The sequence below is a fragment of the Corythoichthys intestinalis genome, chromosome 18, assembly GCF_030265065.1.
Source record: "Corythoichthys intestinalis isolate RoL2023-P3 chromosome 18, ASM3026506v1, whole genome shotgun sequence".
NCBI classification, from domain to species: Eukaryota; Metazoa; Chordata; class Actinopteri; order Syngnathiformes; family Syngnathidae; genus Corythoichthys; species Corythoichthys intestinalis.
In genome coordinates this window covers 9,029,028-9,101,116 of record NC_080412.1, presented here as the reverse complement: position 1 = coordinate 9,101,116, position 72,089 = coordinate 9,029,028, and the positions used below count along the sequence as shown (strand labels likewise).

The 72,089-nt window shown below is 40.9% G+C and overlaps 2 protein-coding genes across 2 annotated transcripts; one reads left to right on the top strand and one right to left on the bottom strand.

The window, feature by feature from the left end:
* Nucleotides 1-1,157: 1,157 nt before the first annotated feature.
* Nucleotides 1,158-20,211, bottom strand: LOC130906070 (uncharacterized). The gene is made up of 3 exons (XM_057819975.1): nucleotides 18,458-20,211; nucleotides 2,461-2,631; nucleotides 1,158-2,356 (listed from the first exon to the last, which is right to left on the bottom strand). The coding sequence occupies exons 1-3, from the start codon at nucleotides 18,547-18,549 to the stop codon at nucleotides 1,918-1,920; spliced, it is 702 nt and encodes a 233-aa protein (XP_057675958.1). The 5' UTR covers nucleotides 18,550-20,211; the 3' UTR covers nucleotides 1,158-1,917.
* Nucleotides 20,212-29,228: 9,017 nt separating this feature from the next.
* On the top strand, nucleotides 29,229-41,985 carry LOC130906689 (coxsackievirus and adenovirus receptor homolog). Its single transcript, XM_057821231.1, has 4 exons — nucleotides 29,229-29,377; nucleotides 30,677-30,735; nucleotides 40,133-41,039; nucleotides 41,834-41,985. Exons 3-4 carry the CDS (start codon nucleotides 40,134-40,136, stop codon nucleotides 41,864-41,866), a joined length of 939 nt encoding a protein of 312 aa, XP_057677214.1. The 5' UTR covers nucleotides 29,229-29,377; nucleotides 30,677-30,735; nucleotide 40,133; the 3' UTR covers nucleotides 41,867-41,985.
* Nucleotides 41,986-72,089: the final 30,104 nt, after the last annotated feature.

Below are 72,089 nucleotides of genomic sequence, written 5' to 3'. Positions count from 1 at the left end.
ACACAACGGGTATGGTGTGCACTAAACCGGCAAAAAAGTCTCGAAGAACTTCTTCGACGAAATACTGCATTCACTTTTTGCCAAACAATGAGTGCAGTTGAGTGGAAGAGATGCCAGCATGATGGGGTCTGCAGGGACTGCCAGCGCTGGAGGGTCTGGACTGCAAGTACGTGCATGAGGCCAAACATTTGGAAGAAATCTCAAGAACCCTTCGCCTCTCGGTACATTTTCAACACAGGTTAAACAAAACTCGCATTGATGTGCACTAAGAGCTTGGAGGTTAATTTTTATTGTCTTCTTTGACTCCATTATTACTTGTGCTGCTCCACTTCCCCATGCAATTGCGTTTAAAAGAAATCCCCAAACTTTCGAACATAATAACTCTTTTTGGGGAAAAATGTAACTATAATGTGATTCAATATTTTTATTGTCTAATTTTGCAATATCTTTTAATAAAATTTTCAATGCATGTTTTATGAATAAGTACATATTTACATTCATGAAATATCAAAACAAACAAAATTAGCTAGAAAATGCAATCCCAGGGAAATTGGAGAGATGCTCTGCTGGCAAATAAACTTCCGGGTCACTACAAGTTGATTTTGGGGCATTAGCAGGTCATTTTTTGTAAGTTTTTGGTCTAATACTATTAAATTTGTGGCATTTGCAGGTCACATCCTGTTTATTCACTTCCTTTTAATTTTGACACCTTTACGGTCCACTTCCTGTTGATTTTGTGTATTTCTGACACGCTTCCTGTTGAGTTTTGGGCTGACCTGCTACATTGATGGTGAAGCTAGAGTAGTACCATAAACCAGCTACAAGACGTCCCTTTAGGTCTTTGTCCTGGAATTGCCTGACCCACTCAGTGGGGAGCTAGATTTTGTGGAAAAGATTGGCATATTCGAAAAGGCATAAAGTCTGCAGAAGAAGCATAAGGGGTTAACAACAAATTTAAACAATTTTGAACTGTGAACTGTTGAAATTCGCCCCCCCCGGCCCAGACGCACCCGAGAACGGCACCAGCCAAAACAATTGCCGCTCGGCTGACACTGCTCTGTGTGCGCCCGCCGGGAAGGCCGAATCTCGCGCGTCCTCTTATTTTAACCCTTTGTACTGACTCCATGTTTCAAAAGCTTGAAGAACACTCACCGAAAACAGGTTGACAATTTATTCGTCGACAATGGTAAAAACAGGGCAAAAACAGACGACGGAGGGACCATTCTGGATCCAAAACAAGGCTATATGTTTCCGAGCAGAAAAAATCTTGTCTTATCTCAGTGTCCAGTCTTTTTAAAGTCTTTGCTGAGGCGGGCCTTGTCGAAGGCGTTTCTGGGCGTTGCTTTTGGGCCATCCCCTCTGTGGCCGGTTTTGGGCGGCTTCGGTTCGTGCACGGATTGGGACGCCCGCTATCAACTTTGCTGTCCGGGCTGGTTGTACTTGTTTTAGGACAAAGCGCTTTGTCCTTGGAGTTTGCTGGGAGAGCTGATTACCAGAGTTGGTGCGTCAATCTTGTGATAAGACGGCATTGTGTATCTCTTCTATTTCTTCTCATTAAACTATGGTGTGCTATTTATTTTATATTAGTAGTGTAGTCCTACCGTAAATATGAAAATGATACTATTTCCTGATTAATTATATTACGTGTGTTAGACTAATGCAAACAGTTAGACGGTGCCTACGAAAACCTGTACCATATGTATGTGTTAGACTATACACTGTATATGTGTTAGACTAATGCAAACAATTATATGGTGTGTGCGATGACGATATCTTTTCTCTTTCAGGATAAAACTGCCCTGCATCGATGTCGTGATTGTGATCAAAGAGGACAAGTTAAAAGTTCTGAGATCTACCGTTAAGGCAAGTCTGGGGTTGCCCGCACCAAGCTCCCCTACTCGTACCAACGAGATGGAGTCAGCCATCTTCCCACATTCCACAAGATGAGGGTGTGATTGACAGGTCAGCCATCTTCCCACATTCCACAGGACGAGGGCGTGATTGACAGGATATCTGCCAGTCATTCCCTGAATAAGCCACTGTTGTCTCGTATGACCATGAGATGGAAGACAAATAATAATGACTTTTAGAAGCCCAGCCACACGGATAATATCTACAAGCATCAAACTCGAAAGTCACTTGTTCGTTTCCCGGGATGGATACACATTCTCCGCTGGTTGTGACTGAAGTGGAGGATTCCGCCCCATATGCTCCGATGGTCACAATCTCGGTTGATACCGGAACGGGGCAGTCATCGGCAGATGTGATAAGAAGTAGGGAAAGGCCAAAAAGCCAACCGAAGGAGTGCATCATCATTCTCGGAGTGAAGTTTCGCATCTTTGCCTCTAGGATGGCTCTGATCATTTGAGTGCACAGTTAACTTCTTTGGGACCTTAGGGTAGACTACCTGATTTCAGGCCAAGTCACCGGGATTATTCTGCTCTTATACCGTGAACTCACCTCTGTTGAATGATGTCATCAAGAAGGGTCAGCCGACACTTAGTTGGACCTTGGTGGGTCGCGAGGTGGAGAAAGCGTCTGGCCTGATGGGGTCTTTGCCGGTCTGGTAGAGGAGATATGAACCAGGTTGCGAATGACGTCCTCTCAGTGACTTTGTGGGGACCTGTCCACCTGGGTTCAGACCACTTACGTTTAATCACTTTTGAACAAACATGTTAGCAGTCATTCATGTCTGGAGGGGCGTCAGGCTGTCCATTCTGCCATATGAGGAAAAAGTAAATGTTAATTGTTTGAGTTCGGACGGGCCTGGACCCTCCTGCATTCCTAGAGGAGCTGTTGGGGCCAGAAATAATCTGTTAGTGTGACATTCAAAAGGAGTCCAGCCTTTCGCTGAATTCAATGACATTCTCACATTCATTAATGCTAATGGCAGAGCCTGTAGCCAATTAAGATTTGAGGAGGGCAAGGCCTTGGCCAGTTTTTCTTTAACTCACTTGCTCCCAAAATGTATTAATCTTTTCAGTGTCCCAAAGACGTCTTTTATGTTTTTTTTGTTTTTTTTTTCATAAAAGACATCTCTGGGTCCTGATTCAACTGAGCTCCAGAGCACAAAGATGAAAATCCATTTTAAAGCAATAAAACTGGCCACTGGAGGGCAGTAGCACATTTGGTAAGACCCACAACCTGATTCAACAGCAACAAAAGGCCGGGCTGCACGGTCAGAGCGCCAGGGGAATGATGCCAGGCGGCGGACGACCGAGCAGAACAACCGTGAGAGCGCCCTGGATGCCCGGCACTGGACGACCGAGCCGAACGATCGGGACCACCAGTGCAACGGGCTCGCCGCGCAGATCTCGCAGAGACTAAAAAAATTCATCTTTATGAGACAGGCAGCGATGAGGGAAAAGTTTACAAGGCTGTCGACGCGACAACAGCGTCATCTCTCAGTTAGTTATGTGTAAATAAATTGTTACTTTGCTATCAAAAGCTCAATTTGTCTTGTTCTTTATGATATTTTGTAAAAGGAAAACATTATTCAGATGTTTGGGATGTAACTAAAGCAAAAAATAGCTGTGTTAAAGTCAAAGTTATATTTGAAATGTATGCGTTCACAAAAAGCTCAAGTTCTGTTTTTTTCATCAGAAATTGGAAAATTGCTCAAACTAAGCCATTTTCTAATGCTGATTTCTAAACAATGGAAAAACATATGAACTTACTTTTTTTTCCTAATGAAAAAAGAGAGTCTAATCTTTTTTGGTTGGGTTCCATGTTTATATAGCAATAGAACAGAATTTTCTGTGGGCCTTACAAAATCAGTCAAAATCCAGTAAAACGGCCAGGAGCGACCGTCCTTGCTCAGGTGAAAGTGACTGGGAGTGAATGAGTTAATATTTCTTTTCATTCTCTCGGATGTATGTTTCAATCCTAATGCTTTTTAAACTTCCTGTAAATGTTTGAATTTGAGTGGGTGCCATTGTCAGATCTAATCTTTATAGGAAACCCGTGTGATGGTATGTAGTGATCAGTGTTGTTAATCTTACTTTAAAGAAGTAATTCATTCCAGTTACAAATTACTTCTGTCAAAAACGTAATTGCCTTAGTAACTCAGTTACCTGACTGTAAGAGTAATTAGTTATGGGGCCGGATTAGTCTCATAAGGAACACACACACATGTGCGATGCACACACTCATTTAACATGAACAAACACGTATTGTGGGATTTAACACATAGGACACGAAACACACACGTATTGTGGGATTCGTAAACACATAGCACGCGAAACACACATTTGTCAAAAGTTTGTGTGAATTGTTTTACACGCATGCTTCCAATTTCAAATTCCCACTTACGAGTGTGTTGATCGTTTTGACACTCCGTTCCCGCAGCCGGGAAGAACACAAGCATTTTTTCTAAACGGAGCCTGTCTGCAGCCAATCAGACGTCTCCTTCTAAAATAGCCAATCACACGGGCTGGGCTGTTTCGTTACGTCACTGCTGTGTGCCTTCAGGCTCAGAATGAAACACGAGTAATGGTGTCTGGCAACTACGGTGAAGAGAGCCTCGGTCAATATTCAGTACGTGCACAGAGACTGACAACGCATGTGTATTGTGTCGAGTTTATAAAACAAAATCATGACAGGGACGTCGTGTTGATATGTAGTCCAGTGGCCTCAGAAATGAATAGAATTAACTCAAGAATGATGGATTGCAATTTTCAGACGGACGTCCTACAACGATATAATTGAAAACGGTGAGTTTATTTCAAAGTTAAGGCTATTACCCTGTTATTTAAACAAACGTTTTTGTACTTGTTAAGAAGGCAAACGTAGTAAGATAAACTAGGGATGTCCCAATCCAGGTTTTTGCACTTCCGATCCAATACCGATATTGGTTTGCACTTCCGATTCGATACCGATACTGGCCAATACCGACCTATCTGAGCATGTGTTAAAGTTTAAAGTTATTTAGCCTCCTTACTTAGTTGTCAGACTCATGTTGAAAAGGTTTTAGTTGATAACAACTAGCCAGCTGAATTAGGTGAGTTTGAATAACATACAACGGTTGGTAACAAGAAACTGACCTGTGTGACAAACACAAAACATGATAAATAACAAACAGAAATTGCATAGTCAGTCAGTAAAACGTGCAAATAATATTGTAAACTGTCTTAAAAAAGCAAAACACACCAACAACCTCAGTGGAAAATCCCACAAATCCCCCCAAGCTATTAGATGCTTCTAATGTTTCGTGCATTAGTGACAAAAATTGTATAAAAAGCCTCTCAGGTTTAAATAAACGACTATTTTAGTATCAAGTTAACATTTTAAAACAGTAAATAAAATACGCAAGTCCCCATTCTGTATCAGCAGCTTTAAACTACATTCAATTCATTTAATTTTGCGAATCAACTGTTAAAGTTGTCAAAATTGCTCCCGTTATTCCATAATTTCCCTTCTGTCTACTTTCGACATGTGAAAGTTTTAAAACTGTTTTGAAGATAGATTCAAGTCAAGATTTTGCCGATTTAGGAGTATTTTAGATAAAAAGTTAATTAGGTTCGCTTAGAAGGTTCACAACAGCCTACTAGGAAAGTCTTCTACTTCAAGATGGCGGCTGTTTACTAACGCATCTGGTTTTCAATACTTCAATGTTGCTAACGCGGTCGAGTCTGTCGTTTTGCATCTAGTTCTATATATATATATATATATATATATATACTGGACTGTCTCAGGAAATTAGAATACACAATATTCTAATTTTCTGAGACAGTCCTGTATATTGTTCTATGTAAAGGACGTCAGCCAAGGTCGGCCCCCCACATTTTTACCACGCCAAATCTGGTCCCCTTTGCAAAAAGTTTGGACACCCCTGCTTTAAATGGTGGATTAATGTACAGGACTGTCTCAGAAAATTAGAATATTGTGTATTCTAATTTTCTGAGACAGTCCAGTATATATATATATATATGATATCTATTATCTCCAGTAAAACGACGTTGACATAGTTTGTACCGGCTGTCAGCAGCAGTCAGGTATTCTTGTGTTTTTTTATCCAGCAGCCAGGGGCGGACTGGGACTAAAAAGCAGCCCTGGACTTTGACTCAGCTGTACGAAGGGAAACACAGACCCTCTAGGGGGGTCCGGGGGCATGCCCCCCAGGAGAATTTTTAGAAAATGTTTTATTGTAAAATGCATCAATTTTGTGCACTTTGAGAGAAAAATGAAGAAAATGTGTCTAAACTGTGACTGCCTGACTTGGGGCACTCAAAGTACTGCAAGGCTGAACTGGAGTTGGATTCATCTTCTGCCCTAGCTCTATGATCAACCTGAATAAACAAATGAAAGAATTTATTTTTTAAAGCAATTTTTATGTATCCAATTGATTATAATAACACCTATCCCCTGTGTCTATAAAATGAGTTCATTGTTTATGCCATAATTAATCTTGCCACACAAATAATGAATTTAAATGAAAATACAATAAACATTTCAAGACAAATCCTGTACACATAACCTTCATTGGAAAGTATTAACCAGAAAACAAAACGATATATACATGATTAAAAATGTACAAATTAATTTAACTACCTAAATTTTAAAGTAAAATCATTCATTTTATTAATATTTTGTTATATTTCTTCTGAATCAATATTGCTGCTGCGTGTGCATACGTTTTTTTTTTTTTTTTTTACAGCTAAAACACTGGCTCTTTAGTTGCCATTTATTTCATTTAAATTGTAGCTACCTGGTGGATAACAATTGCCAATATCCCTAACAACTCTTCATTCCATCTCAGCCCGATGGCAACTAGAAAGTCCGCCAAAGCTCTTATCGCTCTATCCTGCCCCTTCGTGGGCCACAGCATGTCTTTCAGAGTCACAGCGACTTGCGGCAATGGCTCACTTCTTCGTTCTCCTATAAGATTGGCGGTTAATAGCCAGGCGCATTGCTGCCACCTGTCGGATTAGGTGCGAACTGTAGATAATGATGACGGATAGGGGGATAAAAACAGTGATGTGTGTATGGCAGCCGCCGGCCGTCCAGAGCACCGGCCGTTCTGTGATCCTCCAGAAGTTACAGATTACCAGTCCGACCCTGCCAGCGGCATGAGTTGAGCTAAAGCTGTGAGTTGAGCATTGGCATTACCCGGGTCTATGACAAGCATTACGTTTACTTTTGGGATGCAATGCGGTCAGTTTCTCATTGCGTTCCGATACCGATACGCATTTTTTTGCCCATACCGGCGTCCGATCCGATATTTGGATCGGATCGGGACATCTCTAAGATAAACACAATTAAATGTTTTTGATGTTCCAACAAGTGAATATTCTTTACTTACCTGAGTTAGGCTACTGGCCTGTTGTTTTAAATAGTACAATGATCAATAGTTTTTGTAATCAGTCCTTTTTTAGATGTAGTTTAGTCCAGAGGTGATGTGTAAGTATTTAATTGTTACAAACGTGGTCATTTACCATGTGTTTTCTCTAACAAAACGTTTTTTATTTGTTTGCAAATTTATAATTTTAAGGTGTTGTTGTTGTTTATCTCTTCGAGATGGATCCAATATTCAAAAGGAGACCCGATAGGTGCATGATTTTGAATGACTCCAAAGAGGCGACACGGTTCAAGAGGGAAAATGAAGGTAGACCTAGGGCCCTTCCTATCATAATACCCAATACATAACCAAAATCTTTGCACATTCTGTTTATTAGTTACAACAAGCAGAAAAAAACAGGATGTACTTGTGCTGTAACAAGGTATCATCCACCCTGATGCACCACAGACTGGTCCTGTACACCTTCTAGTCTTTCCACGCGTCACTGGCACAGCAGTGTCAACTATGGTGTAATATTATGTATTTTAGGGCTGTCCCAAACGACTAATTTTTTCCCGCTCAGTCAGCCGATTTTTTTTACATTTAGTCGACTAATATATATATGTATATATATGTATATATATATATATATATATATATATACTGGACTGTCTCAGGAAATTAGAATACACAATATTCTAATTTTCTGAGACAGTCCTGTATATTGTTCTATGTAAAGGACGTCAGCCAAGGTCGGCCCCCCACATTTTTACCACGCCAAATCTGGTCCCCTTTGCAAAAAGTTTGGACACCCCTGCTTTAAATGGTGGATTAATGTACAGGACTGTCTCAGAAAATTAGAATATTGTGTATTCTAATTTTCTGAGACAGTCCAGTATATATATATATATATATATATATATATATATATATATATATACAGTGGGGAGAGGAAGTATTTCATACACAGTCAATGGGAAAACCCATTGGCAGTGTATCAAATACTTCTTCTCCCCACTGTATATACAGTGCCTTGCAAAAGTATTCGGCCCCCTTGAATCTTGCAAACTTTCGCCACATTTCAGGCTTCAAACATAAAGATATGAAATTTAATTTTTTTGTCAAGAATCAACAACAAGTGGGACACAATCGAGAAGTGGAACAACATTTATTGGATAATTTAAACTTTTTTAACAAATAAAAAACTGAAAAGTGGGGCGTGCAATATTATTCGGCCCCTTTACTTTCAGTGCAGCAAACTCACTCCAGAAGTTCAGTTTGAAATGGACCCAGAGTGGGTGCACCCATTGGCTTAAATTGGTCCGAGATTCATCCAAGCCGAGTGTGATGTCCTTTCTGTGCGTGAGTGTTTTCAGGTTCTTTCGACATGAATGAATTTTTAATTGTGACAGTTATCTTCCTGCCTGTAGAATTCTAACGAGCATTTTTTTTAAAATCAGGTCATTAAGTGATAGTTCTGAGAAATGTTTAACTTGCATCACTTATACACGACCATTTTTATAGTATTAATACATATTTTGTTTTACTTTCTTATGAGCAACTATGACATCACAACCTAAATGAGCGACCTACTTTGCTTTTTATAGCTAGGCTGACTCATTTAATGCTTAATTGATCATGATTTGATGTTTTTCTATATTGCATGTTGTGTTTTTTTAGTTGAACAGATTACAGCATAAAAGAGGGCAGTGTCAGTGTTTGATATAGTATTAGATATTGATGATTGAGTCTTGTTTTCTGAACTGCATTCTCGACGACTGGGCACTGCGTTAAGAATTGCGATTATTGTTTTCTTCAAAACACATTGACAAAAAGGATTAGTTTCATACTGAGCCATGGAATATCGACATAAGACTGACCCTTTTCATGGACCGAACCCTTTTCCCGAAGAAAAAGCTATGGGCTCAACCCTAACACCAAGGCCATGAGATTACAGCAATACTGACTTTAACTTTGCACACCTGTTTGGGACAGACTGTGGGAATTCGTGTGTGCTCACCCTTTGGGAAATGAGAAAGTGTCTTGCTTTCAGGACTCAGATGTTATGTTTTTTTTGGGGTATTGTATTTTTATTTAATTGTTTATATTTTACGTTTTTCAACCCGTCACCTCTCGGATTGTTTGTGATGGTTTTGTTCTTTAAGTCTACTTGGTTTTTGTTGTTGTTTGTTCTTTGTTGATTTGTTTTTTTTAGTTGGGTGAATTCAATTTTCTTGTGAATTCAAAAGAGGGAATTGATGAGATATATTTCCATTTATTCACAATAATCATATGTGGACATTGCATTCTCCATCATAAGACAGTGTATGCCATTGAATAGCGGCACATCTGGAAAATATTAGCTAGTCCTAGCAAGATGGGGGTGCACAATGCACATTCCAAGTAATTTGACCCTGCCCCCAAGTTAGAGGGAAGAAAAAGACATTCCGAGCAGAGAGGCGGGAGCACTTTTGTCCTTTGTCTGATGGTACCAAGATGTCTCGTCTGTATTTGTTTGTATTTCAGTGTAAATTCTTTGTTCTTTTTTATTCCCGAGTTCTGTGTCATCATCTCCTGTTCGTTATAAGAATAAAACAACCTGTAACAAGGATAAATCGACTCTTTTCCTTCACTGTGAAGTAGGGGTGCAACGGTTCAGTTAGCCCACGGTTCGATTCGAACCTCTTTCTGAGAAGTTTACTGCTCTAAAATGGCGGCTGTTTACTAACGCCACAGAGTCTGTCATTTCGCATGTAGTTCTATATGCATGAGGTATCTAGGCGTAGATTGTATGTTGTCAGCTAAGTCAGGTAATATTGGAGCCACCTAGCTTAGCATCGCATTTGCTACAGCGTCTCAACAAACACTCTTACCTCTCCGAGTCTCTGACTTTTCTCGTGTCATTCGACCAACGCATTGTCTCGTTGCAGAAACGGTTACCAAATCCGAACGGATGGGGAAAAAAATCGTAATGCACGAAAAACGTGCAGATTTTGAACGTAATGTACGGAGTACACATTTAAAAATGAGTGCTCACTTGTACAAATTACGACGAGACCGTTCAATTTGACAGGTATGAATTATAGTGAACCGTCACAGTTAGGTAGTAGCACTCTGTAGCACTGGACGTCCAACTTCCATCTATCAGTGGTCAGGGCGAAACTATGTGCTTTAGCGAAATCATCTTCGATGGCTTAGCGTGCCATTTCATAAATGTCGGGGATAATGTTGTTGGAGAAATATGTCCGTGAGGGAACAATGTAACGTGGGTCAAGCGTTGCAAATAAATTAACGAATCCGCCGTGTGTTTTCACTGGTGTCATCTACGGGGTTGTCTTACCCTGAGAAAGTGATATCTGTGGGTGATGCTGGCTGAGGTGCCGGAGTCATGTTATAAAAATGTTGTCATTAGCATGGGGAACAAGCGCTGAGCAATGCTTGCAATTTTTTTTTTTTCAATATTTTCTCTCCCTCCGCATTGTAATCCATGGGGAAACCAAAATGTTGCTGCGGTGGCAGATTTGAAAGAAGCCGGTGCTTCCTCAAAATTTGGTCTCTCCACCGCTCGCCATAGTGATTTCTTTCTTGTTTCACTTTCACTTCGCTCGTAAGCGAAGGAGGGCGTTACTCGGCTTCTATTTCACAGGCGCTTGACAGCGATCCGACATTTACTTGCGGGGCGGGAATTTTTCCACAGCGGTGCTTCACGTCACACACAGGCACACAGAGCTCGATCAATTCATTCCACAAGCGTTCGGAATACATTAATTACAAAACCGAAAAGGCGCGGTTCATAAAGGCGTACTGAACCGTACAGGGCGAACTGAACGGTTCGGCTTTGAACCGCAAACCGTTGCACCGCTACTGTGAAGCAACCTTATTTATTCAGGGGAAAACAATAGGATGGGAGGGGTCAGGAAGGCATCATGGAACATTGAGTAGATCACATGGGGGCCACATGGCCCAGAACAAAGGAAAGGCTAACTAGACAGAGGTTATCCTATCTGGTACCTATAAGGAAAGCATAAATGTTAACTGTATGCACAACAATTCCAACAGTAGGCGATCGACACTTTTTCGTAGATGTCATCACGTAGGCTATGTAGTGCCTCGCCCGGCTGCCTCTTCCTCTGCCACAACTCCACGGCGACAATGGCAGCATGCTCTGAATGTGGACCGTAGGCAGATTCCACTTCATCCACAATTTGTTGGTAGCTCCACCGAGAAGATCGAGGGTTTTTGTGGACGATAGCTCCAGCTGCTCCCATTAGACTGCACCGCAGTTGGACGTCCATCGTGCTCACGGACCAATGGTTAGCTTAAGCACAGCTTTCAAATTGGTGTGAGAAGTCTCTCCAAGAACCAGTGCCATCAAACTGTTCAGGTTGTAACGTAGGGATTCTCTCCCTTTTCTCATTACACTCATCATCACTACTATCCTTGTGCAGCCTCTCAGGCTGGTTAATTGAGCAACGGTTGACAACAGTCCTCCGTCCATCAGCATAATCATGAGAACCGCAGGATAGAGGCAGAGTGCCATCGTGTGGTGAAAAACTGCAGCGTTTCGCCGCTGTGCGTCCATTTTCATAGCAGTCTGGGCCTAACGAAAGTTTTCCTAGGCCTCCGACATTTTCTGCTACTTCACACACGGCTTCGAATTGCGTGGAGGACGCAACTTTGCCCAACAAAGGGCCACAAAATGTTCCAACAGTCTCTGACTCACCTCTGGCCGCATTTAAATCACTTACTGGCGTGAAGAATGGATTTTTGGAGACGGAGTGAGCAGCCATTGCCCCTTCGATGGCGTCGCCACGAGGCCCGTTTGCGCCCTGAGGCCGCTCGTCAATTGTCCATTCGCGCTGTACGCACCGACCCGTCCGTCGTCGACGCCGCTTGCGTGGTTCGACTGTGGCCCAACCGTTTCCACTAAATCCGCCAGAAACGGATTTTTAGGCGAAAAGTTGTGCTGCACTCGTCCACCCCACATGGTCTGCCAGCTCCAGTCACGAGCCGTCATCTCGGCGTTGCACGTCCGCGTCCGTTAACACCTCACTTATGATGAAGAAGAATCCCGGACGAGCCCCCAGTGTTACCAATTCGCCCTCATTGGTAATTGGCGGTGCTTTAAACTCTTCACCGTAGAGTGAAGAGTGGGCCGGCGATTCACGTTGGCTCGTTGTCGTCGGCTGTTTTCGGTTCGCTCGATTTCCCCTCCAGAAAGGCGGCGGCGTGCACAAAAACACCGAGAGGTGTCGGATGGCTTTTTGTGGGTACTTTTATTAACAAACAAAAGCATATGGGGGACATTGCCACTCGAGTCTACATTAACTGCGCACTTTTTTCCTACTCTCGACTCTCTCACTCCCTCTCGCTCGACCACTTTCCTCCTCGCAGCTCTATACTGACAATGCCGGTCATAATAAAAGTAACAGCGGCCCCTTGGGGGGTGCCGGTAACAGTAGGGATGGGAATCGAAATCTGATTCCAATTCCGAACCGGTTCCTAGTGTTTCAAGGCCTCGACATCACAATGAAAAAGCCTTAATGATCCCTTTAACGATTCCTAAAGATGCATATTGCGTCATTAAAACGCGTCTTTAGGAACGTGTCACGTGACGTGACGTGTCTTGTTGTCCAGACACATCAAACTAGCATGACACCAAGACCCACTCGCTCCAAAGAACCACTGGCTCCAAAGTTTGGCTACACTTCACCAGGAAAGAAGGTGAAAATGAAAGAGCTACTTGCAATATTTGCAAAGTGTCATCTAAGGGTGGGAACTAGGCTTGCCACCCTTCCCTTGAAATACAGAATTGTTCCGTAATTGGGAATTAAAATTTGCGTTCTGTATTGAACCAATAAGGAACGCAGTTGATTCCGTATTTCACAATTGTCCCATGGGTCGACCCCATGCGACCCGCGGCTCCTGCATGGCGGGCGGCGGTGCGCCCACCCCATGCACGTCTGCAGTGTTGTTAATTTTACGTTTAAAAAGTAATTAATTACAGTTACAAATTACTTCTCCCAAAAAGTAATTGCGTTAGTAACTCAGTTACCTGAATTTAAGAGTAATTAGTTACTTGGCAAAGTAACTAGTGATAATTTTCATGTTTTTTTTTTTTCTCAAAAAAAAAAAAAAAAAAGTCACACAATGTGAAGTTTAAAGGGTTTTTGGGACAATTGGCCCTAGCCCAATTCTTTACCTTCCACTTAACTAGACACAAGGGTATTGCGATAACTAGATAGTAACCTTTGCTATGTGTGAAAGTCATTTAAAGTTGTGAATCAGCCGTTAAAGTTGTTAAAATTGCTCCCGCTATTGCATTAGTTCCCTTCTGTCTGCTTTCAACATGTGTAAGTTTTAAAACTGTTTCATCATTTAAAGATAGAGTTAAGTCAAGATTTTGCCGATTTAGGACCATTTTAGATTAAAAAAAATTTTTTTTTTTAAAGTAGGTTCGCTAGGAAGGATCTCTACAACAGAGCCTTCCTGAGAGGTCTACTGCTTTAAGATGGCGGCTGTTTACTAACGCATGTAGTCCTTATAACATGTTGCTAATGCAGCCGTGTCTATCATTTGCATCTAGTTCTATAATATGCGATATCTACCGTATCATGTGGGCGTAGTTTGTAGGCTACAGTCAGGTATTATTGGAGCCACCTAGCATCGTGTTTGCAACGGCGTCTTCCCCACTCCTGCTCTGTTCTCTTGTCTCCGTGAGTCTGTCTCTCTGACTTTTTTTATTCAACCAACTTAGTAACGCACGCCTTTCCCGTCTCAGTAACGGTAACGTCGTTGCCAAGATGAGAAAAGTAATTAATTAGATTACTCACCACTGAAAAAAATAACGCCGTTAGTAACCCCGTTATATTGTAACGCCGTTATTAACAACACTGCCCGTCTGTCACACACAAGCACACACCTGCACTCATGAGTGACCACCGAGCCAACAATAATGAACAAAAAGGGCAGGAGATATTAAAGACAGCAAGATAGTTATCTGTCTGCCCGCTGCTGTCAGCCCTGCACTGCACTTCCGGGTTCGTTGCCTAGTTACCTCGCTCTCTCTGCTCAGCGCACCGCCCCGCGCGTTTTCAAAACTAACATGTCTCTTAAACATTAGAAGTTCAGGGCACCCCACTTCATCCTCAAAAGGGGAAACGTCTCCAAAAAATAGACTGGAGTGGTTCGATAGAGTCACTGATGATGATTATAACGCGAACTGCAAGGCAGGCAGGAAAGTTTTTGCGCCGTCTCACAGAAGTGTAAAACAGCATGCTGCAGGGGACCTCCACAAACGGAATATAAGATCCCAGAAGAGCCTTCGTCACAATTCTTTGTACCTGAAACATCCCCTGAGCTTGATTTGGTATGTTATTATGCTTTTGTATATGGATAACATATATAGGCTATATTTTTATTTACCTTCATACATCTTGTATCGATAGGAGCATAGCTAGGCTATTTCAGTTGCTACTATGGTTGATTATTTTTAGGAATGTTGATTTTTTTTTTGAAAAATGCACTTATTATCAGTCAATATGAAATGAATTTATGTACCCATAAAGAACATGTTATTTTGTTACGCTAACTAATGCTACTCATTTGGAATTATTTGTAATAGATTAACAGCAAATAAACACTGAATAAATAGTCCTACTGCAAATATATGCTATCTATTGATTGATTAATGGTGAATTTGACATCATCCCACTCCTACCCTCTAAATTACTGCAGCTGAGGTGACACAGGTATACCACACAGTAAAACGTAGCCAGCCAGAGCTACAATAGTGCTGACTGTGGACACAGGCTCGATCAGAAGATTTCTCTGTGATTCCAAAATGGTGAAGAAAATGACTTTGGGGAGAACAAGCAAGAGGCACTGTTGAAACAAGTCCTGGGTCCAAAGGCAGTGGGTGATGTGCTTAAGATCTTAACGTCACCCATCCAATTCTCCATACAGACCGATGCCTCGTGTAAATTGAGCAGGAAGATGTTCCCCTTCCTGTCCAGTACTTCAGTCCAGAGTCTGGGCTCACCAACAAAATGCTGGACTTCATAGAGAATGCAGACGAGTCAGCTGCTGGAATTGTAGCTCTCCTGGAACATTCCCTTAAGAAATTTGGCTTGTCAATGGATCACATGACCGGATTCAGTCCCGACAACACAAATGTTAATTACGATATTCACAACTTCGTTTTCACTAACCTGCAGAAAAAAAACAAAAAAAAAAACAATCTGCTGCAAGGAAACTGCCATGCCCACAAAGTGCACAATACTGTTTTCTCATCTAAACATACATACATTTCTATGCATTTTAGGAGTTTTTGGGATGCCCCTTTTTTTCGCCCGTAAGGCTTTGGGCGCGAGGGGGGGCGTCCCTTATTTCTATTTCTGAAAGGTGGCAACCCTAGTGGGAACACCAGTCATGTGAATGAGCTCAGCTCTTCTTCACATCTGCGTAAAGTGAGAAACACAGCTGATCCTCCAGAAGGAAGTCACCCCAAAGATAGTGGTAACAAGAGTGCACACTTAACCTTAAGACCTTCACAATGGATTTCAGCATAACTGGCAAGCACCAGCTAAGTAGCAGCGTTATTGTAGAGCTGAGATATAAATTTTGACCACAAAGCAACAAAGGTAAAGACGTGTGCTTTACTGAGTAACTATTACTGAGTAATTACTCTTAAATTCAGGTAACTGAGTTACTAACTCAATTACTTTTTGGGAGAAGTAATTTGGAACTATAACTAATGACTTTTTAAAAGTAAGATTAACAACACTGGTTAGTTGCCAAAAACACATACAGGAGGACACTTGAAGGCCGGTTGATGGGGTGATGGGGGCGCGGGTGGCCCGGGGGGCCACCCTGGATCCCGGAGGGGGTGACGATGGCTCCTTTGCTGGGCCGCAGGAGGAGGGATGGGGTGCTGCCCCATTTTGCGTGTACATAAACTGGTTCATGTTCACATGTAAGAACAAATTGAATGCACAAATTCTGTCACCGGAGACAACGAGGATGAGTGGCAGGTAGGCAGATGGGGGGGTTCTGTTGTGAGATGCTCATACGCCACCCAGTGTGATGCCGAGGCACTCGGACATGCAAAACGAGATATGGGCTTTTCTGGATTTCGCCCATCGCTATCGTGAAAATCTGCTCGCATAATTAGATTCATTTTCTCTCGTGACCACGCTCGTATTGTGAAACACTCGTAAGGTGAGGTGCTATCATCATGAGGGTCAACTGTACTTTTGACAAGTGGATTTGACTTTTAAGACTGCTTCATAATAAGTTAAGATGGTATCATTCGTTCAGTCATATATCTTCCATGCCACTAATCCTCGTGAAGTGCGAAAGCCTATCTGAGCTCACTATAGACCCTACCCACGTGATGTCACAACTCCTTCCTCCTGACTGGTGCCGCCCAATTGTCCGTCAACACATCATGTTTATCTGTTACGGCTACGTACATTCCTCCTATTTACGTGTTTTTCTGCTCGTTAACATTAATAATCAAAATGGTGAAGGCGTGTGTGGCGGTCGGTTGCAATAACAGAGAGGATAGAAGGAGAAGACGGAGAGACTTGAAGTTCTACCGGATTCCGAGAGACCCGGAGAGAAGAGAGCGAGATGGGCTGCTGCAATTCGACGAGAAAACTGGGCTCCAAACGATTACCACAGATTATGTAGTAGTCATTTTATATCTGGTAAGATGCATTTAATATATATTTAGAGGGTTTTGGGCTGACAACCACAATTAAGATCATTGCTAGGCTAATCGCCGACAACATACACGTATGTATGTAGTGAGAGTGCTATCGCTAAACCATATAAACATTAAAAGCCCTAACTCCATTGACAAACGACATGAAATACATTAGACTTGACAGTGGATGTTAGCAATAACAAAAGATTTTGAATTGAAAATTTCGTAACTCACCTTTCCAAGCACAAGATAGATTCTCACTACATACATACGTGTATGTTGTCGGCGATTAGCCTAGCAATGATCTTAATTGTGGTTGTCAGCCCAAAACCCTCTAAATATATATTAAATGCATCTTACCAGATATAAAATGACTACTACATAATCTGCGGTAGTCGTTTGGAGCCCAGTTTTCTCGTCGAATTGCAGCAGTCAGTCTCGGTCTCCTCTTCGGGTCTCTCGGAATACGGTAAAAATTCAAGTCTCTCCGTCTATCTTCTCTGTTTTTGCAACTGACCGCCACACACGACTTCACCGTTTTGATTATTAATGTTAACGAGCAGAAAAACACGCCATAATAGGAGGAATTTACGAAGCGCTAATGCATTAACATGACTAGTATCCGGACATCATGGCGCGGGGGCGTGACTGTGACGTCACGTGAGTAGGGTCTATAGGCAGTAGATGGGATACACCCTGAATTGGTTGCCAGCCAAGGAGACGGATTACCATTCACGCACACAATCGTACCTAAGAACAATTTAGAGGGTTCATGCTGCCTTGCATGTTTTTGGGATGTTGGAGGAAACCGCAGTAACCGGACACAGGGAGAACATGCAAACTCCACACTGTCACGTTCCGCCGCTGGTCAGAATTTGTTTTGTTGCAGAGCCGGCTGTGGGGGCGTGCCGGCGTCGCACCTGCAGCTAATCCCTGCTCATCAGCGATAGTATATAAACGCAGGCCATCCAAGAGAAGAACGCCGAGATATTTTTCTTGCTGGTTGCCATCCACATATACTGCTTTCGAGTCGCGTTGTATTTGCTCTCTGGTTCGTCTGACGTCTTAGTTCTGTCATCCTCTACCTTGTGCAGGTATTGAGTGTATTTTTGTTTGTCTTTTGGCGCTCTGCCCTCCGCTCAGTTTTCGCGTTTTTTGATCCCCGTCGACATATTTTGTCACGGACCCCTTTTGTTATTCCCTTGTTACCGCGTTCACGTGTTTTTTAATTTTGTGATTAATAAATCCCCGAACGCATCCTCTTTGTTGTCTGTTTTGGGTCCAGTCGTTTCTCCGCATTCGCGGATCCTTAACAGAATATCTCGGCCATAACTATGGACCCTGATGACAACGAGCCAGGACAGAACGCTAACTCGCATGATCTTGTTTTAAGTGAGATCATGTCGGCGATAAGAGCCCTTACAGTTAATATGTGCTCTCTTGAGGCACGGGTGGATCAGGTTTGCGCTTACCGTTCCGCTTCACCTGCGACCGCGGCGTCTGCGCACGTTCCCCTCGTGGCGCCGTCTGCCCCGGCTTCCATTCCGTTGCGTGAGCCAAACATTCCGCACCCACCACGCTATGGGGGGGAACCCGGCTCGTGCGGGCAGTTTCTCCATCAATGTTCACTAGTTTTTGACCAACAACCACTCACGTACTCCTCAGATAGATCCAGAGTAGCGTTCGTTATGAGCCTCCTAACCGGAAAAGCGGCGGCGTGGTCCATGGCAATCAGCAACCAGTACCCCGAAGTTCGTAACTCCTTTCTTGAATTCGTTGGGGAGATGAGGAGGGTTTTCGATCACCCCATTCGGGGTAAGGAGGCTGGCAGTCGCCTGCTAGACCTAACTCAGGGAAAACTTTCCGTCGCAGACTATTCGGTCTCATTCCGCATTCTCGCTGCGGAGAGCGGCTTTGATGACGCAGCTTTACGCTGTATATTCCGGAGGGGGCTAAATCCGCTTGTGAAGGACGAACTAGCCGCTCGCGATGAAGCAGCGGATTTGGAGGACCTTATTGGACTTGCGGTACGTTTGGACAATCGACTTCGAGAGCGAGAGCGCGAGAGAGGCGTCGAGTGGCACGGCCGGTCAACAAACGCAGTCATCGGGAGGGCTGCCCCAGCGGCGCGCATTGCTGTCTCCCGTCCGGCTTCCCTTCCTTCGTCGGACCCTGAATGGCAGCCAACGACTGACGAGGAACCTATGCAGCTCGGCGGGAAGAGACTCACCGCAAGGGAGCGCCACCGACGCATGGCATCGCGGCTCTGCTTGTACTGCGGAGAACCTGGCCATCACGTCGCTTCCTGCCCCACGAATCCCCGTGCAGCCTCCGGCGGCCATCTTGCCCAGGTACCGACATCAGACAGTGGCCACGCAGCGAGGCTTTTCCCCTCTAGTGGCACACCACCACCTCAATGTGAGTACCCGCACACGGCTACTAAGACTGCCAAACAGCTCAAGAACACGAGACTACAATTACCAGGGATTATAACGTGGGGAGAGCGCAGTTGCAAGGTAACTGTTTTAGTCGACTCGGGGGCTGATGACTGTTTCGTGGATTATTCAGTCATAGACACACTTGGTGGTTCTCTAATTAAATTGAAGGAGCCCCGGGAGGTACGGGACCTTAACGGAGACTTGATTTCAACCATAACACATGAGACTGACGTTCTCACCTTGGTGGTATCTGGTAACCACAGTGAGCGTCGGCCGTTTTTTGTTATGCCCACCAAATTGGCTCCGGTTGTTCTTGGTTTAACCTGGCTTAAGCAGCATAATCCAGACATTAACTGGGAGGTCCCCAGAATAGATAACTGGAGTGTCCATTGTCACTCTCATTGCTTGCGTGCGGCCTCAGCTTCCCCGGGAGCAGTTGTGTCTCGTAAACCAACACCAATTGACTTGTCTTTAGTACCCAGTGAATATCATGACCTCAAGTTGGTTTTTAGCAAGGACCTAGCACAGTCACTTCCACCACATCGCCCCTATGATTGTTCCATTGATCTGATTCCCAACTCTAAATTGCCCTCCTCTAGACTGTATCAGGTGTCCAAGCCGGAGCAGGAGGCCCTTAATGAGTACATAACATCGTCTCTCGCGGCCGGGCTTATCAGACCGTCCAAATCCCCTTTGGGGGCGGGTTTTTTTTTCATTGATAAGAAGGATAAATCGCTCCGACCGTGCGTTGATTATAGGGGCCTGAATGAAATAACAATTAAAAACAAGTACCCCCTCCCGCTCCTGGACTCGGCGTTTGCACCTTTGCAGTCCGCAACGGTTTTTACGACTCTAGACTTGCGCAACGCTTACCATTTGGTAAGGATAAGGGAAGGGGACGAGTGGAAGACTGCGTTTAACACCACCAGGGGCCACTTTGAATATTTGGTTATGCCGTTCGGACTAACTAATGCGCCGGCGGTGTTCCAAAATCTGGTTAATGACGTTCTTAGAGATATGATTGGCCGTTTTTGTTTTATATACCTAGATGACATTCTTATTTTTTCCAGAGACCTCGACGAGCACAGACAGCACGTTCGGCTGGTTCTACAGAGGCTGCTCGAGAACCGTTTGTATGTTAAAGCTGAGAAGTGCAAGTTTCATGCACGATCGGTCCAGTTTCTGGGGTTCATTGTGGAGAAGGGCCAGTTGAGAGCTGATCCAGCAAAGATACAGGCTGTGGTCGAGTGGCCTTCTCCGACATCAAGGAAGCCCTTGCAAAGGTTCCTCGGGTTTGCCAACTTCTATCGGCGCTTCATTCGCAACTACAGTCAGAAGGCCGAACCTTTGACAAGGCTTACATCCATAAAGGTTCCATTTAAATGGACCCCAGAGGCCGAGGCTGCTTTTGTAGCACTAAAACAAGCTTTTACGTGTGCCCCTGTTCTCACTCACCCTAATACTGATTTGCCGTTTGTTGTTGAGGTGGATGCCTCAGATTCAGGAGTGGGGGCGGTCCTGTCTCAGCGTTCCCCAGTCGACCAGAGGGTTCACCCCTGCGCCTTCTTCTCACGTCGTCTCAGTCCCGCTGAACAAAATTACGACGTCGGCAACCGGGAGCTGCTGGCCATCGTCCTGGCACTACAGGTGTGGAGGCACTGGTTGGAGGGAACATCGGAGCCGATCGAAATCTTTACAGACCACAAGAACCTGGCATACATCAGGGCAGCCCAACGACTGAACTCCCGTCAAGCGCGCTGGGCCCTCTTCCTCACCCGCTTCAACTTTACCATTACATACCGCCCCGGGTCTCGCAACACCAAGCCGGATGCCTTGTCAAGGATCTTCAGCCCTGTCCACCATGAGTCAGTTCCGGAGCCTATTGTGCCTGCAGTCCGTGTGTTGGGAGCACTGCAGTGGGAGGTGGAGAGGAAGGTCGCCAGGTCCTTACAAGACGGGGCTGTACCAGTCGGGTGCCCAAAGGACAGACTATTCGTGTCTCAGGAACACAAATCAGAGGTCCTACAATGGGGACACGCCTCGAAGGTTGCCTGCCACCCAGGGGTCTCACGGACACAGTTCCTCATCTCCCAGAAGTTCTGGTGGCCTGGGATGAAAGACGAGATCCGAGAATTTGTTCTTGCTTGCTCAGTGTGTGCCCGTAACAAGGCATCCCATTGTGCCCCCTCTGGTTTCCTGCGCCCACTACCGATTCCGTCCCGTCCATGGTCCCACATTGCCTTGGATTTTGTCTCTGGTCTTCCTGTCTCCCGGGGAAAGACCGTGGTGCTGACTGTTGTCGACAGGTTCTCAAAGATGGCACACTTCATACCTCTGCCCAAGCTGCCTACCGCTCTAGAGACTGCAAATATACTCGTCAGGCATGTCTTCCGCATCCATGGCATTCCATCGGACCTGGTGTCTGACAGGGGGCCGCAGTTCGTGTCGCGCGTATGGAAAGCTTTTTGCAAAGCCATGGGTGCTACAGCAAGCTTGTCATCAGGGTACCACCCTCAGACGAACGGCCAGACTGAGCGGGCAAACCAAGATCTGGCAGCTGCTCTTCGGTGCGTCTGCCACCAGCACCCGTCTTCCTGGTCCTACCATATCCCTTGGGTGGAATATGCACACAATACGCTCATCAGCACGGCCACAGGTATGTCGCCTTTTAAGACTGCATATGGCTACCAGCCTCCTGTGTTCCCTACTCAGGAGTCGAATGTCTCCATTCCGTCGGTGCAACAACACCTGAGACGAGCCCATAGAGTCTGGCGAGACGCTCGTGCGGCACTTTCGAGAACGGCAGTGCGCAACCAGCAGTTGGCTGATCGCTTCCGGAGACCGGCCCCTCAGTACCAGCCGGGCCAGAAGGTTTGGCTCTCGACTAAGGACTTGAACGTTGCTGGGGTCGCCAAGAAGCTGGGTCCCCGTTTCATTGGACCGTATGAGGTGGAAAGGGTGGTCAACCCGGTGGCCGTGAGGCTAACGCTCCCTCCGTCCCTCAAGATCCATCCGGTCTTCCACGTCTCCCTGCTGAAGCCTGTCTCCTCCAGCCCACTATGTCCCCCAGAATCGCCTCCTCCGCCTCCACGTCTGATCGACGGTGACCCGGTCTACACAGTGAGGTCCATTTTAGACTCCAGGAGAAGGGGCAGGGGGGTTCAATATCTGGTCGACTGGGAGGGCTACGGTCCTGAGGAACGGCAATGGGTCCCCCGCTCCTGGATCCTGGATCCCTCGGTCATCCACGACTTTCATGCGCGCTGTCCCGGGAAACCAGGTGGGTCGCCAGGGGGCGCCCGTTGAGGGGGGGGTACTGTCACGTTCCGCCGCTGGTCAGAATTTGTTTTGTTGCAGAGCCGGCTGTGGGGGCGTGCCGGCGTCGCACCTGCAGCTAATCCCTGCTCATCAGCGATAGTATATAAACGCAGGCCATCCAAGAGAAGAACGCCGAGATATTTTTCTTGCTGGTTGCCATCCACATATACTGCTTTCGAGTCGCGTTGTATTTGCTCTCTGGTTCGTCTGACGTCTTAGTTCTGTCATCCTCTACCTTGTGCAGGTATTGAGTGTATTTTTGTTTGTCTTTTGGCGCTCTGCCCTCCGCTCAGTTTTCGCGTTTTTTGATCCCCGTCGACATATTTTGTCACGGACCCCTTTTGTTATTCCCTTGTTACCGCGTTCACGTGTTTTTTAATTTTGTGATTAATAAATCCCCGAACGCATCCTCTTTGTTGTCTGTTTTGGGTCCAGTCGTTTCTCCGCATTCGCGGATCCTTAACACACACAGGAAGGCCCGGCCAGATCTCAGAACTGTGAGGCGGATGTGTTAACCAATCCGCCACCATGCCGCTTCATACTATCATTAATAATAAATTATGATTCATATTGGAATGAATAGTGTTGTGTTTGTTGTGGATTATGTTTTGCTATTTTCATTTACCTTGAATGCATGTTTGGTTGGCTCGGGTGTCAACTGGTTAACTATTGAGTGAAGATAGGGACATCTTGCGGCCGGTTTATGGTACTACTCCAGCTTCACCATCAATGTAGCAGGTCAGGCCAAAATTCAACAGGAAGCGTGTCAGAAATGCACAAAATCAACAGGAAGGGGACTGTAAAGGCCCCAAATTTAAAAGGAAGTGAATAAACAGGATGTGACCCGTAAATGCCACAAATTTATTAGGAAGTGACCTAAAACCAACAAAAAATGACCTGCTAATGCCCCAAAATCAACTTGAAGTGACCCGGAAGTTTATTTGCCAGCAGAGCATCTTTCCAATTTCGCTGGGATTGCATTTTCTAGCTAATTTTGTTTGTTTTAATATTTTATGAATGTAAATATGTACTTATTCATAAAATATGCATTGAAATTTTTATTTAAAGATATTGCAAAATTATAAAATAAAAATAAGATTTCCCCAAAAAGGGTTATTATGTTTGAAAGTTTGGGGATTTTTTTAAATGCAATTGCATGGTGAAGTGTAGCAGCACAAGTCATAATGGAGTCAAGAAAGACAATAAATATTAACCTCCGAGCTCTTAGTGCACATCAATGCAAGTTTTGTTTAACCTGTGTTGAAAATGTACCGAGAGGTGAAGGGTTCTTGAGATTTCTTCCAAATTTTTGGCTACATAGACGTACTTGCAGTCCAGAGGAGGAAGTTCTTTGAGACTTTTTTGCCGTTTCAGTGCACACCATACTCGTTGTGTTGCAATGTAAGCAAGGCCATGCTTGCTTTTGCAAAATGCTGTCTGTCTGGGCTTTTAAACGCACATTAACTTTGAAATTTCTGCATAAGTCTTGTCTTGAAGCTGACAACACGGTGGAACTAACACTGAAGTTTAATTAAGGTAACTTATTGATTTGAATAATGCGGACTTTTCAAAGCCATTATGGATGATGAAAAATGACAGGTGTTATTTTCACCTTGCTAGTTGTTATTTATATTTTTCATTACTTGTATATTACTTTAGTGCCACAGCTAGCCATATGTTGGCTATAGACCCCAATCACGTGATGTCACAACTCCGCCCCCCTGACTGGTGCCGCCATATTGTCCTTCAGCTCATCGTGTTTACATATTACCGCTACGTACATTCCTTCTATTACTGCGTGTTTTTCTGCTTGTCTAAGGAATCACCGCCTAGTGAACGAACCCAAAAACCTTCCTGACAGTCGTTAACATTGATTAATCAAAATGGTGAAGGCATGTGTGGCGGTTGGTTGCAGTAACAGAGAAGATAAATGGTCATTTTATAGTAGTTGCTGTGTACCCATTGTTAAAAGGGCAAATCTCGAAAGCAGCACGGTTTGTTTATCTCGGTCCATGATGCGTTTGTGTTGACAGCCGTTAGACAGCGGCGAAAACACCAATATGATGCCAACACAATCGCAGACATCATCAGTCGGAGACTACGAAGCTCGTCGCCACGGTCGTGCAGCAAGAAGGTGAGCGCAACAACAGGTGATGTGCTGAAAAATAGCCACCCTGTGTGAAATGTCCCCCCTGACGGGAGCGCCCACACGGAAACGACTTTCTTGTACCGTGAATTTGTATTATTTTACTCTGCTTGAACTAATAAATGTCATACCTGTGTGATTGTCATTGGGATATTGTCGTGAAAACCTGTAGACCAATACATTTATGTTCAATGATGGTTATGTGGCCCAGTCCACGATTTGTTACTAAAATACAGTACTAATATTTTGTGTAATTTAATTATTTAAAACTGATCTTACAGTTGTAAATCCATTACTGTTATGCGTCCATGAAAACATTTGATGTTTTCACGTCAATAAAGCGTTCTAAATAAGAGCTCCCGTCAGGGGGGACATCTCACGCGGGGCAGCTATTTTTCGGCACACCCCAGCCCGTTGTCGATCAAGTTTCATTTTACAATCGTGACAACGGTGACGCTCAGCTGACCAAATGTCGATTTATATTCGGGCCGGTGCCGATTTTGGGTACCCCTCCTAAACTGGAGTATGATTGGAAATTTTGTGGTCTCAGGACGAGCTCTGACGCACGGGACGGGACCGGACGAGAGGAAACATCAGTTTGGGGATCAAATATGGATCTGGCGACTGGATCGACCGAAGCCTTTCCAAATAACGGCTTTTATGTAACTCATCCAATGAGTTTCAGTGTCTGAAAGCACCGGGGCTTTCATAATTTGCAAGTGAATCCACCTTTAGAAACTATGATCAATGACAATACGGACACAAAATGACAGATAATATGGCGGCACAATACAGCGATCACGTGATTGTGTGACGTTGGTGATTGGGGTCTATAGTGAGATGCTGACCCAGGTGACGTCACATTCGCATTCGTCCTAAACCCGAGACTGAAGCCGGAAGTCATTTTCATGGCGCGGGATTTAAAAAATTGAATATATAAAACAATCGCTTCCACACACATCCAAAGCGGTCCATTTCATTCAGGAGCATAAAACACCGTGTGAAATATGAAATAATCATGCTTTTTGGTGTCATAAACACTTTAAAATGGGCTACTTTTCTTTGTAGCAATCATGTTTTTCATCCCGCATTACGACTAAACAACACATCAGAATGATTTTCTAACTTGGGAACTCAGATCTCCCAATACACCTGAACGAAGCATACAGTGGGGCAAATAAGTATTTAGTCAACCACCAATTGTGCAAGTTCTCCTACTTGAAAAGATTAGAGAGGCCTGTAATTGTCAACATGGGTAAACCTCAACCATGAGAGACAGAATGTGGGAAAAAAAACTGAAAATAACATTGTTTGATTTTTAAAGAATTTGTTTCCAAATTACAGTGGAAAATAAGTATTTGGTCACCTACAAGCAAGACCTCTGGCTGTCAAAGAGGTCTAACTTCTTCTAACGAGGCCTAACGAGGTTCCACTCGTTATCTGAATTAATGGCACCTGTTTTAACTCATTATTGGTATAAAAGACACCTGTCCACAATCTCAGTCAGTCAGTCACACTCCAAACCCTACTGTGGCCAAGACCAAAGAGCTGTCGAAGGACACCATTGACAAAATTGTAGACCTGATAATCTGCCTCCATCTGGGGCTTCATGCAAGATCTCACCCCGTGGCGTCAAAATGATAACAAGAACGGTGAGCAAAAATCCCAGAACCACACGGGGGGACTTAGTGAATAACCTACAGAGAGCTGGGACCACAGTAACAAAGGTTACTATCAGTAACACAATGCGCCGACAGGGACTCAAATCCTGCACTGCCAGACGTGTTCCCCTGCTGAAGCCAGTATACGTCCAGGCCCGTCTGTAGTTCGCTAGAGAGCATTTGGATAATCCAGAAGAGGACTGGGAGAATGTGTTATGGTCAGATGAAACCAAAATAGAAACTTTTGGTGGATACACAGGTTCTCGTGTTAGGAGAAGAAAGAATACTGAATTGCATCCCAGGAACACCATACCCACTGTGAAGCATGGGGGTGGAAACATCATGCTTTGGGGCTGTTTTTCTGCAAAGGAACCAGGACGACTGATCTGTGTAAAGCACAGGTGTCAAACCAATTCCAGAAAGGGCCGAGTGGGTGCCGGATTTTGTTCCAACCGACACAACGCAGAGAGTTTAACCAATGAACTTCCTGCTGAAACAAGCAGCACCTGACAAAGTTTAACTGATAACCGGTGATGGGCACGTTACTTTAAAAAAGTAATTAGTTACATTACTCACTACTTCTTCCAAAAAGTAACTTAGTTAGTAACTGAATTACTCTATAGTAAAAGTAACTAGTTACCAGGGAAAGTAACTATTTCTGTTACTTTAAAAAGAACTTGTTGTATGTCAAAGAATTTGAAATTTTCTGAACAGACAGGTAGTTAACTTGTTAGGTGCTTAAGCAGATTTGAATTGCTTACCACAGATGTCGACAAAAGCTTTGCCCCGGGACATAAATTACACATTACATGCAGATTCTTTCCTTTAATTTTGACAAACTTGAAATAGTGTCTATATCTCCACCTCTTAAAGGACGATTTTTCTTCTGAATGCTCTGCCATCCCGACCCTGTGCATCTGTTTTGCGTGTGTGTGTGTTTGACGCACCCGCTTTTCCGGTTTGCTTGTGAAATCACCGGCTCTGATTGACTTACCACGACATATGACTCTAACCCTCAGCCAATCACAATCACTTCCATTGCATCTCTCGAGGGGCATTCAGGTAGGCTCGTTTCCCAACAATTCACGTCCCCTTCAAAACGTCTGCCGTCCTCAAGATGGAAGCAGAATTATTGCTGGCTGACAATGGGAGATGGGAACGAGGCGAGCATCAGGTGTAGCAAACACAGAAACGTTTCCAAACTTGGGAAGCATTGTCTAATTGAATGAGCAGGGACAAACAGCTTGGAGTCAGAAGTACGCGCGCTATTCTCGAACCTGAACGCACGCCAAGTCTTGGATGACAAATAAACAGAGCAGAGAGTGACACGGCACGGCTGGTAGTTTCTTCAATTTATTCAGAGTAAGTAACGCACCGCTTTTGACCGTCAGAAACGGTAACGGCGTTGTAACGGCGGAAAAGTAATTAGTTAGATTACCCCGTTACTGAAAAATAACCCCGTTACCTAACGGGGTTATTTTTAACGGCGTTACTCCCAACACTGCTGATTACACATGTAAAAGATCTAATTGATGAAAAGGTGTCGTTTTCATTGGTTGGAAAGCAAACCTGCATCCACTTGGCCCTTTCTGGAATTGGTTTGACACCTGTGGTGTAAAGGAAAGAATGAATGAGGCCATGTATCGAGAGATTTTGAATGAAAATCTCCCTCCATCAGCAAGGGCATTGAAGATGAGACATGGCTGGGTCTTTCAGCATGACAATGATCCCAAACACACAGCCAGGGCATCAGAGGAGTGGCTTCGTAAGAAGCATTTCAAGGTCCTGGAGTGGCCTAGCCAGTCTCCAGATCTCAACCCCATAGAAAATCTGTGGAGGGAGTTGAAAGTCAGTGTTGCCCGACGACAGCCCCAAAACATCACTGCTCTAAAGGAGATCTGAGGAATGGGCCAAAATACCAGCAACAGTGCGTTAAAAGCTTGTGAAGTTACAGAAAACATTTGGCCTCTTTTATTGCCAACAAAGGGTACATAACAAAGATTTTAAGCTTTCCAATGACGTATCACACATGCATATTGGACAATTTTGTAGTTTGGCCAAATTGGGGGTCTCAGAGCAGAACTTCAAGTCACCTGAGTGTTTTCCGCCCTATATATTTCAAATTTCAAGCCATTTGCTTACTACTCCTTTTCTGCTTTATTTTAATTTCTGAATTCAATTATCTTTTTTTTTTTATTCTATTTGTGATTTAATGCGATTTTTATATCTAATTTTATTTCCTGTTTCGATTGTCTTTGTTTTAACGTTCTTTTGATTTAATGTGATTTTTATGCCTTGTGTTGAATTGTGCTTTCCAAATAAATTTGCCTTGCCTTCTCAAATGTTGATATCTTGCTTCCGCTTTATGATTGTACAAGTGTTATGTATAAATTCATAAATCAGAGCACAGATGTCTACATCTTGAGGCGAGGGAGGGCAGGCAGGCAGGTGCTTTGAAGGGTAAAGCTGTACTTCAAAAGATACCATGTAATTGGTAAAAACGCAGCCTGGCCATCCAGGCTTCATGAGATGACTTATTTTCACATATTTTGTCTTATAATAATGGGACCATTATCATCACATTACGTATTTTGTCTTATCATGGAACCATTTTTTAAAATTTATTTATTTACCTTTTAACCCCGTCTTCCAGTATTATAACAGTCCTCTGAACTCCGCCCACGTGAGAGCATCGTTGTACTCTGTGTGTGACTGATTTTCTCCTTTTGATCATAAGTAAACTTTTAAAAGACTTCTGGAGCGAGAACGTTTTTCTTCTACAAACAAAGGGAAAACGGATTTTCTCCCCTGACACTTCATCCTTCAAAGGTCTGTACTGAGCAATCATCACACACTAAATGTAACTCGCAGCATCCTCTTTAACTCTCGGTAAACTTTTGGTAACACTTTATAATAACTATCTGTTTTACTGGTTGATAGATCATTAGTAAATTGTGGATAAATGATAATGTTGATTTGTGAAGTATTTGTTAACTGTTTGTTAAGCATTTACAGGGTGTTCCAATATGGTTGACCCCATTCTAAATGCCCATGCTAGTTGATGGAGCTTAATAAAACTATATACACTTTATGTTGAAGGTCATAAGTTTTATTGGATATATATACAAATAAAAGTACAAATATTTGTTGGTTCTATGGCAGATTTTCATAAATGTGCAACATGAGCGCCTTATCAAATGCCTTATCAAAATGCCTTTTCTTTTGAAGTGAATGGCATTTCTTAACCTGAAAAGATAGAAATGCCAAATGTTACACACAAAAACTTGAAACGTTTCTACACAAACTTTTAGGTTAAGAACACCCTGTAAGTGCTTAACAAACTGTGAACAAATACTTCACAAATCAACAATAAATCATTTATCAACAGTTTAATAATGATCTATTAACTAGTAAAACGGATTATTATTATAAAGTGTTACCAAACTTTTTTTTTTTTTTTAGTAGGTCAAGTAGGTATAATTAATCGAAAATAATCTACTATTTTCCTGCTGATTGTGTATTATCACCAAGTTGGGCGTTGTCCTTGTAGATAGACGCTACAATATGTTGCTCGTCTGTCATTGTTCATTCAAAATAGTTGTAAACCTTTACTTACTTATTTCTGGGGTAATTTTTTAAAACTTTATAGACAAAAACATTTTTAGTGGAAGTCGACTAAACTAAGCAATGTTAGTCTTGAGTTTTCGGTCAACAAAAATTGGACGAAGACAAACACATTTTCAGATGACTAAAATATGTCTTAGACTAAGAGGTATTATCATCCAAAAGACTATGACAAAAATTAAAAGGGCTGTGAAAAACAACACTGTGTTCAACATATGTGTCCAAGCATGTATTTTGTAATGTTTTTGCTTTTGACATATTGTGCAGTGATTTTAGGACATTGATTTTGAATCACCCTGTATATTGTGCTATTATCTAAAAAAATTTTTGTCAAATGATGCATTTTTGACAGCAATAGATGACAATTAGATCATTCAAAAATTGCACATTTGCACAAATAGCCCAAGGGGGCAGTTTTGGCCTACGAGCTTCATGTTTAAGACCCATGCGTGCCTCCGATCTTCATCATCCTCATCATCATCTCTTTGATCTTTGCATTTATAGCTGGCTGCCTGAACACTGAGGTCCTGCGCTGTGAACTTGGAGAAGCAAAAGTTGAACAGGTAAGAAAATTAAATTATTAGTACTGTTTTGTTTACTGGACATCAGCATGAGATCATTGAAATGATCATTCACTGCTAGTCGATAGTATAGTAGTACTCGGAAAATTAGAATAGAAGAAAAAAGTTGTTTCATTTTGGTAATGTAACATAAAAGATGAATCCAACAAATTTGATTTAGCCAAAAATGCATTAAATAGTATTTAAATTATTTATAATTCACATTTTATGTTGAAGTACAACAGAAATTCCTTTTTATTAAAACATATCAGTTACTTGCAATAGATCAAAGCACCCTTTGTTGACTTTGCTTGTTCACCGAATTGGGATACACCACGGTGACATCTTTGATTTCGCAGCATGAACGCGGCCTCGATTAACCGACTTTTTCGGACTTTAAAGCACGCCATCAAAGAGAAAGTTTAATCCATACGTAAGGCGCACCTCAGTAATGTACTGCATTTGTCTCGTTCTTTATCTTTTAACATTGCAATGATTGTTTTCCTGCTACGACAATATAAACACACCCAGAATTCACACATTAAGCACGCAAGGTACGTTGCCAATTTGGGAGTGGGGGTGGGGTAATTGCACTTTATAGTCCGCAAAATACAGTAAAGTCTAAGCGATGGTTAAATAAATTGAGATGTTGCCAGTTGATGAAACGTTTAGACATTGTCGTCCTCAAAATGGATCAAATCGTGTTTAATTTATTATTTTTTTATACACTACTGTTCAACAGTTTGGAGTCACCCAAAAGTTTCATTTTTTTCAAAGGTGTTGCAAAATGAATAGAAAGTATAGTCATTGACTAGGTTACAAATAAGGATTTTTATTTGAAACACTGTAATTTTCGGACTGTAAGCCGCTACTTTTGTCCTTAATTAGGAATCTTGCGTCTTATTTGTTGATTTATTTGGGTTAATAGGCAATACATCCCTCCTAGCATGCATTGCAGCACTACAAATGTAAATAACAATCAAAATTAATGTTCTGTGCTAACAGTTAACGTTCCAGTTTCATTAATTGCTTGTTATGGTATTTGGTAACACTTTTCTTTGACAGTGGCCTCTAAAGACTGTCATAAGACCGTCATATTTATGACATGACACTATCATGGGCATTTCTGAATGCTTATTTGACAGTGGCATCATACACTCAAAAACATGACCCCGGTAGGTTGTAAAGTTTACTAAAAGACAATGTGCATTTTCAGCAAGAACACATTATGTTTCCAAGGTGAGCATGATTAAATCATGCAGTCCATACATAAACATGAACAATGAATGAGTAGCTAGATTCGATCATGTTGATGCAACATAATGTTAACGTGCCTTTCCCACCAATTGCAATAGTCTCGCCATTTCTCGCGAGATTTAAAAGTAGCGTTGCTAACTCCCTGAAAAAATAAGTGACACCTCATTGGTAGAGCCGGCCCACCCAAAAAACGTCACCATTTAATCATTATTTTGTTTGTGAAAAGTGATTTTTTTATTAGATGGGGCTTTGCAAGGCACAGGCCCAGCTAGTAAAATTCCTCAACTTTATTTTTATTTCTGTCTTTCATAATCTTATTATCCACTTTTTTCGGCGCACTGGAGACTCCAAACCGTTTGACCGACCGGCACCATTTAAATATCAAAATGACCGGAATTCCATACATTTTTAATGGCAAACATTTTCCCTTCATTTTCAATGACAGGAAAACATAGGTGGTTGTGATTTTTGACCACTTACCATTACAGCCCATTGACATTGAACTGGCGCTTAAGTAAGTCAATACAACTGACAGCTATGTGCGTTCATGCCATTGACTATTATGAATGTCGTTCCTATTGATGCCAATGTACTGGATTTCATTGAGGCATATATAAATTGATGCCATTGATGGCCATTTATGTTAAAATTAGGGCTGTCAAATGATTAAAATTCTTAATCGAGTTAATCACAGCTTAGAAATTAATTAATCGTAATTAATCGCAATTCAAACCATATATAAAATATGCCATATTTTTCTGTAAATTATTGTTGGAATGGAAAGATTAGACAAGACGGATATATACATTCAACATACTGTACATAAGTACTGTATTTATTTGTTATAACAATAAATCCACAAGATGACATTCACATTATTAACATTCTTTGTGTAAAAAGGATTCTTAAAAGATAAATGTGTGTTTATAAATTGTGACTAAATATTGCCATCTAGTGTATTTGTTGAGCTTTCAGTAAATGATACTGTAGTGAATTAACTGTTCTGCCCAAATGCATGATGGGAAGTGGGACAACCATGACTGTGTGTGGTGGTTGCAACGGCTATATCTTCTCTGCGTTGTGTACAATGCAGGGTGTTAAGAAAAAGATCAACTGCTGTCATACTACCCCACATCGCTCGCTTCAATAGTTATAATTGTTTTGGAAAATATGTCAAAGATTTTGGCAATTAAAACCGCAATCCAAATAAATACCTGTATCCACTCCACTCACTTGTCACTGCCTCTCAGCTCTATATACACGTAAAACGGCGCCAAAGTAGTCTGTTTGCGGCAATGCGTGAAAGAGACGTTCCGTGCTTGCGTTCAATATTTTAACGTGATTAATTAGAAAAATTAATTACCGCCCATTAACACGATAAATTTGACAGCCCTAGTTGTGCCTTATGTCGGCTCAACATGTGTGCTTTATGTAAAAAGAACACAATTGCTAAATACTGAAGGAAAGCAATTTAATCAGGTGCAAATTATGTATTTCTTTAATGTTGGTGCAACATGTATTTTGGGGTGAACATGCATGAGTGCCTTATGTTGGCTCAACAAGAGTGCGTTATGTTCGCTCAACATAAGGACCTAATGTTGGTTAGACATGTGCGCTTTATGTTAAAAGGACACAATTGCTAAATGCTGAAGGAAAGCAATATTATCAGGTGCAAATTCTTTCCATAATTTTTTTATGACAGTTCAACACCCCATTTTTTGGAGTGTAAGACTGTCATAAGACTGCAATATTTATGCCATGACACTATCATGGGCATTACTAAAGGCTTAAGACAGATGTCATAAAGTGTCATCCGGAAAATTAAGTTACTATGTCCATTTATGTCTAGCTCGGATCTTTTACATCCATTCAAAAGCGAGATAATATGTCGGATGACCCAAAATGACATCTCTTATAATCATTCATTGATGCTCATGACAGCGTCATGTCATAATTATGATTGTCTAATAACAGTCTTAAGGTGCCATTGTCAAATAAAGTGTTAATTGAATGAATAATTAGCTCAGAACATGAATTTTGAATTTAATTTAAATCTGTAGCACGGCAGCGCATGCTATACACTCAAAAAAAAAAAAAAAAATGGGGTGTTGAACTGACAAAAAAAAATTATGGAAAGAATTTGCACCTGATAATATTGCTTTCCTTCAGCATTTAGCAATTGTGTCCTTTTAACATAAAGCACACGTCTAGCCAACATTAGGCACTCATGTTGCGCGAACATAACGCACTCTTGTTGAGCCAACATAAGACACTCATGTTCACCCCAAAATACATGTTGAACCAACATTATAGAAATACATGATTTGCACCTGATTAAATTGCTTTCCTTCAGTATTTAGCAATTGTGTTCTTTTAACATAAAGCACTCATGTTGAGCCAACATAAGGCACAACTAGGGCTGTCAAATTTATCGTGTTAACGGGCGATAATTAAATTTTTTTAATTAATCACATTAGAATATTGAACGCATGCACCGAACGACCCACTCACGCATTGCCGCAAACAGACTACAATGGCGCCATTCTGCGTATATTCAGAGCAGTGACAAGTGAGTGGAGTGAATACAGGCATTCATTTGGACCGTGCTTTTAATTGCCTAAAGCTGTGACATCACTTCCACAACAATTATAACTATTGAGGCGAGCAACGTGGGGAAGAATGACAGGAGTTGATATTTTTCTTAACACCCTGCATTGTACACAACACAGAGAAGATATAGTATTTGCAGCTACCACACACAGTCATGGTAACCCACTTTCCATCATGCATTGGGGCAGAACAGTTTTGTCACTACATTATCATTTACTGAAAGTTCAACACGTACACTAGATGGCAATATTTAGTCACAATATACAAACTCACATTTATCCTTTAAGAATCTATCCATGGATCCCTTTCACAGAAAGAATGTTAATAATGTTAATGCCATCTTGTGGATCTATTGTTGTAATAAACAAATACAGCACTTATGTACAGTATGTTGAATGTACTATATATCCGTCTTGTCTTATCTTCACATTCCAACAATAATTTACAGAAAAATATGGCATATTTTATACATGGTTTGAATTACGCATTATTACGATGAATTAATTTCTAAGCTGTGATTAACTCGATTAAAAATTTTAATCGTTTGACAGTCCTAATTTTAACGTAAATGGCCGCCAATGGCATCAATTTATATATGCCTCAATGGAATCCAGTACATTGGCATCAATAGGAGCGACATTCATAATAGTCAATGGCATGAACGCACATAGCTGTCAGTGGTACTGACTTACTTAGGCGCCAGTTCAATGTCAATGGGCTGTAATGGTAAGTGGTCAAAAATCACAACCACCTATGTTTTCCTCTCATTGAAAATGAAAGGAAAATGTTTGCCATAAAAAAATGAATGGTATTCCGGTCATTTTGATATTCAAACGGTGCCGGTCGGTCAAACGGTTTGGAGTCTCCAGTGCGCCGAAAAATGTGGATAATAAGATTATGAAAGAAAGAAATAAAAATAAAGTTGAGGAATTTTACTAGCTGGGCCTGTGCCTTGCAAAGCCCCATCTAATTAAAAAAAAAATCCCTTTTCACAAACAAAATAATAATTAAATGGTGACGGTTATTAGGCTCTACCAATGAGGTGTCACTTATTTTTCAGGGAGTTGGCAACCTTACTTTTAAATCTCGCGAGAAATGATGAGACTATTGCAATTGGTTGGAAAGGCACGTTAACATTATGTTGCATCAACATGATCTAATCTAGCTACTCATTCATTGTTCATGTTTATGTATGGACTGCATGATTTAATCATGCTCACCTTGGAAACGTGATGTGTTCTTGCTGAAAATGCACATCCTCTTTTAGTAAACTTTAAAACCTACGGTGTTAGGTTTTGTGTTTGGTTTCTCCTTGTGTGACTTGTCCCTTTGGTTACCCATTGCTCTCACCTGTGTGTGTTTTCCCAGTGTATCCTGCAATCTGCATCCACCTGTGTTACCCAGCTGTTCCTCGTCTCGTTACCCCTTGTCTGCGTATATAATGACCCAGTTTCTTGTCACTCCTTGTTGCGTCATTGTCTATGTCAGTGCCAGAGTCGATGTCTATCCAAGCCCTCGTGTTCCAAGTAAGTTTTTTGATACCCAGCCTTTTGTTAGTAACCTGAGTTTTCTTTGCTGCTGTGTTTTTGGGATCACCTCAGTTTTGGTTTGTACTTTGTTTTTTCTGTCGGCCTTAATTAAATCATTTTTTGCACCGCCCTTTTTGCCTCGCTTCACTTTTCCTGTGTTTGGGTCCTCACACACCTGCCCGCCCAGCAATCCCTGACATACGGAGTCATTTTTTTGAGTGTACTGTCACCTCTGTTGCTGTCCAACATGCCTCCTATAGGAGGCAGAAGATGTTGACTGTCTCCCCCATTTGGCCAACCAAATGAAGCTTCTTGAAGCCATGAAGCTTTGCAACCAATTGGTTCAAAGCTCTTGGTTGTTCATTTGGTCATATGATACTGCTGTCAAATGAAGTGTTACCGGTTAATATCTTTTCGTGTAAACATCCCATAATACATTGAGGATAGCTGCGGCTTACAGTCCGGTGCGGCTTATCTATGAACAAGTGCCATTTTCGTGTCACATTTGGTGGGTGGTGGCTTATAGTCAGGTGCGCCTTATAGTGCGAAAATTACAGTGATAATTTTCTCCTTCAAACTTTGCTGTCATCAAAGAATGCTCCCTTTGCAACAATTACAGCGTTGCAGATTTTTGGCATCCTACCTGTTAATTTGTTGTGGTAATCTGGAGAAACTTCACTCCACGCTTGCAGAAGCCCCTCCCACAAGTCGGATTGGCTTGATGGGCACTTCTTACGTACCATACGGTCGGTCAAGATGCTCCCACAACAGCTCGGGGGGGGGGGGGGGGGGGGGGGGGTAGAGATCAGATGACTGTGCTGGCCGTTCCGTTACAGATAGAATACCAGCTTCCTGCTTCTACCCTAAATAGCAAGGTCATAGGTTTAGTCTGGACATTGGTAGGGAATATATACCAGAGTAACCATAAGCATGTACACTTATTGCTGAGGACGGGACATTAATGAGACCAACAGATTGGGTGAACAGGGTTCTGGGCAACATTTCTCATGTATATGAACCTAATTAATTGATAGGCTACATCAGGACTCACCCAAACTTTTTCTTGTGAGGGCCACATAACTTTTCCCTTCTCTGATGAGGGGCCAGTTTGTAACAGAAAAAGTGTGACGATTGCAGGAGTGCCTAAATGTAAAAATGTATTGTTTTTCAGAAACAAGCCACAATCAAATAACCCTTTCTGGATTCTTCACGGAACAAAAGTAAATAAAATAAACATAATATAATATAAACACTATTAATTAAATAGATAATAACCAAATAACCCTCTCTGGGTTCTTCACAGAAAAAAGCCAGGAAATAAATAACACTATTAAAAAAATAAATAAATAAATCAGGGCCTCCAAATGTGGAGGCTGGCCGTATCTGGCCCGCGGGCCGTAGTTTGGGGACCTCTGGGCTAAATGATTAATGCAAAATAAATCTGAAGTGACTTATATTAACTACTACTAACCAATACTACAGTGTATCACAAAAGTGAGTACACCCCTCGCATTTCTGCAGATATTTAAGTATATCTTTTCATGGGACAACATTGACAAAATGACGGTTTGACTCATTGGAAAGTAATCTGTGTGTTCATTTATTTTCCCCTCACAATAACTCAAAATATAGCCCACAAACAGTTAGCTGAAGACATGTCAACAAAGCACATGGATTACTGGAACCATGTATTATGGTCTGATGAGACGGGCGGGCTTTCTTGTGTACCGCCTTCAAAGGAGTCTTTGTCCTGGGGTGACAGACATGCACACCAATATGATGTAGAGTGTGGCGTATGGTCTGAGCACTAACAGGCTGACCCCCCACCTCTTCAATCTCTGCTGCAATGCTGACAGCACTCCTGTAATAAGTCACGTGACATTTTGGAGAGTAAATGACAAGCAGTACTCAATTTGAAATTTAGGGATGTACTTAGTTCTTATGTGGTGTATTCACTTTTGTCGCCAGGGGTTTGTATATTAATGGCTATATTTTGAGTTATTTTGAGGGGAAAATAAATGAACTCTATTATATAAGCTGCACACAGACTACTTTTTCATTGTGTCAGTGTCATTTTATCAGTGTTGTCCCATGAAAAGATATACTTAAATATCTGCAGATATGCGAGGGGTGTACTCACTTTTGTGATACTGTAACTTTTACATCTATTGGTTGAGGTGATACACTGTTCGAGTCAAAACTTTGTTTTACAAAAACTACTAAAGAAACATTTTTGAAAACTTCCAGAATAAGTGTCTGAATTTTATTAGCAAATTTAAATTGCAATATTTGAACATAACATATAATTATACTAACATACACAATAAATACAAACTTGTTAAAAATAAGTGAAAAGGGATGAATGTAAGTCTGAACATAATGAATTCACTTGATAATGGTAGTGGTAATTCTATCCTTATAACATATGGGAAGAAAATCTAAATTACCAATTTAACTGAACTCATTATACAGTGACGGAATGTAACGATTATATTCGAATTAATATATACAATATTAATATATGATTGTGCATGCATTTGTAATTAAATTTACAGCTACAGTTTATGGAGTTATGTGAGCAATTTGCTATGAAATTTGTAAAGACATTAGCATTCGTAGCATTTAAGCTATCACTTTTTTAAAGCAAGTTAGGCTAATTTAATCTACTAAATGAACACCAATTGTTCTGTGTCAAGTGTTTGTTAAAATTCGTGTCGTTTTGAACATAAGTGTATACAGTATATGTGTGTTACAGCTTTACAAATTGCCAAAAGTGAAGGAAGTGAAAAGTTTCAAAAAGTACAATTGCCTTGTTTGCTGTCTGTCCAGATGAACAACTTTATCTTGAGCGAGGACAGAACATGTCATATTAATAATGTAAAAAAATATATAAATAAAAAAGATACTGTGAGGTACAATAACATACTGTCTATGCGACTAAAAAACAAACAAACAAACCCAAAACGAGTGGTGACAAAATGGCAAACAAGACACCGGCGTCATAGAGTCGAAATTGCGTAAATCGAGTACGTCGTAAACCGGGGACTACATTTTTGTGTATCTGTGCTTTTTACTTATCTACATTTTACAGCAAGTATCTGTTGTTGCCTGCGCTACACGTTACTTTTCTGTTTTCTTTTTTCTCATTGTGAATTGGTAGTTTTGTTTCATTTTCATGCCTCCGTTGCAATCGATAAACCCTGTGCAATTATACCGTAATGAGCACTAGAGGAAGCAACACGCAAGATTAGGCAGGTGAACAAGATATTGACCAATAAAAACCACCACACTCTTGTACAGTAGGTGGCTGTATACACATGATAGTTGTTTGCGACTCCCCATTAAGCTCGGTTCTGGAGTTTTTGAGCTTGTCGAGCATCTGTTTACAGTGAAGTCAATGTTATTGCTTGCTTTTTCCATTCTGCACAGTTTTAAATAAAACTGAGAGGTCAATGAATGTTTAGGTTCTTTGAATATTGATTCAGATTTCTGTAGGCGTTTGTATATATAAATGTGTGCGTATGCAATATATATATAGAGGGGTTGGACAAAATAATGGAAACACCTTTAAAAAATGAACCAAAACTCATTTAATAGGTCCGCCTTCTGCGACAATTACAGCCTCAATTCTCTGAGGTATTGATTCATACAAATTGAGATTTTTTTCCAAAGGATTAAGTGATTCTTTAGTTAGAATACCCTCTAAGTCTTTTAGAGACGATGGCGGTGGAAATCGACGTCTTAAATGAATCTCTAAAACTAACCATAAAAGCTCAATAATGCTGAGGTCTGGGGATTTTGCCGACCACACAAGATGCTCAACTTTATTAGAATGTTCCTCTTGCCATTCTTTAACAATGACTGTATGTCCAATTATTATGATGTTAAAATGTTTGGTGTTTCCATTATTTTGTCCAACTCCTGTTTCCTAGCTGGCCTGGGAAGCCACTGATGCATTTGATGATGCAACTGCCTTTGAAGTGACTGTGTTCTTTATTTGCCAGCATGCAAATGGCGATGATGGCGTGGCGCCTCCTGTGGCCTTTTGTCCTAATGGGAGTGTTGAGCTGCGTGGCTCTGGAAATCCAGCCGGAGGAGTCCCAGTATTACGCAGCCGAGGGCTCCGATGTCACATTGGTTTGCCAGTACAATGACACCCTGGACAGCTCGGGGTACATCATATGGCGTTCCACCCCCTATGCCTCCCTGCTGCTCCCCATTAGATTCGGCAATGGCCAGTTGCTCTCCGAAAGTTACAAACCGATGAAGGGCAGGGCCCGTTTCACGGCACGCGATCCCCAAAATGGAGACGCTTCTATCACCATTAGCAACGTCAGTCGCTCAGACTCGATGACTTACATTTGCATTGTGAAGAAGTCACCTGAAGTGAAGAAGATAATGACCCTGACGGTCATGAAGCCGCCAAGTCAACCGATATGCAACTTGCAAGGGGAATTCGCCCAAGGCAATAACGTGACGCTCACATGCTTGTCTTTCCATGGTGAATCCCCTCTGACGTACACCTGGGCCAAGATCAGCGGAAACCAGGTCCTCCCCGCCAATGCCGTGGTGGACTCCGTAAGAGGCACCATGCGTGTAGATAGTATCATCGAGCAGGACTGTGGAAGCTATCGCTGCACAGTGGAGAGCTTGGTCGGAAGCAAAAGCTGTGAGCTCGTCCTCCCCTGCCCGGATGTGCCAGAAGCCCACATGTCCTCCGCGCTGCTGATTACCATCTCCATCACGGTGGTCCTCGTCATCCTTGCTGTTTCCATCATCACCACTGGCTGCTTGTGGTGGTCCAGAAAGAAGACAGGGCAGTATAACTGCAGTGAGAAAGTGGGTGATGTGCCACCTCCTTCCCGATGGATTAAAAAAAAAAAAGAGATTCTGCCGTCTTTGCACTACGAGGTGAGAAACATGCACATACTTTGGGGGAAAATGTGAAAAAAGATGTCTTATATGTATCTCATGCCAATGCTACATTGAACACACAAATTGGGGAGGGGGGGGGGTGCGCGCTAATTTTTGGTTTTTCACTTCTCGCAACAGGTTCTGGTCTCCATTTCCTGCGAAAAAGAAAAAGGAGGGATCACTGTATATATACATACTGTTAGCATTAGCCTAATTCTAACCCAAATGCTATGCTAATGATATCAGTTACATTTAGTGTGTGATGATCACTCAGCAGACTCAGCATATACCTTTAAAAGCTAAAGCAACATTGCATATTCTCTCTGGCTAAACAAATCTTAATCTTAAATCTTAATCTGAAGCTAACTAAAAATACAAATGTCGCGCAATGTGAACGTGTGACGGAAACTGACGCATTTTCGTCTCGTTGTAGTCTCATCAGACGAAAACTGGGATTTGTCTTTTGTTTTAGTCTCCCAAGACACATTTTTAACTAGTTATCATGTCATCATCATGAAAAAAAATTGTTCGTTGACAATTTAGTCATCGTTGACTAAAACAACAGTGATTCTCACTCAGTGTTTCAATGACTTCAGCTAGGGCTAAAGTAAAATAAACATTTCCTGATTTGAAATTATAAAATAAATGCACTTTAAATAGTGTTAGTAATCCTGCAATTGATAGTTCCTAGCCTGTACTGTCGCACTGACCCGTGACTGTACGGGATGACTACAAATACCATTACACTCTTAATAACTATTCTAAATAATGACCTCCTCTCTGTTGCACAGGCCAAAGACCAGACCGTCAGCATGTCCGCTTGATCACAGCGCCATTTCGCTTGCTTCAAGACTGAAGAGTGAGTTTTTCAAATGTAGAAAATTAAATATTCCGGATAAATTGAATACTTTGATGGTTGTCAATAAACTTGTTTGAAGTTTGGGTCACATCCTATTCATTTGGGGGCATTTTTGGGTTGCTACCAGATATTTGACATGACACTTTGACACAATAAAAAGTATTGTCTGCAGCTTATATAAGAGTTCATTTATTTTCCCCTCAAAATAACTCAAAATATAACCATCAATATCTAAACCCCTTGCAACAAAAGTGACTACACCCCTACGAAAAAACGTACATCCCCAAATGTCCAAATTGAGTACTGCTTGTCATTTTCCCTCCAAAATCTCATGTGACCTGTTACAGGAATGCTGTCAGCATTGCTGCAGAGATTGGAAGAGGTGGGGGGTCAGCCTGTTAGTGCTCAGACTATACGCCGCACTTTACATCAAATTGGTGTGCATGGCTGTAATCCCAGGAGGAAGCCTCTTCTGAAGACTGTACACACAAAACCCCGCAAGCAGTTTGCTGAAGACATGTCAACAAAGCAGATGGATGGATTACTGGGACCATGTCCTATGGTCTGATGAGACAGGCGGGCTTTCTTGTGTACCATCTTCAGAGGAGGCTTTGTCCTGGGGTGACAGCCATGCACAAAAATTTGATGTAGAGTGTGGCGTATGGTTTGAGCACTAACAGGCTGACCCCCCACCTCTTCAATCTCTGCAGCAATGCTGACAGCACTCCAGTAACAAGTCACATGACATTTTGGAGGGAAAATGACAAGCAGTGCTCAATTTGGACATTTAGGGATGTACGCAGTTCCCATGCGGTGTATTCACTTTTGTTGCAAGGGGTTTAGATATAAATGGCTATATTTTGAGTTATTTTGAGGGGGAAATAAATGAACTCTATTATATAAGCTGCACACAGAGTACTTTTTATTGTGTCAACGTGTCATTTTGTCAGTGTTGTCCCATGAAGATATAGTTAAATATCTGCAGAAATGCGAGGGGTGTCCTCACTTTTGGGATACACTGTAGTATTGGTTAGAAGTAGTTAGTATAAGTCACTTCAGATTTATTTTGCATTAATCATTTTGCCCAGGGGTCCCCAAACCAAGTAGGCCGGATACAGCCCGCCTCCACATTTGGACCGGCCCCCTGAATTTTTTGGGGCTGCTTGATTTGTCTAGCAGAGAAAGTAACTCCCCTTAAAAACAACTGTTTTCTTTGTAAATATTCTTAAGGTATGCCAAATAATTTTTACAAGAAAAAATACAAATCATAATGAAATCCATTTTTATAAGGATTACGACGCAAATTTTAAGTACTTTCTGAAAACAATCGGGCTGGAATGAATTCAATTTTGAAACCAAATCAGCATCTCCGATAGCAGGTGACTTTGCTTTGGATATGGCGTCAGCTCGCTAGATTCACATAACAATCATTTCTACTAAACGTCAGTGCGCCAGATGCGACCGGGATCATCAAGCCGACAGTCCAAATGATAGGTTACGCACAGTTTCGGCCCGGACCGTGCAGACTGCACGTGCTCAACATCTAAAGTTTTTAACGGTCGACGAGTGACATCACAACTCCGCGCACCCTGAAGGCGAGGCATCCACGCTGTGACACGAAACAGGGCAACACGCAGGATTCAAGACACAGCATCTCGGCGGACTGCAAATTTTGATGGTAAGTGCTTTATTCAAAGTCCTAATCGCGTTTTGTCACTTCTTTACTGTTAAACAAGTTATTCAATCAAGTGTTAACAAAATAGCCAGTGTATTTGTTATCTGCCATGTCTCAAAGTCATTCCAATTTTGTTGCAGAACAACATATGGAGGGAGAACGCATTTACTCTATATTGCTGTAAATGTTTCAATGTTGGAAGCCCTTAGGGCCCCTGCCCCCTGAGCCAAGCTCTTCCTCCTTGTGTTTGTGTACACTGCTGGCCAAAAGTATTGGCACACCTGCAATTCTGTCAGATAATGCACAATTTCTCCCAGAAAATGATGGCAATTACAAATGCTTTGGTAGTAATTTCTTCATTTATTTTGCTTGCGATGAAAAAACACAGAGAAAAAAAAACTCCAAAAATGGGCTGGACGGTATTGGCACCCTCAGCCTAATACTTAATAGCAAAACCTTTGGACAAAATAACAGCGAACAATCCGGTATCCATCAATGAGTTTCTTACAATGCTCTGCTGGAATTTTAGACAATTCTTCTTTAGCCAACTTCTCCAGGTCTCTGAGATTTGAAGGGTGCCTTCTCCAAACTGCCATTTTCAGATCTATCCTCAGGTGTTCTAGAAGATTCAGGTTTGGACTCATTGCTGGCCATTTTAGAAGTCTCCACTTCTTTCTCTCAAACCATTTTCTAATGCTTTTTGACGTGTGTTTTGGGTCATTGTACTGCTAAGTGACCAATGACCCCTGAGGCAGACCCAGCTTTCTCACAGTGGGCCCTACATCATGCAGCAAAGTCTCTTGGTAGTCTTCAGACTTCATAATGCCATGCACACGGTCAAGCAGTCCAGTGCCAAAGGCAGCAAGGCAACCCCAAAACATCAGGGAACTTCCGCCATGTTTGACTGTGGGGACGGTGTTTTTTTCTGTGAAGGCCTCCTTTTTTTCCCTGTAAACTGTATGTTGATGCCTTCTCCCAAAAGCTCTACTTTTGTCTCATCTGACCAGAGAACATTCTTCCAAAACGGTTTCGGCTTTCTCAGGTAGGTTTTGGCAAACACCAGTCTCGATTTTTTTATGTCTCTGCGTCAGAAGTGGGGTCTTCCTGGGAATCCCTACGCTAGAGTCCCTTTTCATTCAGACGCCGACGGATAGTACGGGTGGACACTGTTGTAACCTTGGACTTAAGGACAGCTTGAACTTGTTTGGATGTTAGTCGAGGTTCTTTATCCACCATCGGCACAATCTTTCATTGAAATCGCTAATCAGTTTTGCTCTTCAGTCCACATCTAGGGAGGTTAGCCACAGTGCCATGGACTTTACACTTACTGATGACACTGCCGCGGTAGACACAGGAACATTCAGGTCTTTGGAGATTTTTTTAGCTTTGAGATTGCCCATGCTTCCCCAGTTTTGCTTCTCAAGTCCTCATACAGTTCTTTGGTCTTCTTTCCTTTCTCCATGCTCAATGTGGTACACACAAAGACACAGGACAGAGGCTGAGTCAACTTTAGTGGTATTTTGTTATTGCCACCACGAGTTATGTGCCACAGGTAAGTACCAGGTGCTGTTAATTACACAAATTAGAGAAGCATCACATGATTTTTCAAAGGGTGCCAATACATTTGTCTGGTCCATTTTTGGAGTTTTGTGTAAAATTATCATGATTTATTTTTTCCCCCCATTCTCTTTTGTGTTTTTTCATTGCAAGCAAAGTAAATGAAGATATTACTACCAAAGCATTTGTAATTGCAATCATCTTCTGGGAGAAATTCAGCATTATCTGACACAATTGCCACTATTTTTGGCCAGTAGTGTATGTGTGTCACTGCCTTGACTGCAGGATTGTACAGATGGGTGACCCTAGGATCAGGTGCAGGTGATCTTCAGCAGCTTAAGTAAATCGGTCCTTGGCCTCAAATCATCGCCAGATCAACAACTCAACTACACAAGTTGGTGAGGCCAGCTTTCAGCTAACAAAGAATCTTGTAATCCTTATACTGAGCGTTTTTTTTGTCCCCCCCAGATCCTGTACTGCTTGCCTGTCCGTTCACCTGTTCTATCACCAAATTGCCCACCGGATTCTTCAGACGCCATCTGCCACTCCCTCTCATCGTCAATCAACTGCCACTCCCTCTCATCGTCAATCAATTCTTGTTACCACTGTCAGTTTGCCTCGTAACTCCAGAACCTTAAAGCGGAAATTCAGAATTTTTGACAGTAGACTTAATCTTCGAGGAAGCGGGGGTTTAATTAGTTGGTGGAGTTGATTTCAACAAATTACGTGCAGTTTGTAAGTTATTTGTTAGTTTCAGGGCTCCGGAGTGGCTAAGCATAGCGCGAGTCAATGGTCCCTTCCTAGCATGCCAATAAAAAAAAAACGATACAGATTTACGAACAGGTAAAGCATAGTGAAATAAATTCAAAATGCTTGAAAATTGTTCCAAAACACCCATGCAGCCAAAACAATTGTCACACCAAACGGCCGTAATTCATTTCATTCTTCAGGACTTTTTTTTTTTTTTTTTTTTTTTTTTTTTTTTTTAATGCTTAATACGACCATAAAATAACTGAAAATATAAGTGAAAAAAAAAAACGATGTGATATCACTCTGCTGCTCCTCTGCAGAGCTGCTGGTTTAAAAATGTTGCATTTCACAGTGCAATTATTGACACATAAAGGTAAGTTTTAATAACTTTATCCTGAAAACATAGGCAACACGATTGATTGGATGGGTCATCAATGATTTTCGTGTGTGAACATGTTGGTTTTTAATGGCTTGCTAAGTTAGCCCAATTGAATCGCGCTAGCTTAGCCGTTCCAGAGCACTGAAACTAACAAATAACAAACTACACAGAATTGGTTGAAATCAACTCCACCGACTCGTTAAACCCTAGCTAACTCAAAGATTAAGCCTGATGTCAAAAATTCTAAACTTCCCCTTTAACAAATACAATCTTTTGTTTACTGTCTAAAAATGGGTCATCTTTAATGTGGAGTTTCTTGTTCCAATTTGTGAAAAAATAATGTAATGTTATGGTACATTAACAAGTTAGCATTAATAAACAGCATGAAAAAGAAGTGTTATTATTGCTTTTAATAGACAATGTTAATTTGAGATATAAAGACATCCCAGTATGATACATTGAACAAAATGGACCCCACATTTAATATTGAACACTGATTTGATACAAATCTGGCCCTGTGCTGGTCCAGATTGGGTAACATTTGTGACATATCCAGGCCATGCATTAATGTGGTTTCTGCTACTTTCGACCAGTTCTGGCCCAAAATTGTTTGCTGCTTCGACCAGTGAATCCATGCTGAGTTCGCCCCATTCTTCAAAATTCTCAAAAAGGCACTGGGGCAGATTCTTTTTATGAAATTGGGCTAAAAATGGGATGGAGCCGCGGGGACGCGCACATTTTCTGCTTAAAACTTAAGTTTAAAACAAACCCAAATAACATTTAAATATGAAAGATGAATAATTAACGACAATTGAAGTGCCAATTTTAAATAAATTATAGCGGTCAGTAGAATAGAATGGATTTCAAAACTTATCTACAGGCATATGCCTATATCCAATATATGGCTAGGTGTGGCACTACAGTAATATACAAGTAATGTAAATAACTAGCAAGGTGAAAATAACACCTGTCATTTTTCATCCTCCATAATAGCTTTGAAAAGTCCCTATTATTCAAATCAATAAGTTCCCTTAATTAAACGTCAGTGTCCTTGAAATTAGTTCCACCGTGTTGTCAGCTTCAAGACAAGACTTAAGCAGAAATTTAAAAGTTAATGTGCGCTTAAGAGCCCAGGCAGACAGACATCTTGCAAAAAGCAAGCATGGCCTTGCTTACATTGCAACACAACGGGTATGGTGTGCACTAAAACAGCAAAAAAAGTCTCGAACTTCCTCGACGAAATACTGCATTCACTTTTTGCCGAACAATGAGTGCAGTTGAGTGGAAGAAGAGATGCCAGCATGATGGGGTCTGCAGGGACTGCCAGCGCTGGAGGGTCTGGACTGCAAGTACATGGATGAAGCCAAAAATTTGGAAGAAATCTAAAGAACCCTTCGCCTATCGGTACATTTTCAACACAGGTTAAACAAAACTCGCATTGATGTGCACCAAGAGCTTGGAGGTTAATTTTTATTGTCTTTCTTGACTCCATTATGACTTGTGCTGCTCCACTTCACCATGCAATTGCATTTTTAAAAAATCCCCAAACCGCTCTGCTGGCAAATAAACCTCCGGGTCACTACAAGTTGATTTTGTGGCATTAGCAGGTCATTTTGTGTTAGTTTTTGGTCTAATCCTATTAAATTTGTGGCATTTGCAGGTCACATCCTGTTTATTCACTTCCTTTTAATGTTGGCGCTTTTACGGTCCACTTCCTGTTGATTTTGTGCTTTTCTGACACGCTTCCTGTTGAGTTTGGGCTGACCTGCTACATTGATGGTGAAGCTGGAGTAGTACCATAAACCAGCCACAAGATGTCCCTTTTGGACTGTCCTGGAATTGCCTGACCCACTCGGTGGGGAGCTAGATTTTGTGGAAAAGACTGGCATATTCAAAAAGGCATAGAGTCTGCAGAAGAAGCATAAGGGGTTAACAACAAATTTAAACAATTTGGAACTGTATGGATAAAACTGCCCTGCATCGATGTCGTGGTTTGATCAAAGAGGACAAGTTAAAAGTTCTTAGATCTACCGTTAAGGCAAGTCTGGGGTTGCCCGCACCAAGCGCCCCTACTCGTACCAACGAGATGGAGTAAGCCATCTTCCCACATTCCACAGGATGAGGGTGTGATTGACAGGTCAGCCATCTTCCCACATTCCACAGGACTGTCAGGCCGAGACGACGAGGCAGACTCAGTTGTGGAGGTTCAGGCAAAAACTTTATTTTGAAAACAGATTCTTCCGCTGACATGCGGGGATGAGAAAAGGGTACAAACTAAAAGCTCTCCAACAGAGGAATAAGTCAGGGCTACCACAATCAATGTTCAAACAAAAAGGTACTCCAAAAGGGAGGAAAGGCAAAAACACAAAACGCTCCAATTGGAGGATAATATTCAGTATCACTATGACAGGCTATGGCGAGAGGCTGACGTGACTGACCTTGGACGAAAGACACTTCTGCACAGGACAAGGGAAACTAAGGCAATATATACACAGGAGGTAATGGGGAACAGGTGGAAACAATGGGTGATTATGTGACCGGAGGAACTGCAAGTACGCAGACACAAGGAGGGTGAAACCTTCAAAATAAAATTGGAAATGGCATGACATGACAACGACGAGGGTGTGATTGACAGGATATCAGCCAGTCATTCCCTGAATAAGCCACCGGTGTCTCGTATGACCATGAGATGGAAGACAAATAATAATGACTTTTAGAAGCCCAGCCACACATGTAATATCTACAAGCATCAAACTCGAAAGTCACTTGTTCGTTTCCCAGGATGGATACACATTCTCCGCTGGTGGTGACTGAAGTGGAGGATTCCGCCCCATATGCTCCGATGGTCACAATCTCGGTTGATACTGGAACGGGGCAGTCATCGGTGGATGTGATAAGAAGTAGGGAAAGGCCAAAAAGCCAACCGAAGGAGTGCATCATCATTCTCGGAGGGAAGTTTCGCATCTTTGCCTCTAGCATGGCTCTGATCATTTGAGTGCACAGTTAACTTCTTTGGGACCTTAGGGTAGAATACCTGGTCTCAGGCTGAGTCACTGTGATTATTCTGCTCTGATACTGTGAACTCACCTCTGTTGAATGATGTCATCAAGAATGGTCAGCCGACACTTAGTTAGACCTTGGTGGGTCGCTAGGTGGAGAAAGCGTCTGGCCTGATGGGGTCTTTGCCGATCTGATAGAGGAGATATGGAACCAGGTGTCCCCTTTTCCCGAGAAGCGAACTGCGAATGACGTCCTCCCAGTGACCTTGTGGGGACCTGTCCACCTGGGTTCAGACCATTTACGTTTAATCACTTTTAAACAAACACGTTCGCAGTCATTTATATCTGGAGGGGCATCAGGCTGTCCTTTCTGTCATATGAGAAAAAGTAAATGTTAGTTGTGTTGGCGTTGGTTCTCGACCTCGTACCTTCAACGCCGCGCATTCTTTTTCTGTTCTGGAGGCGTTACTAAAAACGGAGTCGTCACACAAATACTGAGAGTCTCAGGGTGCGGTCAAACAACAAACACAAGTTTTAATGAATGAGGCACACCCATTACAGTATCTGACTCTAATATATACCTCACATTTTACAATCTAGTGGGTGTTTACTTTACTCATTCAAACCATTGGTCAACAAGGAACAGTTCTGGGGGTTGTCTTGTGGCTTCCCCTGATTGGATAAACAAAGATTTGAGTAGACTGGGGGGTTCATGTTACACCTTTGTGGTCTTCAAAGGACTAAGATAACTGAGCTTACTCTTATAACACCAAATGCTATATGTTAAAACTAACCAGAATGTGAATGCATGATGCTTTGACTAATAATAAAAGACTACATAATGCATCCAAGTGAACATATAAATGTAAGTACATAACAGTTGTTTGAGTTCGGGCGGGCCTGGACCCTCCTGCACTCCTAAAGTAGCTGTTGGGGCCGGAAATGATCTGTTAGTGTGACATTCAAAAGGAGTCCAGCCTTTCGCTGAATTCAATTACATTCTCGCATTCATTAATGCTAATGGGAGAGCCTGTAGCCAATTAAGATTTGAGGAGGCCAAGGCCTCGGCCAGTTTCTCTTTAACTCATTTGCTCCCAAAAACGTATAAACATCCTATTTTTAATTGTTTCAGTGTCCCAAAGACATATTTATTCGTCTTTTGTGTTTTATTTATTTATTTATTTATTTATTTATAAAAGACATCTCTTGGTCCTGATTCACCTCAGCTCCAAAGCACAAAGCTGAAAATCCATTTTAAAGCAATAAAAATGGCCACTGGAGGGCAGTAGCACATTTGGTAAGACCTGCAACCTGATTCAACAGCAAAAAAAAAGGCTGGGCCGCAAGGTCGGAGCGCCGGGGGAATGATGCCAGGCGTCGGACGACCGAGCAGAACAATCGAGAGGACGCCCGGGATTGCCCGGTGCTGGGCGACCGAGCAGAACAACCGGGACCACCAGTGCAGGGGGCTCGCCGGGCAGACCCTGCAGAGACTAAAAAAAATCCATCTTTATGAGACAGGCAGCGATGAGGGAAAAGTTAACCTGGCTGTTGCGGCGACAACAGCATCATCTCGGTGACAACAGCGTCATCTCTCAGTTAGTTATGTGTAAATAAATTGTTACTTTGTTATCAAAAGCTCTATTTGTCTTGTTCTTTATGATATTTTGTAAAAGGAAAACATTATTGAGATGTTTGGGATGTAAATAAAGCAAAAAATAGCTGTGTTAAAGTCAAAGTTATGTTTGAAATGTATGCTTTCACAAAAAGCTCAATTTCTCTGCTTTTTCATCAGAAATCGGAAAATTGCTCAAACTAAGCAATTTTCTAATGCTGATTTCTAAAGAATGGAAAACGATATGAACTTAATTTTTTTCCTGCTGAAAGAAGAGAGTGTAATCTTTTTTTTTTTTTTGGGTGGGTTCCATGTTTATATATTGATAGAACAGAATTTTCTGTGGGCCTTACAAAATCAGTCAAAATCCAGTAAAACGGCCAGGAGCGACCGGCCTTGCTCTGGTGAAAATGACTGGGAGTGAATGAGTTAATATTTCTGTTCATTCTCTTAAATGTATGTTTCAATCCTAATTATGGAGATAGAATAGTGCCAAAAGAAGTGAGGTTGTAAAATGAAAATTATACCTGTAAAATGACCAATTTTAACTAAAAAACACTTGTATTTCCAAATTTTGCGTTGTGAAATAAACATGAAAAAAAAAAAACACAATATAAAAAAAATTCTACAAGTGTTTTTTTTCCATTTACAAGTGATTTTTTTTTGTTCTACAGGTGTTTTTTCTTTGCTTACAACCTCGCGAGTTTTGTCTCCCCCTTGTCGCGTTTTCAGAGACAAAAGTCACTTGTAACCAAAGATGAAAAAATCTACTTGTACATCGAAATAATCTGTTGTAAAAAACAAACACAAAAATATCATTCCAAGTCGTGGTCAAAAGAAGACGTTAAGAACACAATCTAGTGAATAGTTCTTCGGGTGTTTTTTCTTTAATGATCTACAAGTGTTTTCTGAGCATGTACAACTAAATTTCGGGGTAAGCATGTGAGCCAAAATTCTGACCAATCAGAACGGCGATTGTTCAGGAAGAGGGCGGGACACACCATTGCCGACCTGCTGGCTTCTGCTTCCACTTCCATATGATGGCAGATGATAGAAATGGCGAAACCCCTTAGGTAAGGAGTTTACTTTGTTTTCTCTTGTGTGTCATGTACTAAAATGATTTTTCAAGCAAATGTAATCCCAATTTCAATATCAGTTGATTTTGCATTTTTAAAGAAGGGCACGAAAATCGATGTCGAGCCAGTTAGCCACAGTTAGCTATGTTGCCTTTGCATGGCCACGGACAGTAACTTGGTAAGGTCCTGGGTGACACGTACGCGAAGGATGGGAAGAAGTTGGAAAAACATTTGATAGAAAGTAGCTAACGACGACGCGTACCGTAACTAGCTAAGGTCTTTCACACACAGGTGTTCTACTGTTCTTCTGCATTCATTAATCATTGCCTGGCAAGTGTATTAGTTTGCTACTCAATAATGCAACTAAAGCAAAAAAAAAAAAAAAAAAAAATCATTGACAAAGAATAATTTCCTCCGTAAATATTAAACTTTTGTGTATAAACTGTATGACTGTCATGATTATGCACTGAATTTTGTCATGGCTGTCTTTGGAACTTTGCTTGCAACTTAACCATGTCACAATGCTCATATACAGTATTACCTCTTGTGTTATTGCTCAAATTGGTGCATTATATTTTAACAGGATCTAGATTCCGGATTGACTGGGATAACAAGTGAGCCAAACTCTGGAATTTTCATACCACATATTGAATGCCAATAGGGAATGGGACGTACCAAACACTGTTTGGCTAGGCCGCCATGCTGGCAATATCCTTCCGGCAGACTCAACGGGGATTGTAACGTGTGGTAGTGCTAACCTAATTCCTTCGGTGTATTAGAAAGAAAATATGGGTGTGCATTGTTGTGTTACCGGGTGCAACAGTGTCTCCTGCGACAAAAAAAAAAGGGCGAGGAAAACTTGACTCCTCACCGTTTTCCTGCATGGAGGACCAAATATCAGATCATGAAGGCACGACGGATGGCTGGGTTGCAGCGGTTCGTCGGAAAAGCATTTCTTTTGATCATATTTCCGCTGGAATGAGAGCGTGTTCCCGTCATCTCTACTCTTGTAAATTGAACGATTTATCCGTTTTGGTTTCAATACGTTTTTTAATTTTTTTTACCGTTGCGTAAATCTGCCTCGGTAGCAATGCTAACCTACTCCTCCTCCTCACCTACCTGTTGTGTTACTAGGTAAACCTGCTGACAAGACATCCCGATTGGTCACCATCTCTCTTCTTGGATTATTTGACAAAGAAAATTTGTTCAATTGAGTGGTTCCATTTGTCTTGTGTCGGAATCAAACAAGCCCCTGCAGCAGACGCCGTCTGGGTCTGCCTTTCTTGCTGATAAACTGCGGGCTTTTAACTTGTGAAAATTCAAGAACTTTAATGCACATATTTATTCTGCCTGGCTATTTAACTAAGGCCAGTGAAGTGTTGTTGTTTTTTTAACCACTTTGACAAAGACACGTTTCATTGTAATGTTGAATTGATAAATTCTATTATTATTTATAATTATTCTTGTTTGCACTAATGTAGACTTTAGACTGTCAATTCAAATAGTGTTGGAAAAGTTGCAATACCTAAAATAGAAATGCAAGAACTGTAATGTACATATTTATACACCTTTATCTACCTGAGGCCACTGAATGTTTTTTTAACTGCTTTGAAAAATACAGGTTTTGTTGTGATCTTGTATGTATATAGTATATAGCTTTTTATAATGTATTATGTATTATAATATTTGCTACCCCCTGTCAGAGTGTGGGCCATTTTGCACTAAAAGGATTTTAAATTGTCAGTTCAAATATTGTGTTGGAGAACTTGCACTACCTAAAATGGAAATGCAAGAACTTTAAACCACATATTTATTCTGTCTGGAAATTTACCCAAGGCCAGTAAATGGTTTTTAAACTGCTTTGACAAAGACACATTTATGTTAAACTTGTATATATTACTTATAATTATATAATATTTGCTGACCCCGTCAGAGGGTGGGCCTTGTTTGCACTAATTTAAAGATTTTAAACTGTCAGCTCAAATATTGTATTGGAGAAGTTGCATTACTTGAAATAAATCTATTGCAACTTATCAGTCCCAGTTCTTGTCTACAACACTGTCCACACATTGTCAACGCATATTCCAAATAGAATAACAAAATTAAGTCACCTGACTTTGTACTTATGACTTAATAGTCACAAATTACACCTGTTTATTATGAAGACCTGAAGTAAACAACAAGCAGTTACAGTTTGTCAAGAAGTTGTTCAAGTCATGTTTTGGGTATTCATATTTTATTGACTTTTCACAACAACACTTGGGATCGTGTTTGTAAGAGCAGAGCAAACTGAAGTTTCAGCGTGCACTCTTCGCCTTTCCAACCTCTCATAACGCTCCGATGTGGTGCGCTTGACCTCAGAATAACCCAAGAAGAGATATGGTGACCAATCGGGATGTGTTGTCAGCATTTCATATGCAGGTTTTCCTAGTAACACAACAGGTAGGTGAGGAGGAGGAGTAGGTTAGCATTGCTACCGAGGCAGATTTACACAACGGTAAAAAAATAAAATAAAAAAACGTATTGAAACCAAAACGGATAAATCGTTTAACTTACAAGAGTAGAGATGACGGGAACACGCTCTCATTCCAGCAGAAATATGAAAGAAATGCTTTTCCGACGAACCGCTGCAACCCAGCCATCCGTCGTGCCTTCGTGATCTGATATTTGGTCCTCCATGCAGGAAAACGGTGACTGACTCAAATAATCAGGACTGTTATCAGGCTCCTGCAGAGCTTGCTGATGAGCTGATCATTTGATTTTGGTGTGTTAAAGGAGGGAGACATGGGAAAACAAGCTGGATAGGGGCTCTCGAGGACTGGACTTGGGCACCCCTGGTCTAGTACGACAGGTCAAACAATTTTTTAAAAAATAGGACCACGAGATTATCCTCTTAATATTGCAATACATGACTTCATTCTTCTAATGTTATGACTTTTTTTCTTGTACTAATACTCCGACTTAAATCTTGTAGTCGCGTTTTTTTCCTCTTTTGTTTAGCTTTAATACTCAGTTATACAAAAGCAATACACTATAATTCCAAAATAGATAATCTACTGATGCACTGCAATACTTCCAACTCTGTTTAAAGTCCTCAAGTTGAGTAGTGTAGTGACTGGGCAATCGTAGGAAAGGGAGGCGAGTTGAAGATGTGGGATGCTCTGCTTCAACTATCTCCACTTGCATATCTTCCAATGGAATCTCCCAGCCAACTGAGAATTTCACCAATTGTTCCAATGTGTATTGAGGATCTGCGAAGGTAATGAACAAATTATATAAATAGAAACTATTTTAAGGTAACTTTTCAATTACAAGGTTACAATTAGAGATGTCTCAATCGCATATTTTTGCACCCAAGTGCGAGTTCACCTGATTTTGAATCCCGATCGCATACCTAGGCATTATCATAGACTTCACTATGAGATGGTGAAGTCTATGGCAATATATGGAAAAAAAAATATTCTTCTTTAAATGAAACTATCCCAACATGATATATACAATGGTTGTTTTGGTAACTATCTGTATAACAAGGTATTATAATTCAGAATATTTTAATTTGCAATAGCTGATTGCCAAATGTAAAGTAAAACAAAATGGTTGCATATGTAACATAAGACATTACATTTGTAAGATCAAAGTACTAACAGGATTTTCTTGGACGTTTATATTTTTGAATACTTATATACATATTACAATCTCTACCATGTAAAAATCTACCATGCCCTGCGTGTCATGCTTGCTATACTTTCTCAGCACAACGCCATCTATATGAAATATGATTGCACAATGATCTATTATATTACCATTTTAAGGCAAAAAATAAAACCAAATTAGCCAATTCCGACTTGCCGTATATAAAGAAATGACGCCCCGTTCCAATAGCGTTAATGCCCTGTACTGTTCACTCATGCACAAAAAAAAAAAAAAAAATCTAAAACGATAATATCGGTCCGTGTCTCTTTTGGTAATTGGATATTACGTTTTGAAACGAGTTTGAAAAACAGAAAAACGGCTGGTTATTTGGTTTTCGTTTTAAAACGGAAAAATCAAAATTGAAATACAGCTTGATTTTCTTGTTTCTTATATGGAACGTGTAAGGAAAAGTCCCAAAACAGTTTAATTTTTAATTTTAAATTCTTTAACCAAAATAGAATTTAGTACGAGACAAAAATCGAAAAATGGTCCGTATATTTGTTTTTAGTTACCGGAAGTTCTCCTACTGACCGGGAGATGGCGACAGCTTGACGCCTACACATATGTCTGCCATCCGGTATTTGTCAGGTGACGTAACACTTGCAAAAGCTGCAGTGCATTGTGGGTCGAATCGCCATTTTGGATGTAAGCAACTGAACAATGATAAACGTCTGCTTTCATTATTGTCTTTGATAAAATGGGACACTCGTGTTGTGTGAAAGGCTGCCATACTAAATCACAAGACAAAAATGGCACTACAACGTAAGATTTTTTCGTTTTCCCACTTGGAAAAGAGGATATGGACTAAAGATACACGATAATATCGGTGGCCGATAGTTATCGGCCGATAATGGCAATTATGACGTCACACAGATAATCCAGATAATAAAAAATTCAACCGATAATGTAATCCGATAATTATATACTTGATTTAGCCTCCAAATGTGCACAACCGAAGAATTCAGCACGCCGCCTCCTCAACCCCTCCCCTCTCTGAAGCCCCTCAGGGAGGAGGGGTTGAGGAGGCGGAGTTACACGACAAGAAATAGTTGAATACACTAAGTTAAACTAGGGGCTTGTGACGATTCAGAGTCGGGTTGTTTGGGAAAGCAGCCCAAGGCGGGTGGTAAACTCGCATCTAAGGCTAAACACCGGCACGACTGGAGACCGATAGTCGGCAAGTAGCCGTCTTCCGACGGAGCCCGCCGCTCTGGCCGGTCCGGCAGGCCGCCGCCACCTCGCCATCGGCGGGGCGGGCAGAGCCCAGTTCCCCGGCTTCAGGACCTCCGGCGAACAACCCGGTTTCTCGAGCGTTCCCTCACACCGCGGCAAACCGGCCGGTGCGGGCGGATTATCCGGTACGAACGTAGCCGCCGCCGAGACGAGACACGATTTTTTTTTTTAACCGAAATGACCCGAGAGCCAAAGCCCTGGATAAAAAAATAATGCAGTTTATACGACCACCATTCTTAATGAAAAACATGCCAATCACATTTTCACCACTACATTTGGAAAAGTGATGTCCAGTAAGCAAGCTTATCATGACGGCACAGTGTTTAGATGATAATTTAAACATGGAGAAAACGAAGTCAGCCCGTCAATAATACATTCAGTATGTAAAATGACGAGCGGTCAGATGACTTTGTAATGCCGCCTTTATTTTCGGCTTAACAAAACTCAAGCACAAAACAACACGCACGGAGATGCGAGCTCCAACTGCATCCAAATAGTACTGCCGTTTATCAGTTTAGCTGCTGTAAAGCGAATGTCGCGACTCGTGAGTGCCGCAAATGTAAACAAAGCGCTGCAGAATGGGTACATGACATCTCGCTCTTTTGAGTTAATCATTTTCACAGTGTGCAACAAAGCATATAACATTAGCAATCACTTTTCAAATTAATTTAACTTATTTGTCTGCTCAATTACAGTCACAGTAGATAATCTAAACTTATTGGCACTTATTAACACTTATTAATTTAAATATGCACATTCCTGTTGTAATGAAATAACAATAATATTCTGTAGCCACAAATATTCAAAATCTTTTCTTCAAGTTTTTTTTAGGATTAAGTATAATAATGTATTGCTTAAAATAAGGCTGTTGAGATTATTTTCAGCTAGCTATTTTTCTTCCAAGAAATCTGAGAGAAATACACATGAAGTGCTGGCAGATAATTTCACTTATTTCCAATAGATTTACACTTAAAACTGACTAGTTTTAAGGAAGTGTGTTTTGCAGTGTATTAATGTTATGTTAGGAATGGCTTACTTTTAAAGACATTTTTGTGCAACTTAGGTATTTACTCTGTAAGTAATTGTTGCCAAAAGTTTACCATTACACAATGTCAGACAATGTCATTATTTAGATGTTGGAATTGACGACTTGTTCGTATTTTATGTTGGAAAAAAAAAAGCAATAAATTATATTTTTGCACAGTAATATTTTCTTTGGTTTAAAATTTTACATAAATCTTTTAATAGAATTATCGGCTTGACATTATCGGTTATCGGTAGGAATGAGGAGGAAATTATCGGTTATCGGTATCGGTTGAAAAACGTATTATCGTGCATCACTAATATGGATAGCAGGTTGAACTAACGAAGCGGCGTCGGATGGCCTGGGTCAGAGCGGTGAGACGGAAGGGCATCACTTTCAACACCATATCTCCCTTCATGCGTGTTTTTTCTCGGCATTTTCATAAAGGCAAGTCAGAGTTTTTTTTTTCCGTTTAAGTATGGATACTGAATATGCTGTTTTTTGCTTTCTAAAGTCGCTATTTTCTCATTGGCTAACCTTAGCTAGCTAGCTTCAGTTGTAAACTACAGGCAAAGAGGGGGGCAGTGGAAATGGGTTAAACTGTTCGTGATAAATCAGTGTTTAATTTATTTAGTCATCGTTTATAAAAACATTACAGAGTGAATGATTTGAAAGATAAAGATGAACAGCAAAAATGCACAGAAATATTTATCAATGCGTGAGTTTTGTGATCTGATAGGATGGTACCATTTCTAATTAAGTGGTTACGATTGTGAAATGCCATGGAAACATCCAATCTTACCTAGCTTTCTAAATAAAACCTAACGTGATTGCAGGTGAACCAGCTTATGAAATGATGGAGACTGACCCAGACTGGTCAGTGGTCACCTACATCTGGGACACACATCTGTTACACCGACATACACTGCACGCTCTGCAAGTAGGCGTGAGCAGCTACGGAAAGAGAGACTGCAAGCACCAGAAATGGGGGTCCAGCAGGATGCAAACATTGAAGAGCTGCAGACCAAGGAGAGACCATCTGAGCCTGGTGAAATAAACAGTCACCAACAGAATAAGGAGGGGACACCTGATGCTGGAGAAGAAAGTGGTCAGCTACAGACTGAAGAGGGGACACATGAAGCTGAAGAAGGTGATCAGCTAATCACAGAGGATGAGACACACAACACCAGTCAGGATGTGACATTGTGTGCAAAATTGAGGCGTTCGATTGTATGGCCAGGTAGAGACGCTCTGCACACAATTATGCCTCACCAGTTTGTGGAGGCCTTTGGAAACAGAGTGGCAGTGATTATTGACTGTTTTGAAAATTTCACTGAGAAACCATCAAATATGAAAACACGTGCCCAAATGTTTTCTAGCAACAAGCACCACCACACTATGAAGTACTTAAGAGGTATTACACTCAAGGGAGCCATTTGTTTCTTATCAAATTTGAGAATCCATGTTTAAAGGGTCATCGGAAATGTTTGTCAGAAGTATAAGCTCTTAACAGGAACCATGCCCATAAACATGATTTTTCCATGTGAAGGTGAAGAAGCCAGAATGTTGGATAAGGTTGTCACTGTGTGCTGTGGACTGACAAACCATTGCCCAACAATAGTTTAATACAATTAGATTTCTTTTTGTAGTATTTGTGCAAGCAAAGTTTTTAGACGTTTTTAGATGACTTAAACCTGTTTAATAAAGTATGTCAATGACAATGTTGATGTCTTCTTGACTCTCTGCCTCTCAAGTACATAAAGAACCAGTGTTGGTTTTGATAATGAAAAGTTCTTTACTAATTACATTCAATTTTGTGGAGATTAACACTGAATAGGAAATACGATGTTTGCTAACAAAACGAGATGCTTTACAGTTTTACCTTTTTTTAGATGTTAAATTTTTACTAAAATTCTCAAAACAGCAGCAACACAATGGTAAACAGAAAATAGCAATACAAGGAAATACAGTGCCTTGAAAAAGTATTTGGCCCCCTTGAACCTTGCAACCTTTCGCCACATTTCAGGCTTCAAACATAAAGATATAAAATTTGAATTTTTTGTCAAGAATCAACAACAAGTGGGACACAATCGTGAAGTGGAACAAAATTTATTGGATAATTTAAACTTTTTAAACAAATAAACTGAAAAGTGGGGCGTGCAATATTATTTGGCCCCCTTGCGTTAATACTTTGTAGCGCCACCTTTTGCTCCAATTACAGCTGCAAGTCGCTTGGGGTATGTTTCTATCAGTTTTGCACATCGAGAGACTGACATTCTTGCCCATTCTTCCTTGCAAAACAGCTCGAGCTCAGTGAGGTTGGATGGAGAGTGTTTGTGAACAGCAGTCTTCACCTCTTTCCACAGATTTTCGATTGGATTCAGGTCTGGACTTTGACTTGGCCATTCTAACACCTGGATACGTTTATTTTTTAACCATTCCATTGTAGATTTGGCTTTATGTTTTGGATCATTGTCCTGTTGGAAGATAAATCTCCGTCCCAATCTCAGGTCTTGTGCAGATACCAACAGGTTTTCTTCCAGAATGTTCCTGTATTTGGCTGCATCCATTTTCCCGTCAATTTTAACCATCTTCCCTGTCCCTGCTGAAAAAAACCAGGCCCAAACCATGATGCTGCCACCACCATGTTTGACAGTGGGGATGGTGTGTTCAGGGTGATGAGCTGTGTTGCTTTTACGCCAAACATATCGTTTTGCATTGTGGTCAAAAAGTTCAATTTTGGTTTCATCTGACCAGAGCACCTTCTTCCACATGTTTGGTGTGTCTCCCAGGTGGCTTCTGGCAAACTTTAAACGAGACTTTTTATGGATATCTTTGAGAAATGGCTTTCTTCTTGCCACTCTTCCATAAAGGCCAGATTTGTGCAGTGTACGACTGATTGTTGTCCTATGGACAGACTCTCCCACCTCAGCTGTAGATCTCTGCAGTTCACCCAGAGTGATCATGGGCCTCTTGGCTGCATCTCTGATCAGTTTTCTCCTTGTTTGAGAAGAAAGTTTGGAAGGACGGCCGGGTCTTGGTAGATTTGCAGTGGTCTGATGCTCCTTCCATTTCAATATGATGGCTTGCACAGTGCTCCTTGAGATGTTTAAAGCTTGGGAAATCTTTTTGTATCCAAATCCGGCTTTAAACGTCTCCACAACAGTATCTCGGACCTGCCTGGTGTGTTCCTTGGTTTTCATAATGCTCTCTGCACTTTAAACAGAACCCTGAGACTATCACAGAGCAGGTGCATTTATACGGAGACTTGATTACACACAGGTGGATTCTATTTATCATCATCGGTCATTTAGGACAACATTGGATCATTCGGAGATCCTCACTGAACTTCTGGAGTGAGTTTGCTGCACTGAAAGTAAAGGGGCCGAATAATATTGCACGCCCCACTTTTCATTTTTTTATTTGTTAAAAAAGTTTAAATTATCCAATAAATGTTGTTCCACTTCACGATTGTGTCCCACTTGTTGTTGATTCTTGACAAAAAAATTAAATTTCATATCTTTATGTTTGAAGCCTGAAATGTGGCGAAAGGTTGCAAGATTCAAGGGGGCTGAATACTTTTGCAAGGCACTGTATAAAGTGTGCATACGAAGTAAAATAACACTAGTTGTAGAATAACGTATTCAAGTAAAATTGTCCCACTTCACATGACAAGTCCTGCGTTGAGAGAAGTGCACATCTTTACATGGCAATGTCAACACTGAAACAATATATTGTGCACTATACATGAATTTGCATGTCATTATGACAGTTCCTTCACCTGTATTATATGTATTATATTCAAGGAAGCGCTATATAAGTATAACACCATTTACAATTCAAGTTCAACAATGAGCTGTATCATGTTTCTTGGAGGAGCAACGAGAGCAGATCCAAAAGTCTTCTTTAGCGTTCTGTCTTGTCGCGGTCCTGCGGTCAAAATGCTGAGAGATCCTGCACCCAGCCATTCGAGAAATGTCCGTGATCTTCGAGAGATTTTTAGTTTAAACTGTTCATATGTGTAAGCAATGATACCGTAAACGAGGTAGTTTGTTATATCCAGCGATGAAGTTGGAGGCAGTAATGTGGCGTCAGAGCTCCATTCTTTTGTAGGGAGGTCGTACGGATCTATATTATTGATAGTCGACAATTTAGCCAAATACCGATCCCTGGCCTCCTTGATAAGTTTGTCCCTGTCCTCTCATGCTTTAAGCAAAAAGTTTTAAAACGGTTTAAAGGGCAACTGAAGAGCTTTTCAGATTTCGCTCTTAAGTGTTTTACTCAGTTGAATTGTATTAAATGCGTCATTCGCTCTCTCAAAAAGTCACATAAAAAAAAAAAATAATAATAATAATTGGCCGCGTAGTTTTTGAGTTATGGCCATAGCAACACCATAGCAACGAGGGACGCGCCGTCCTGCCGACCCCTACCTCATGACGTAACTTCCAGGAAGCCTCGCCACCACTCTGAACGCGGAAATATAGCACCACGCTATCCTCGCCATATATTGCAAACATTTTCTGGGTTTTACTCGCGGGATTCGTCATGCCATCTCGATGTGTAGCGATGAATTACTCACAGGAAGATTCGAGACTCTAGGAGTTGTCCCAAAACAACTTCTCCTGCAAAGGTTTGGACCGTTTTTGTTAGCATGCATACAGGTCCCCAATCGGCTCATTGTTTTCATCATTTCAGCCACTACAGCTTTGAAAACCTACAACAATGCAACCTTGGTTTTAAAAAGACGTAAGTAGAACATAAATGGCTTTTTTTGATTAACGAGGGGGACTCCTACTGCCTGTTTGTTGAGGTGCGACATTTTTTTTTTTTTTTTTGCTGTTGGCCTGACATAAGTAGATAGGTTGGCTGACATGTTGTCTACTCATGTGATTTTATTACTATATCAATAGGTGTTATGTAAATTCAAATGTCCCCAGCACCAAATAGGTCCTTGGCTCTTTGTTTTCTATATCAAATAGATGCTGCTATGACTGGGGCATTATTATTTGATCACCAAGAAATTATTAAATTGAAATTAGGATTCATCCAATATTTTCATGCTGCTGTGATTTTTTTTTCTCCAGGAAGCCAAACATAAAAAATTAAGTGGCGGAAACCCTCAACACGATGAAAAAAGCGTTGCAAGTCAGTTGCCACCCAGTTTCCCCAAAATCAAGAGAGAGTGGGTCGAGTCATATGATGACCCAAGTGATGCGGTGTCCAGCGATGACGACTGAAGAGATCCTATGAGGCCTGCCAGATGCTGAATTTCTTCCGTCTGCGACATCAGATGACGATGATTTAGGAGAAATAAATGTAGCAAATTTTGATGACATGAAATCATAAACTAGTCATATATACAGTACACATTTTTTAAAAGAAAAATCTAGTTACCTTCATATTTTAATGATAATGCATTATCTTTGTATAGAGAACACTTCATGCTACAGAAAAGAGTACATATTTCCCACTGCCATTATCATTTTTCAATGTTGCGCTAGTCCATTGCTATCCTAACTTTGTGTTGCTTACTAAAATTATGCTCTTTGATGTGTGCCATTGTGTGCTTGGTATAACATATGATGTGTCACAATCTGACAATGAAAGCTAATGCTGATTCAACATAAATCTGGTATCATTTCTTATTGTGGCCTATTGAATATTTTTTCAGAATGTAATATAATTACAATATATTATATACCAATTGAATACAGTCAACAAAATGTGTCAATGTTGTTAACAATTTATGGTTTTATAATTCATGCCCCTGTCAGTGCTTCAGCCTCCTCAAGTTTGGCTCTCACGTCTGGGATCTCCTGATGACACAGGCATACTCTTGGAAGGGTAATTACTTGACGGTTTACAGCAACACCTGGAAAATAAAATGGTTTTGTCATTTATTTTGAAATATCAATACCATATCATTCATTTAGCCACATTTGGGCTAGCTTTATCATATTTAGATCGTTAGGAGCTGTCCCATGACCTAATATCCAGTTTTAGCTATGTGTAGAGCATTCATTTAGCCACATTTGGGCTAGCTTTATCATATTTAGATCGGTAGGAGCTGTCCCATTACCTAATATCCAGTTTTAGCTATGTGTAGAGCATGGAAAAATATACAACCATGTAATTGCATTCTAATAAAAAAATCACGATGCTGGACTTACCACTCACTCTCCCGTTCGTGAAGTGTCGAGCTGTCAATTGGCGTCATGACGCCATCTGCTGTGTCAAGTAAATCGCCGTCATCTGACGCCTCAGGTTCAAACATGTAGGGATTAATTGTTGTTCATCTTTCCTGTGAGCCTTTGCCATCGGTAGCGTCACGAAAGAGCGATCCTGAATGGTTACCTTTGGTGGAAATATCACTGACATCGTTGTTGCTGCTATGCTAGCTGTGGGTAGTCTTCTGTTGCCTAAGTCACACTTCCGGGTTTGCGAAGGGACCATTAACGGTGTGCAAAAAAACTAAAAAAACGCAAATTATCCTTACAATTACGTGTTGATAATGTCATGGTTGTTTTGACGAACTCGTCCAAAGTTTATATTCGTAAAATTACACCAAAATCCGGAAAGGTCTTCAGTTGCCCTTTAAAAACTCACTGCTTCCCTGGCTACTCCTGCTCTGGTTTGTTTACATCCGCGGTACACCCAAAATGGCGCCTGGGGGCGCGTCCGCTAGTTTGGGCACGTGACTGACAAAGACCGACGGATGGCAGACATATGTGTAGGCGTCAAGCTGTCGCCATCTCCCGGTCAGTAGGAGAACTTCTGGTAACTAAAAACAAATATACGGACCATTTTTCGATTTTTGTCTCGTGCTAAATTCTATTTTGGGTAAAGAATTTAAAATAAAAAAATCACACTGTTTTGGGACTTTTCCTTACTCGTTCTAGATAAGAAGCAAGAAAATCAAGCTGTATTTCAATTTAGATTTTTCCGTTTTAAAACGAAAACCAAATAACCAGCCGTTTTTCTATTTTTCTATTTACGTAATATCCAATTACCAAAAGAGACACGGACCAATATCTCTAGTTTTCCGGAATCTATCACACGGGCGACGGTACGCGCCGTCGTTAATTGCCGTTTTTCCTGTCATGTCTTTCGAGTTCTTCCTATGCTTGTAACACCGTATCAACTCAACACTCGAAGTCAACATAGCTAACTGTGGCTAACTGGCTCGACATCGATTTTCGTGCCCTTCTTTAAAAATGCAAAATCAGCTGATATTGAAATTGGGATTACATTTGCTTGAAAAATCATTTTAGTACATGACACACAAGAGAAAACAAAGTAAACTCCTTACCTAAGGGGTTTCGCCATTTCTATCATCTGCCATCATATGGAAGTGGAAGCAGAAGCCAGCAGGTCGGCAATGGTGTGTCCCGCCCTCCTCCTGAACAATCGTCGTTCTGATTGGTCAGAATTTAATCGTCGTTCTGATTGGTCAGAATTTTGGCTCACATGCTTACCCCGAAATTTAGTTGTACATGCTCAGAAAACACTTGTAGATCATTAAAGAAAAAACACCCGAAGAACTATTCACTAGATTGTGTTCTTAACGTCTTCTTTTGACCACGACTTGGAATGATATTTTTGTGTTTGTTTTTTACAACAGATTATTTCGATGTACAAGTAGATTTTTTCATCTTTGGTTACAAGTGACTTTTGTCTCTGAAAACGCGACAAGGGGGAGACAAAACTCGCGAGGTTGTAAGCAAAGAAAAAACACCTGTAGAACAAAAAAAATCACTTGTAAATGGAAAAAAAAAACTTGTAGAATTTTTTTTATATTGTGTTTTTTTCATGTTTATTTCACAACGCAAAATTTGGAAATACAAGTTTTTTTTTGTTATACAAGTTAAAATTAGTCAAATGTACAGGTATGTTTTTATTTTAAGACTAGGTTACGAGTATCTTTTTTGGCTCATAAAACGCGACAAGAATGTGTCAAAACTTGTGTACTTGTAATTGGTCATTTTTAACCCGTAGCTAAGAAAAAACACCCGAAGAACAAAAAAATGACTTGTAATTGGAAAAAAAAACACTTGTAGAATTTATTTTTTACATTGTGTTTTTTTTCATGTTTATTTCACAACGCAAATTTTGGAAATACAAGTTGTTGTTTTTTTGTTTTACAAGTTAAAATTAGTCATTTTACAGGTATATTTTTATTTTAAAACTAGGTTACGAGTATCTTTTTTGGCTCATAAAACTCGACAAGAATGTGACAAAACTTGTGTACTTGTAATTGGTAATTTTTAACCCGTAGCTAAGAAAAAAACACTCGTAGAACAAAAAAATCACTTGTAATTGGAAAAAAAACACTTGTAGAATTTATTTTTTACATTGTGTTTTTTTCATGTTTATTTCACAACGCAAAATTTGGAAAAACAAGTTTTTTTTTTTTTGTTTTACAAGTTAAAATTAGTCATTTTACAGGTATGTTTTTATTTTAAAACTAGGTTACGAGCAGTGTTGTTAATCTTACTGAAAAAAAGTAATTAATTATAGTTACAAATTACTTCTCCCAAAAAGTAATTGTGTTACTAACTCAATTACCTGAATGTAAGAGTAATCAGTTACTTGGCAAAGTAATTGGTGATAATTACTTTTTTTTTTTCCTCAAAAAAAAAAAAAAAAAAAAACATTGACCACATTATGTGAAGTTTTTTGTGGAGGTTTTTGGTACAATTGGCCCGAGCCCAATTCTTTACCCTAATTTACCCTTTACCCTGAATCAACTGTTAAAAGTTGTTAAAATTGCTCCCATTATTGCATTAGTTCCCTTCTCTCTACTTTCGACATATGAACGTTTTAAAACTGTTTCATCATTTAAAGATAGATTCAAGTCAAGATTTTGCCGATTTAGAAGTATTTTAGATAAAAAGTTACTTAGGTTCGCGAGGAAGGTTCTCTACAACAGAGCCGTCCTAAAAAGCCTACTGCTTTAAGATGGCGGCTGTCATTTTGCATCTACTTATATCTATATACAGTACATGGGATATCTACCATGTCTACCATATCTACCATAACATGCGGGCGTAGTTTGTCGGCTATCGGCTACAACATGTATTATTGGAGCTACCTAGCATCGCGTTTGCTCGGCGTCACAACTTTCTTGCCTCCTCCCCGCTCCTGCTCTGCTCTGTCGTCTCGGTGAGTCCGTCTCCCTCAGACTTTTCGACCAATATAGTAACGCATAGTAACGCATGCCTTTCCGTCCTCAGTAACGGTAACGGCGTTGCCAAGATGAGAAAAGTAATTAATTAGATTACCCACTACTGAAAAAAATAACGCCGTTAGTAACGCCGTTATATGGTAACGCCGTTATTAACAACACTGGTTACGAGTATCTTTTTTGGCTCATAAAACTCGACAAGAATGTGACAAAACTTGTGCACTTGTAATTGCTAATTTTTAACCCGTAGTGAAGAAAAAAAAAACCTGTAGAACTAAAAAAATCACTTGTAATTGGAAAAAAAACACTTGTAGAATTTATTTTTTACATCGTGTTTTTTTTCATGTTTATTACACAACGCAAAATTTGGAAATACAAGTGTTTTTTAGTTAAAATTGGTCATTTTACAGGTATAATTTTCATTTTACAACCTCACTTCTTTTGGCACTATTCTATCTCCATACGAATGCTTTTTCCACTTCCTGTAGATGTTTGTTTTTGAAGTGGGTGCCATTGTCAGATCTAATCTTTATAGGAAACCCGTGTGATGGTATGTCGTGATCAGTGTTGTTAATCTTACTTTAAAGCGGAAATGTGAAGTAAGGTTGGCCAACCATGTTTTTGTATAAAATCAATGGCTAAACAGTTATAAGCATATTTTCGTTATTTTTTTTAACGCAACCCTTCCAGATTCTTTGTTTAACCCATAGCAACGCCCTTGACAACGAAAATGCTTTTCTTCGGCAATCTTCAGAAATCTTCGGAAATTACGTCACACAGGGTAGTGCGAGGGAAGTCCGCCATAGAACAGTATTGTTTGTTGCATTGCTTCTCGGCAGGATGCCACGGCGGTGTGTGACGATGTTTTGTTCTCACTCAAATGAAAAGTTGTATGAGTGGCCAAAGGATAGCAGGGCACGTAAATGGACATCTTTCGTTCGCACGAAGCGAATTTCACGCCATCATTGAGTAGTGTTCTCTGCTGCAAACACTTCGAAGATGCCTGCTTCCTGAATCGGTCTGCTTATGATCAAGGATTTGCCAAAAAGTAAGTGTGATTTTTGGATAGATGACTGATGACTTTGTCAAAGCAGAGCTGCCAACTGTTGTGGAATGAACAGTATAAGCTAGCGATGTTAGCCGAAAGTTAACTCGTGGCAATCCCAGATCATAGTTGTTGCGTTCGCTAGGTTAAGCGTGTTTGAATTGTGCGTCATCTATGATCTTGTCCGAAAGGGTTAATCCACTGTCAATCGGGAAAGGGGTGTGGATGTGCATATAAGCGGGTCGGCGTCGCGGTAATTCACGGTCACGTTGCAGTAAGGGACACACACCGCCGGTGAGTTTGTGCACATTTATTTGTATTTGTATTACGTATTTTCCACCTTAATGCTTCAAGCATTGCATTGCATTTGTACGGTTCGGCGTTTCTTTCACGGTGATCACTTGTAGCCTTCTAGTTTGTGTTTTACGTACGAGAGCCGCTGACAGGTGACAACAACATGCGTGTTGCTTTTAATGTCTGGCAGCAAATCAGCGAGCGCGCAGGTCACGCAGTGAATCATGGGAAATGTAGTCTCGGGACAACACTGAAGTGGTGCTTTGCAATCTGTTCGCTTGTGTGATAAAACTACATTTCCTCACGCCATTAGACGCCACTTCCTGCCGAGAGCCCCGAGCTGTGTTGTACTGTTAGCTCCATGTGTTAATAAAGAAACAAATTTGTCAGCACGTTGTGTGTTCGATACATTTGTAAACAAAAAGCACATAACAAGACACTATGCACGATCCGTTTAAGAGACGCTGGAGTAGTAGGAGGCGAGGAGGAGATCAGCGAGAAGCAAAACCTCGTGGTCGTATGTGGCGGCAGTCCGCTATTATTTTGTTTTCTTATTGTTGCCACAATAAAGTGGAGAAAGCCATCAACGACTCATCTCCTTCTTTCCCCCCAACATTTTTATATTATTATTTTATATGCACGAGAGCTGCCGGATCTGCCAAAATGAACATGAAGCCTAATTATTATTTTTTTTAACAATGTCATCAGATAGACAAAAACATAAAATTATGTGCAAATGCCTGCATCTTCAAATCATGAAAATAATAACAGCCTATATCTTACCAACAGTGATGTGCGGTCAGGGGAGGCAGGGGAGGCAGAGCCTCACCTGTCATCATGACAAAAAAATAATTATAGCATCAAATTTATATTACTATTTGTCCATTGCTCTTTATGTATGACTCATTTCAAACATTTTTTATAGTCAAAATCGCTGAATTTGCCTATTTCCTGTTCGAATAACGAAATGAAATGAGAGGTGCGGCAGCAACAAGTAAAGCTTCACCTCTGAATGCGCAATCCATAACAAACTGGGTTGATACATGGAATTGGAGCGTGCTGGTTGCCGTACATCTGCATGTCGCCATTATAATGTTTCCAGATACGTTTATTTGACCTGATTTTCCACAGTCTGGCTAATGTCTTTAACCCTTAAAGTTTAATGTTTGTTAGCGACATATTTAGTTTTGCTGATGGGAAATAAAACCGCAGTGAAAAGGCACAGGTTGCGGCAGATAGTACTCTGCCGCACTGAAAGGGGGCGTACGTGAAACTGGACTTTCCATCAAAAGTGGACGCGATTAACAACACCGGAACTAAAAGGTTTGCTTCAAACTACGGGACAGAAGATAACTCGCGGTTTTCGAACGGACTGGTACACCCGAAAAGACTGGCTATGTGGCTGTCCTTTAAAAAAATCGCCTTTGCTGCTTTCCCTGCCTTTTCTTCTCAACTTGTGCCAATGTCTGGACTAACACGAGATATTGTGACATTAAAAAAAACTACCACGAAGCCTCAGCAAACATGAGAGCTCGACCACTCACATTCAAAGCCTGATTGCTTTAAAAACTTTTGGAAGCTCAAGGATCGATTTGGCTTTGACGAACAGCAGAAGCTCAACGGTAGCATCTACAATGCCAAGGTAAAGGAAAACCGAAAGAGTTTGAAAGACCTCATTAATACAACCTGCATCCTAGCTAAACAGGAGTTAACATTTCGTGGTAACGATGAGAGTGTAAGCTCTTCTAAACGTGGCATATATGTAGAACGATTACATGGTTTTGCTGAGAAAGATGAAAGGTTAGCTAGACATTTGGACACATCCACTGTGTTTTCTGGCTTGTCAAATAGAACACATTACGATCTAATTGAAGCAATCCTCTCCATTGAGGCGGAGAGATTTTTTAAAGTAAAGGAAAATAAGGAGGACTTTTACAAAAAGGGCGTAGGTTTGCATAGGGACGGTAGGGACATAACACTACCAACTTTTCAGGATGCTTAAATTGTCCCCACCAACTTTTAAGCAACCTTACCTTTTTAGCATGATATAATGTTCAGTTATATAGAGAATTTAGATCTTTCAATAGTTCCATATGTTGTAAGGATAGAATTGAACCTACCATTATTAAGTGAATTATTTTCATTAAGTTTATATTTGCTAATAAAAACCAGACATTTATTCAGGAAGTTTTCAAAATGTTTCTTTAGTATTTTTTGAAAACAAAGGTTTGAATCGAACTGTGTATCATCTGAACCAATGCACGTAAAAGTTATTATCAGTAGATAAGGATTTATTTTGCATTGATCATTTTGCCTATTAATTAATTAGGTTCATATACATGAGAAATGTGGCCCTTTGCTCCCTTCATCCAATCTGGTTGGTCTTATTAATGTCCTGTCCCCAGCAAAAAGTGTACCTACATGCAGGTTATGCTGTTATATCGTCCCTACGAATGTTGAGACCAAACCTATGCCCTTCCAAAGTAACGGCGGTTTTTGTGGTGAAGGACAGGCGCAAGACCACAAACAGTTTTCATTTCAATCTCATATAAAAAATTAAAAAAAAGAGTTTAGACTAAGAAAAATACAATAGAATTTTTAAAAACTAAATTTTGGACTTAAATAAAATATTTTTGTTTTTCTTTTCACACTTTTTGTTTAGCAATCTGTAATAAATTGATTAAAGTATCAGAATTAAAAGTTTTAAAAACAACTGAATATTTTACTAAAGGTCAGAATTGAATTCTGTGGTTTTGTACACCACTCTTTACTCTCATTGATGTTGCATGAATTATAGAATTGCGACGGCCAACACATTGAGGGTGTAGAGCTAATGCATGTTATTTTAATGTTTAACCCTTTAAGGTCTGGGCCTATTTTGTCTGATTTTGCATGCCTTTGAAGTTGCCTTTATATTTCAAAGAAAGAATTGTTTACGATGGCCTGGTTTGGTCCCTTTTTTTGTGACACCTTGAACTTCATGTCCAAATTGTTGATCAATTATAAATCATCATTTTGGGCCCAAAAAGACCAAAAATTCCAAAATCGTTTTGTCAAAATTTTTAATATTGATGTCCAATTGACAACCAAACATGCGTAACGAACCGTTTTGAAACTTTGTAATATTTATTCAACATGTTAGGATGAACATTCAACCAAAAAAATTTAGAATAAATAGTCTTATATTTGACAATTCAACATAAACAACAGGTATAGCCATAGGCGTTTTTTGCCTTTATACATGCTCCAGTCAAAACAGGTTATATACAGCAGACCTAACAGTGAAGAACAGTGAAAAAATATATACCATCTAACACAAAAAGTGTTTAGAGGCCATCTCTTTATGAGTTTAGGTCTTGCGGCCAATCGCCTGATGAAAACTATGTACACACAATCAAGCTTCTTGAACACACATTTATATACACAAATTGAGAAGATTGATGTGGGAAAAAAATATATATATAACATTGGGGGGAAAAAAGCATTTTCAAAAATATTTACAATAAACAAGTTAAATTTTTTTCAGTCATGCCACTCCGAAAAGCAGTTTCGTCCTGGAATTAGACACGGCTACATCACACAGCTCACACTTCCATGGGGTGTCGGTCCTCTTTCCACCCTTCCATTTTCATTTCACTTTGCTTTCATTGTCACTATAAATGTA

Excerpts from the sequence above, each read along its gene's own strand:
- LOC130906689 (XM_057821231.1), top strand. The coding sequence starts at position 40,134 with ATGCAAATGGCGATGATGGCGTGGCGCCTCCTGTGGCCTTTTGTCCTA. Across the intron at positions 41,040-41,833 it reads TGCCGTCTTTGCACTACGAG|GCCAAAGACCAGACCGTCAG; the intron begins GTGAGAAACATG and ends TCTGTTGCACAG.
- LOC130906070 (XM_057819975.1), bottom strand. The coding sequence starts at position 18,549 with ATGTTTGGCTCACGCAACGGAATGGAAGCCGGGGCAGACGGCGCCACG. Across the intron at positions 2,632-18,457 it reads GTCGCAGGTGAAGCGGAACG|GTGGACAGGTCCCCACAAAG; the intron begins GTAAGCGCAAAC and ends GTCTGAACCCAG. Across the intron at positions 2,357-2,460 it reads GATGACATCATTCAACAGAG|AGCCATCCTAGAGGCAAAGA; the intron begins GTGAGTTCACGG and ends TCAAATGATCAG.